Here is a 72,089-nt window from a genome sequence, read left to right on the forward strand (position 1 = left end):
CTTCTCAGACATTTAGGGTTAATTTAAACCTACTGGCAGGGGGCCAATGCAAAACCTTCTGTATTATGCAAGCTCCATAGTACATGAAGGAGCATGGACAGAGAAACTGTCCAGTGGAACTTGTACCCTCTCTGAATGCCAGGGAGGAGGTGATTCCATGCAGGCTTCAAACAAGCAGACACTGGAAGAGAATGTTGGGGCTGGGTCACTATACCTCCAGTGAGCTCAAAAGGCACCCCATAGTTTGGAATCGGGAGCCATGGATGGGCTGCATTATAACCCTGTAGTTCGGTCATATGTTTAGGGGTGGATTGTGTTACCCCTAAAATCCCTGTTTAGTTCTTTAAAGAAAACATGTTTACTTGGTCTTTATGCAGGGAAGGCTGGATTTCACCCTCAGAGCAAAGCAGATATGGAGTAGCTATGCTCCTACTTACTAAGAGAGGAGTGAAGCAATGGCTTAGATGTTTTAGGGCTTTGGGGTTAAACACTAAAGCTGTCAATCCACATAACACTTTCTTCTCCACCAAATTTCCCCTTGCCAGATGAAGCCATTGTTAAGTTTTAAATGCTAAAACCAGCAATAAAACACTTTGGGTACATGTATAACTTACAAGAGCAAAAATTATTTTCACTGAAAATTCTAATGAAATACTGTTATCAGTTAAACTGTGAGCATGTGAGTAAGAACCAGCCAGCCAAGCACCTGAGAGAGAGAGAGAGAGAGAGAATGCTCAGTGCCACCTTGGAATACTGGCCCACTCTATCCAATGTCCAGTCTTCATCAATGGCCATCCCTGGTGCTTCAGAGGAAAGAGATATGACAAATAAAGAGGGGAAATATCCCTTCCTGACCCCTGCAGGTGGTTGGCTGAAACTCTGAAGCATGAACTTTTAAGAACTGTAATGAGGTGTGCTGAGTCAAGAGCTAACTCAGCACTCTGTTACTCAAATCCCCTTCACTTTATATTAACTGCACTCTGATTGGAAGACTGGCAGTTGGCAGAGGATGCCAATTAACTGAGTGGAGATAGAACTGAGGACTAATTGAGTGGAAGTATCCCCAGCAGCTAGAAACATATAAGCAGACGGAAGGGAAGTGCTGGACGAGAGTAGGGAGCCTGAAGGAAGGCAGAAGTAGGCAGGATTGGCTGCTGCTGCTACTGCACCCTTCCCCAGGAGCAATTGGGGAAGCAGGCTACTGACTGTAAATATATTAAAGCACGCTGGTGGTTAAGAAGACCTGGAGTGGTTGTGGTAAGTTACTGAGGTTGGAAAGGACTCACAGGGAGCCACCCCAAGAATGGAACATAAAACTTTAATGAGAGGTGAGTCCCAAAATGCTGCTGAGCCCTACCATCACGAGCAGCCTCATCATATAAAACATTCAAAACTTTGGCCAGCTTTCTCAAAATTAAATTGTTTGCCCCTCCACCACTCCCACTGGGAGGCTGTTCCACAACCTCACTTCTCTGATGGTTAGAAACATTCTGATTTCCAGCCTGAATTTGGTCATGGACAGTTTATACCCATTTGTTCTCATGCGAACCTTGACCTTTAGCTTAAATAGCTCCCCTGCTGCTTACACCAATGTATTTATAGAGAGCAATCATATCACTTCTCAGCCTTCTTTTTTTCTAGACTAAACAAGCCAAGCTCTTCAATCTCCTCTCATAACATAGCCCCTCAATTACCTGATCATCCTAGCAGCTCTTCTCTGCACCTGTTCCAGTTTGAATTAATCTTTCTTCAAGATGGGTGACCAGAATAGCACACATTATTCCAAATGAGGTCTTACCAGTGCCTTGTCCAATGGCATTAATATTTCTCTATCTCTACAGGAAATGCCTCAACTGATACATCCGAGGATTGCATTTGCTTTTTATGCAACTGCATCACATTGGTGGCTCTTAGTCATCCTGTGATCAGCCAACGCATCCATGTCTCTCTCCTCCTCTGCAGCTTCCAACTAATGAGACCTCAACTTGCAGCAGAAACTCTTATTATTAGACCCTAAGTGTATGATCTTGCCCTTGGTACTATTCAAATTCATCCCATTTATATCACTGCAGTCTTCCAGGTCATTCAGATTTTCCTGTGAAATATTCCAATCCTCCTCCATATTGATGATGCCTCCCAATCTGAATAATCAGCAAATGATCATCATTAGCATTCTCCCAGTTTTTTGTGCCAAGCTCTTAAAAAAATATTGAATAATATTTGTCCCAAGACTGATCCTGGAAGAACTCCACTATTAACCTCCCTCCAGTCTGATAACTCAACTTTCAGCACAACCCAATCTCTTCTCCCTTTTAGCCAGTTCCTTGTCCCTCTTACGGGTCTTGTACTGATCCTCATCTTCTCTAATTTAACTAATAATTTCCCATGTGGCACCATGTCAAATGATTTACTGAAGTCCAAATATATTAGATATACTGCACTTCCCTTATCTAAAAATATCAATTATTTTCTCAAAGAAGAAAATCAGGTTAGTCTGATTAGCATGATCTACTTTTGGTAAACCAATTTCTTTATATCTCCTTTATCATTTACCTTCATTAATTTAATTATTCTTTCCTTTACAATTTGTTCTAAATGCTGGCATGCTACTGAAGTCAGACTAACAGATTGTAATTGCTCAGATCACTTTTTTTCATTTCCTAAATATGGGTACAACTTTAGCTATTCACCAGCTATATGGTATTATCCCCAAATAGATGGATACATTATAAATCCTTGCTACTGGACTAGCAATCTCATAAAACAGTTTCAATATTCTGGGATGGAAATTATCCAGTCCCACAATTTGAACACATTAAGATCTTTAAAGATTTTATTGCATCTAAGATGTGGTAATTTCCATTTCTATACTCTCATTTTCATCAGCCATCCTGCTTTCATGCCCATGTTTCATATTATAATCCTTACTGAAAATTGAGGCAAAATAGTCACTTAGTTTTGGGGCCATACATAGATTATCTTTAATTTCCTTTCAATCTGCACTACATAGCACCCCAACTCCATCCTTCTTTAATCTCTTTAAAACACTCATAATTATTTATTTTAATTTCCTTTGCAAGAGCTAATTTGTCTTTGCTTTCTTAGCAATTCTCACTTTATTCCTATATTTTCTACCCTCCAAGATGTATCTTTCTTTGCTGATCAGTCCTTTTTTTCCATTCCCTATAAACTCTCTGCTTATGCCTAACACCTTTTTGAGATGGTTATTCAACAAGATGGGTCTTTCCCTACAAGTTTTATCCCCTTGTTTGAGATGCAAATTTCAGATAGTTTTTGTACAATTGATTTAATGAAATCCCATGCCTCCTCCATATTTAAGTCCTTGAGCTCTTCCATCCAACTGACTTTTTAAAACTAAATTCTCTTAATTTCCTAGTGTCTGCCCTTTTGAAATTTAAAAAAAAATAGCTGATTACCTGGATTTTAACCTGTTGTTGTTGTTGTTAATATAAATTGAACTAAATTTCTAAACAAAAGTGTTTCACACCAAAAAAAATGAATCTTTTTGTTTTGAAGATGTCAATCTGGGATGTTTCAACAATTTCAAAACTTTTTTTTACAATTTTATTTCAAGTTGCCAAATTTGTTATAATGAATCCTTTGCTGAAAAGTTTTGGTTTCAACAAATTTGCACTTTTCCATGAAAAAAACATTTTGTTGACAAATTCCCAACTAGCTCTAATTCTAGGTGATTTTGATCAGCTCTTGTAAAATCCATTTATTCTTAAGTTATCCCATTATTTACTTTCCCAGTATAATGGAGTCCATAGAAAAAAGTCACCTCATGATTCTGCACCATCAGCAAAGGTTTTATTTATTGAATCTGTTGCCCTTTCTTCCAACACCGGTGTCCCGCTGCTGAATGGTACCAGAATTTTGAAGACTGACAGGTCAGCTTCCTGGTGGGGAAGACACCACTAACACTCAGCCTGGGTATATTCTAAATGTAACTTGCTTTATTTATAAGTAGATTTATTTATAAATTCCTTCCTTCCAGAAATCTCTGCCCACGCACCAATGCCTAGTTCCCATGATGCAGCTCTGAACTGATTTTAGCAAACAGCAAATCTCTGTGCTGCTTGCAACAGCTCTTTTTACATATCTCTGTATCCAAGCCAACAACAACACAGGCACTTCTTTCAAAACTAAAAAGTAGTGCATGCTAAGTAAAAGCACTTGAAAGACTGTGTATGACAGCACCACCCTGATGATATCACCTATAGAGTTTATGAGAATCTATCACAAGTAATCTGAGGTGGCTGCAGAGAGGTCATGTAGTGTGTTCGGAGTGTGACAGCAGTGTGTAGCACTAGAAAAGAAGACCCACTGATATAGGCTGAGTGATTTTTCTAAGCAAAGCAAATGAGGTTAAGTTCTCTCATATTTATAACATCCGCTTTCTGATCTATTTTTTTTTAAACAAGACTATTTTCCTATTAGGGTTTATGATTTAGTTTTGCAACATAAAGAAGAAAAGGTGGCACTGCTATAATTCAGTTTTTAGGTTAAGGGATAGCACATGATATGCTAGCCCAGGGATCGGCAACCTTTGGCACGCAGCCCATCAGGGATATCCGCTGGCAGGCTGGGATGGTTTGTTTGTCTGCAGCATCCAAAGGTTCGGCTGCTTGCAGTTCCCACTGGCCGTGGTTCGCTGTTCCAGGCCAATGGAGGCTGTGGGAAGTGGTGGCCAGCACATCCCTCGGCCCATGCCACTTCCCCACAGCCCCCATTGGCCTGGAGCAGCGAACCGCGGGCAGTGGGAGCTTCGATCAGCCAAAGCTGCGGATGCTGCAGGTAAACAAACCGTCCCGGCCCACCAGCAGATTTCCCTGATGGGCCACGTGCCAAAGGTTGCCGATTTCTGTCCTAGTCTGTCATTTCCTTGTTATTGTCACAGGATAACTAGTGAATTATTCCCAGTGAATTGATAGACTGAGGGAGTCAATATTCATCTATTCAGGAGTAGTCAATTATTTTTTGTCAAGGTCCAAATTTCTTGATCAAGGTATCATCAAGGTCAAGAATCCAGAGAAATATGTATATAAGATAGGTAAATAAAAAGATTTCAGGCTCGATTTAAAAGTGTCTGGTAGTCCAGATTTGGCTTGCAGTCTGCCTACTGACTACCCCTCATGTAGATGCACAATATCTCACTGGGGAAAAAAACAATGTGAAAGGAGGAGATGGGGATGTGTGTATGAAATCTGAGGGAATAAGATATTTTGCTTTCTCAACCAGACTTTCAATCAGACCTACCATTCCCCACTGATTCATTTCACACTATGGTAGATCCCTCAGTCAGTCATTGTCCCCACAGAAAATCCCTTAGATTTGCTCATTCACTCACTCATTCACATCCTTATCTTTCACATCATTTACTGACCTTCACTCAGTCCCTAACTTTCTTCCTTTCACTGTCCACATTTGTCAAATCCCCCTCAGTGAGCCTCAGTCTATCATTGTTTTCCTCACTACATCCTTTGCCTTCATTTTGCATTGCTCTCTATCAATGCATCACTTGCTTGCAATTTGCCTGGTCAGGAGCTACAATACAAACATGTGTAAAGTCAAAAGGAAATAAAGGAAACACTGCCAATGGCACCAGAGTCAGCACAACACCAATATACTGAGATGGAGGAGAATGGAGAACAGATATGTGGGCATTATTTCAAGAGTGTAACCTGTTTTTCTCCTGCATATAGTCCAGCATTATCTGTCACATTATCTAAACTCCCCCATTCTTCTACTGGAAGCTAAGCTAGATTTGATTCACAAGCAGAAATTCACTTCTTAGATTCCACCAACCAGTCAAAGCAGGTGTTAGATCTCTTACCAACTCCAGGAGAACACATTTTGGAACCAGGGTCCACTAAACAGCAGTTGTGGGGTATCAGCGTTGTTCTGTCACTGCTTCATGCATACATCACTCACTGGATTTCAATCTATCGCTAATGATCCACATTCAGCAATTGGTTTCTAGTGTTAACCTAGGTATAATGTCTAGTGGCCTGAGGGGGGACATTTTCCACTAACCTTCAGGCAGGACAACAATAACTTTCCTCTGAACTTTGAGCCTGTAGCAGAAAGGAAGGAAGAGGATGCCAGTTCTGGCTTCATAGGCTCTGACATTTGCAGTGGGACAGGGTCAACTGTCTCCCCTCTGCAAGGCTGCTTAACAACTGAGGAGGGGAGATCCCCGCATAGCATCTGAAAAGCAGAGAGAAACCAGACTCAGTCAGCATGGGGAGCCAGAGAGAAAAGCCCAGCTTCTATGCTGCTGTCTGCACCTGCACTCTCCACAAGATGAAGGGAGAAGAAGAAGGGAATCTTCCTCCCTACAGGCCTGGAACAGGTGGGAGGAGACAGAGCAGTGCTTAATTTGTGCCAGGGCTTTCCAGGGCTGTTTCCCAGCACCTCTAGACTTGGCCGTTCATAGCCCCAGCACCTCTGAGCTTGCCACATCAGTCATGAAAGTGAAAAAAAAAATGGCTTGAGCCCCAGCATCTCTTTCATTATAAAGTAAGCACTAAGGCAGACGACACCCACTAGGCACCCTTTGCATTGGGCTGGAGGAAGGAACTGCTAGGACAAGGACATATAAACCCAGCTGGGGAAGACTGTGCCCAAGTGGCGAGGGGAGAATATCTAGAGAGGGATTATAGAAGAACAGAGTGTGCTGACTGTGGGAGGCATACTAGTGCTGGGACATCTCTCCAGATCCCTGTTTAAATTCCTTATCAGGCAGAGGAGGGACTTGACCCAAGGATCTTCCATGGCCTGAATGCACACCCTAATCACAAGGTTATAAGTGAACTGCTGCTTAGGTTGGGGGTATCTGAGCACACCTACCAGAGCAGGCTCCACATCACTTACATAGTCAATATCAATGTTCATGGATTGCTCTGGGACTTAGGTGGGAGAGAGGCACCTGGGTGACTACAGTGAGGCCACAATGCACGTGCTCAAATGAACAAACATAAGCATGTAGGGAACTTTTACTGTAAAAAACTTAGGCACCAATTGAGGTTAGGCAACAGCAGAGCAGGAGTGTTATAGATCGCAGTAGTGCCTAATAATGGGACTTAGGCGTCTTTGTGGGTCCCACCCTCAGAAAAATCCAGATCCTGATGCAGTGGCATAAGACTGCTGCCAAAACTCTATCCAGCACTTAGCTTTTGCTCTATGCTTCCAATTTTTTACTCTGAACTCTATGATCATGCTGTCCAAATAGCTATTAAATATAGATGTAGAAAAGTCTGGACCTAATTACTTGAGTTTCCATAAATCCAATTATGGTATCATGATCTATCTGGATTCAACCAAATCTTGCAAATTTGCAGTAAGTGATGTGGGTGAAGTATAGTTGATGGGCTGTTCATTGTCAAATTGGATGTGGTTTAGCTCATGAATTGTTAATATATTTAATATGGATGTGCATGTTACTGGTGGTGAAAATTATTCTACTGAAATGTTGTTTATGACATACAAGATAGTAATAGTTGCTTCAGTGGTTTGAATACGCTAGATTTAAACTGTTGTTTTCATTAATTGTATCCCCTTCTGCTTCCTGACAATATAGTCCAATAACTTGTGCCAGGACTACAGCATATTTTTGAGAGAAATCTAATCCCAGGTTAGAATCCCCAAGTGATGGAGGATTTGCCACATCCCTTAGTAATCTGTTCCAATGGCTAATTAACTTCTCTGTTGAAATTCTGCATCTTATTTCCAGTTTGAATTTTGCTGACACAAACTTCCAGCCACTGTATCTTGTTATGGAATGTATTTTGTATTTAATGGCTTCCAAAGTAAATGTGACATTCTTCTTGCTTTAAGTGGGTATAAAAGGTGAAGTTAAACTTAACTTTTCTGCCTGTCATTGGGATTTTTAGACAGCTTCTTTCATTTGTAGGAAAACTATTGTGACTTAATGGCAAGTATCTTAAAGCATCTGAGATATGGACAGGAGATGCTAATAGTGCAAATAGTGATTTTGTACTTTCACTAGTGCCATCAAAAGCAGGGGAAAGTGTTAGAGGATTGTTATTTGGGTACAAGCAACAGGAGCTAAGATTTTAAATACCATTTCATTTTAAATGGATTCCTCTGATGAATAACAACACCATTCTCAGTGTTAGTTTAAGGATGAGTAGAATAACCACTTGTAGGATGGTGCAAGTAAAGGTAAAATTAAATGGCTACGCAAAGTCACCTTTGAATGGACCAACATTTGTAACTTTCATTTTCAAAAGCATTCAGGTTCCCCAAACCCTCCACAAATGATTACATTTCTGGGGAGGGGCATCTGACCCTTCTTGCCCCTCCCAGGCGTTGCCTTTTGCAGCTTATTGACCATTTTAAAATGGGAGGAGATGATAGGATCCATATTCCCTGAGATGTGTTTTTGGGTGCTGTTCCAGCTGTAAGTCAGAGTCTGGATTTTTCTGGTGAAATAGCAATGACTCCTTTTTTCTATTACTGTAACAGAATTTAGAGATACAAGGCCAACCACTGGCTGCCTTTACCATAGATGAAGCCAAGTGCCAGATCAGATTTTTTTTCTGAGCCTTTGCCCCAGAGTTTCCTTGTAGAACTCAAGGGTTCAAATCCCTAGACTGGTAGACAGGTTCCTGCTACACTCTTCTGTCAGGTACTGAGCTGGGGTCTGTTGGGTTGTTTTTCTTCTGGGGTGGTGACAGGGGATATACTTGTCTATATGGCAAAATTCAGGCCAAATATTGACTAGATCCAGTAGGATCTAAGTTTCAATGTAGACCTTTGAGAGTTTGCTTGTTTTAGGATCAATTAGACACTGGATTTTGGTTTGTATTTTAATGTGTGCATCTGCATGCATGTAATGGCAGCTGCTACATTGTTTGCCTATTTTGGGGGTATGATTTGGGGTCTCCAAAAATTGGCTGGCTCAAGCAATCCCCAAGTGCTAGATATAGAGCTTTACATTATTATTGCACAACAGTAAATTAGATTTTTTCCTGTAATGGCCCAGTCTATCCTAGTTTAGTATAGACAGTATCATTCGAGGATTCAGAGGAAAAACCTGTCTGAAACCCAGGTGCAGATAGGTTTTTGTTGTTATTTTTCACAATGCTCTCCCTCCTCCACTGTGAGCTGTGGTCCTGTTTTTTCTGTCGGATTGCCAGCGGCTACCCAGCAAGAGCCAGTTTTCAATTTGCGTAAATTACATCTCAGTTAAACTCTGTCTCCAGCACCTTCGCTTAGCTCCCTCCCCATCAGTTCCCCTCTAAAGAGCCGCCCACCGAGAAAGAGGAGCTGAGCAGCCACTCCGTCCTAGCTCCAAACACACCGCCCGAGAAGCCAGGAGAAGTGCGTGCCGTGCCCCGAGTGTTGTGCGCGCCTCCTTTCGTGCCTGTCCCGGGGTTGGAGTTGAGCCTGAGGCTGCGGCACTGGGGGTTGAGCCATCTGCTGCAGGAAACAAAAGCTGGTGAATTGCTTTGCACTCTCCCCCAAGTGCCTGGGAGGAAAGAGCTGTGGTGGTGCCGGGAAATGCTACAATCTGCCTGCATGGTCCGCTTGCTTTGAAACAAGCGATCTCGTGATTTGTTGTCTTTAATAAGATAATAATAATAACAATAGGTGGATGGATTTCGAGGGCTAATTCCTTTTTTGGAGCCATGACTCCCGAACCTGGATGGCGGGCAATGCGAAGGCGTAAGGAATTATAGCCCGGGGCTCAGCCAGGTTGGTTTGGGCTGGGATGAACTTTTGGAGCCCAGGGTGCCACCCAATGACAGACACAAAGCCGGAGCACGCAGGAGCTGAAACAACCACGTTCCTGGGCATACCTTAGGCGAGCTTCTAGCCCCTGGCAGCGACGGAGGAGGATGGGCGCTGCCGCCACCGCCGGAGTTTTGTGATACCAAACTGCAGGTAATGGCTGTTGCACCAAATGCCTTTCCGCTGCCCCTCCCTCCCCGCATGGGGTCGCGTTGCTGCGTGCTGTTCATTGCATTTTAACGGGCAATGCGAGCCCTGGCGGAGGAGCCCCTTAGCAGAGATGGAAAAGTGCCTGATTAACCCAAACGCAGGCTGGTGCAGCAGCCGCTTTAGACGCGGTTCGTTCGGTTCCCGGGGCTGCTTGGAAGCCTCGGGCCGTAGCGGTGAAACGCTGCCTAGGGGTGGATGGTTGGGGGCGGGGGGGTTGGTTTATTTCTCTCTGTTTGATTGTTCGGTGCTCACTGTCCGGCTGTGTAGGGAAAGACCTCCCTTCAAGTCGACCCCGGGGAATTAGGGGAATTCTTCCCTGCTGGGAAGCATCTGCCTTGAAAAAGGCTAAGAAGGGACCCCACCCCCCGTCCCGCTTTCTGAGACTCCCCGTGCAGCAGCTCCAGCAAATCGTGCTGCTGAAATAATCAGCGTCGTCCCCCTCCCCTGTCCCCGCCACTGCCCCTCAGTAACGGAAACCAGAGGCCACCGTGGGAGGCCAAATACTGGCCTTGGGCTTGCAGTCCTTCCTCAGGCAGAGCTCCCCGTGACGTCGCAGCGGTATCCGTGGAGAGCCACGCAGGGAGCTTTCCGCTCACTTGGTACGAGTGAGCGTCCCACTTCCCCCGCACCAGTGGTGGTCTCCGAGCTGCGCCCTCCCCTGGTCAGTGATGCGGTCACTAATACCTGGGCATTGCCAGTATCTTCCATCTCCCCCCGCCCCGGTGCAGTTTCGGGAGAGGGGGCACCTCGTGCCACTGTTCAGGAGACTGAGACCAGTTGGTTCTCACTCAGCTATTAACAGTTGAAAACAGCCCAGCACAAACATCCCCCTGGTTTGTGCCAATCGGAGGAATGATGGACCTGCTGCCTCAGACCTGAGCCAAAGTATTAATGCAGGGGGCTAAGCTTGTGGGAAGTAGAGTCAGCCCTGGCAGGAGGTGGGGCCGTAAACTCTGCTAGTGTCGGTCATTCTGGAAAGAATTCAAAGTCGAGCTGGCCAGGGGCTTTCCTCATCTCTCCCCCTGCACCCCAAATTGCACCCTTTGCTCTCCAAGCTGCTTTTACCTTGCTCTGCTTATTATGTGTGTGCTGGAGGGGGAGGGGGGCTGAAATGCTATGTACCATGGGCCCCTTCCCCCCCAGCATGCCACTCATGATCATGCAATGTTCCTGTGGCGACTGCATATTTAATTGTATTGATTGTGACAAATGTCTTGTCTTCTTTTGGGGGGTGAGGAAAGGGAATCACTTTTTTTTTGTTCATTTCTGCTCCTCTCCCACATGTTCTCTCTCTCTCTCTCCTCCTGGCATATGCTTCTCTATTGGTGTTTGATTTTTCTCTCCCTCTGCATGTGCTTTCTTAACCCTTCTTACAACTGTAACACTCCCATGCAGCACCCTCCTGTGAATATGTGTGTTGCCCCCTGATTCTCTTCTCTTCTGCACATGCTGTCCAGTTCCCTTCTGTCCTGCATACACTGTTCAACTGCCTGGTTCCCAGCTCCCCTAAATATACTGCCCAGTAGTCTGTTCCCCTGCACACAATTCCGAGCTATTTGGTTGCCCCCTTCCCTACACCTGACTGGTTCCTTGATCCATTTGACATGCTGGCAGACCTACCTGGTTCTATTCTCTCTGCTCCCATTCTCACTTTCCAATTGATGACTCCTAGTGGTGGCTGGCAACACCACACTCACTTGTGTTTCCAGTCATTCTGTTTTCTCTCATGGTATGTGGCAGCAGCTCCTGGTGGAGAGAACAAAGGGGAACTGCTACTTGTTTGCACCCACCTCTACAGGGATTTGAGCTCTTCCACAGTCTGAGAAATACTGGTCTAGTGATTACAGCTAGGGACTAGAAGGCAGAACTTCTGGGGTTCCATTATTTACTCTCCCACTGACTTATTCTGTGATTTTAGAGAAGTCACCTAATCATCTGCAAAATGAGAAGAATGTTTCTCTAGTTAACAGGAGTGTTGGAAGACTCAATGAATGTTTGGGGAATAACTGAAAAGTTAAATATCATTATTAGTTGCAGAAATTGTTGTTAATGATGAAAACATTAGAAATGAGTCATGAAACTGAGGTTATAGTAAATGTAACTCCTCTTAAAGAAATGAATCCTAAATCAGTTTAAACTTCTTGCTTTTAGTAACTTAAAGTTATTTAGACTTTTAATGGGAGTTAGGTGCCTAAATACCCCCTGGAGATCTGGGCCTTAGGCAGGGGCAGCTCTAGGCATTTTGCCGCCCCAAGCACAGCAGGCAGGCTGCCTTTGGCGGCTTGCCTGCAGGATGTCCCCGGTCCCGCAGATTCGGCGGCAGCCTGCGGGAGATCCGCCAAAGCTGCGGGACCAGTGGACCCTCTGCAGGCATGCCGCTGAAGACAGCCTGCCTGCCACCCTCACGGCGACTGGCAGAGCACCCCCCACGGCTTGCCGCCCTAAGCATGCGCTTGGCATACTGGTGCCTGGAGCCACCCCTGGCCTTAGGTTCTCCTTTCTGTTGTTGTTGGTGGTGGTGGTGGTGGTTTTGTCCTTTCTGTCCCAAATCTGCATCTTGAAATAGCAGGCCTCCAAAGAGATCTTGCCAAAAAAGCAGTGCCTCTTGTAAGACATTTCCTTGAGTTCTCTAAACTTTACGAAATCATCCCTTTCTATTAAAATATATTATGAAGACTCTGAAGATATATCATTTATCTCTTCCAAAAATTTCAAATGTTTCTGTGTTATTGAACTAAATAATATATAGAATGCTTAAAAGGAGAGGGATTTTGTATTGCATTGAAAGGGGAATACATTTTATTGTGAGTTAGTATGTATTAGGTGAATATTTTTTCCAAATTTAACAATTTCAGTGTTGTGAGTATTTTGCATTGTTATTCATTTATTTTCTTAAATGGAGAAAAAATATGCAATCTGTAATTTCCCACTTAGAAGTTTAATTCTTGATCTTGCTTAGCAAGTCCTCTTCTTGTTGTAACTTCTTCTTGACTCCTGCAAGAATTATATAAAAGGAAATGGAGGTTTAGTACTCTTCAAAAGAAAATGAAATGTGTAAGGTGTTTTAACATGACAACTTTCACTAAAGAGAACACCTAAATAAGTGCATAGTTCTTGCACACTTTGAAGTGTTTTTGTTGAGAATAGTAGCTATCTTATTAACTTGACCACAGACACTTGAGAAACCTCTTCAGATTGATGAGTCTCTTCTTTGAATTATAATGGTTTGCACATGATGTTGGTAGAAAAATGACAGTCATACTGTTTGAAGATTTAAGAAATTTGACTTTTATACTAAAGGAAATATCTTGGTGTAGGCAATACTCGTTGAGGTTTTAATATAGCTGAAATCCACAAGCCACCATAGACTTGGATGAGTGTCCTTCATTGCTAGATGAGGTGCCTTAATATGAATTTAACAACTTATCTTCTGGAACCCAAATTTTAAAATGTTGGCTTAAGTTTTATAGATGTTAAGGCCAAACTTTTCGCGCTTGGGAGCTTAAGCTTCCTTCTATATCCATGTTTAGGCTTCTAAATAAGTGGTTTGGTTTTAGAAGTCCTGCTTATCCATAGCTGCCATTGAAAGTTTTGGCTTAAATGACATTGCATACCAACATCAGACAACCAGTGAGAGGTAAAGTATAACAGTCCCAGATATAACAACTCCTAGTTCTCTGTCCTAAGCTATTAGAGAATGCCTTCTCCCATAAAAGTTATATATCTAAACCAAAAGTATACAATATTTTACCACAGAGAAAGAGAAAATTAGTATAATTATGGTGAAATAGAAATGAGGGGAAAAGTTGACTTTGAAATAGCAAATAGCTTGAAAGAAAAGCTCTTTTCACACCATATTTCACAGGCTTTGCCTAAATTGCCTATCAGATTGCATAGAAATAGATTTGTACAAAGTTTTCTTTATTTACATTTTCTCTATTGTATAGCTCAGTCAGGAAGCCTTAAGAAAAGTAGCTCCTACAGAAGCCATCGTTTAAGTGATTATGCGCTACAAGTTTGTTTATGAAGATAAAAACATTTTCTTTTACAAATAAAACAGGTACAGCGAAATGAAGACAACTGACAAGATGCAAAAGAGGGCAAATTTGGGGGCACTATCCTTGGTGCTGATTGTGTCTCTGGGGCTTCCACAAATCGCTTTTGCATGTCCACGCCCATGTGCCTGTTACGTTCCCACTGAAGTTCACTGCACATTTCGATCCTTGGCAGCAGTGCCAGCAAGAATCTCTAAACATGTGGAAAGAATCAATTTGGGGTTTGTATTGCAATTTTACTGAAGAGTTTTACATTTTCTGTGTATAATCCTATATAGCTCAGCACACATGCTGCAAGGTGAAAGCGTTATGTATCCTTGCTGAGCAGAATTGCAATTGTGGATGATTATTGATAACTGCTTGAGTTCAAAATGATGTCAGAGTCACTGGTAATAAGGATGTTTTGGTCAAGCCTAATTTTCCAAGGTTGGTTCCCATTTTTTTCAAGCAAAAATTATTGTGATGGGAATTACTTTTAAATGTTATACATACATTTGAGTAGCATTTTATGAACATTGGTAAGACAAATTCAATGTTTTAAAGTCTATACAAATAAATATTTTACCTGAGATTATATTTTATTAGGAATATCTGGAATAAGACATATCTTAGAGAAATATTGCACCTAACAGGAAATTGATAACCGCACTGGTAGTAAACTCTTTGCAAAATAACTTTAGAACATTACTAGAAACCCAAAGAAGTCTATAATTTATGAGTGATAGTCTGGATGTTGATATAATTGCCCTACTGAAATTGAAAAAAAGGATCTCTTCTCATCTTAAACTAATTCTGTACATGAAATAATATTCATTTTAGAAGAGGACCTATTTTCATACTGCAACCTATTATAGTTTCATAGTTTTTTCAGTCTTTCCACTGCCCATTCTGAAATCAATGGAACTGCTCACAGAGTAATGTACAACTCCCACAATACAAAGGGGATGCCTAGTTAGGACAGCTTTATTACTCCTTTTCATTGCTCCAGTGTTGCAAAAGGCTATAGTGTTGGCCCAGATTTGGTCTGTGATTATGTCAGACCATCTGCTATTACTATAATTTTTAATGGGCCCCATTTAGAAAATAAATTGTGTGCACAAATAAACGGGAAATAAATCTTAATTACATTAAACAGATATGGTACCCCAGGGAATCATCTGAATTGTTGTCTCAAACGTGTAGCCAAACAAGCTGAAATGAAGAGAGGTCAAATTCTATCCTGCTATGTGTGCACTGCTCCAGTTGGCCCTAAAACTGTTGGCGAATCTTTGGTTGGAAAATGCAAAAATTATTGAAGGTTCACAGGAGTAGTCATTAAATAAAATTATATCCAAAAATCTATGCTACAAGAATAATAAGGTTGCAAAGTCAAGCACTCAAAATTTAGGAAGTGCCAGAGTTAAGGTTGCCTGTGAAAAGTTAATTTCCCACTTTCTGCATATGCATTATGATATAGTCTTTAATTATATGATTGCATTAAATTTTTTTTCCACTGAAAATTTACATAATAATTCAGTCTGAGGCAAACACCTGACATGGAAAATTTGAGCCCAAACAATTGAAATCTGGCAAAATTATAAGCATGTGAACAGCATTGTAGGTGGACATTTTTAAGCCACCTTACTACGGACATCTTTACCAGTTCTACCTGTAATAACTATGTGGAGATCTTGCCCTAAAGATCTGCTCATGGAGGGCACCATCAATATTTGGGGTTCTCCTCCTATTATGGAAAAGGAATAGAGGATTGGACATCTCCATGGCCATACTCCCAGCTTTCTTTCCCTAGACAAACGGCCCATTCTGCACTATGTGGGGGGAAATCTTACCTCCCAGTCAGAATGGTTTGGTAGGAGTTCAGGTTTAGGCCCCTCTTTGCAGGTTTTACCACAGGGAGGAGAGAGATTCTCTGTTATTTGGCTGGTTTACCCTTTATTTTGTGAATGAACTTAGTTTTCATGAGCCAGACATAGTAAAGACAAGCATTACTCAAGCTTTTATATACAGTTCTATCTTAGTCCTTATTTACAGTAATTTTGTTCTACTAATCTTTAGACTGTCTTATTCATATATTTGAAATCATGATGCTGAGTGTATTGCTGTTGTTTTAAGAATTAGGTGAAAGTTTTTGGCTAAAACATTTTCAGTGAAAAATGCAGATTCAGCTATACCAATTCATTTTGTGAATTTCTGTAAATTTTGCCAATTTATTTTGATCAGAAAAAAATGTGAAACAATCAAAACATTTAATTTTGATATTTTCAGAACAAAATGTTTTTATTTTTCAGTTTGAAATGACTTTTCATTGAAAAAGTCCTTTACATTTATTTTTTAAAAATCCAACAAAAACATTTTTAAATAGTCAAAATTAAAATGACATGTTTTGATTTTGTTGAAACAAAACATTGAATTAAACTTGAAACTATTTTTTTTTCAATTTTAAGAATTGCCAGTGAACTGCAAAATCTGCTATTTGGACAGCTCTAGTTATTAATTATGATTATTGGGCCAGATCCTCATCTGACCATCAGAAATTAACATAGCTGTGCTGAATTAGACCAGCTGATTATCTGGGCTACTTTTTTTCAGTGATAATAGTGTTCAGGCTTTTTGTTGTGCATGGATGGGAACTAGGATGAAAGCACTAATGTTGTATCTACACAGGGGTTTAATCTAAAGCTTTTTGATGTGGGTCAGGTAACTCACAATACACAAGTCTCACCAACAGAATGCGCACACAATGCCTGCTCCATTGTCATTTCATATCAAATGAACACTGCAGTTTGCTGCCAACTGAGGCTGTAGCGTTCTCCAAGGATATTCCATGGTCCTTCGCTTTGCTGCTGAGCCACGTGCATTCTGGGATTATATTTGCTGTGAATTCTGAGACGTCAGATAGGTTCAGTTTTTTTGGGTTTTTTTAAATCAAGTTTCCACTGTCTCAACCCCATGCTTCCTTTCTGGGCTGGTTTGCGCCATTTTCAAATTCCTGTTGGCCATATGGCCCCAACAATGCTCTGCGCTGCTATGGTGACGTGGATATGTGCAGGCTGCTTGGGCTGTATTAAAGCTCTCAGAGCTGGAGAAATTCGGCATTCGACTTTGCCTGTTGCACCAATGATCTGCGGGACCAGGACAGTATTCGATAGCAGTAGCAGCAGCTTCTCTGGCATCAGGAGGGAGGAGGAAGAACAGGAAGATGCCAAGCTGTTGGAACAAGAGGCCTAGTCCTGGATCACCTACACATCATTCAGTGCTGTCTCTGGGCTCAGGAAACCAGCGTGGATTGGTGGGAGAGGATTGTTCTACAGAGCTAGTATGATCAGCAATGGTCAGAGAACTTCAAGATGGGAAGAGCTACCTTTTTTGAGATCTGTGGAGAACTACCTCCAGAGATTCAGCAACAGCATATCAACATGTGAAGCCTCATACCTGTGGACAAATGGGTCACTATTGCCATCTGGAAGCTGACCACCCTAGAAGGTTCTTGGTCTGTAGCCATCCAACTTGGCATAGGACGATCATCTGTTGGGGCCCTTCTCCTAAAGGTCTCGTATGGCTTTGATAAGGTGCTGTCTAATTAGGTCATGAAACTGGGTAACACCCAGGAAATTATTGATGGCTTTGCATGCATGAAGTTCCCAAAGTGTATTGGGGCAATTGATGGAACCCATATGCCTATCATTCCCCATGCCCCAGGGCACAGAAGGTATAAACAGAAAGGGATATTTCTTCATAGTGCTCCAAGGACTGGTGGACCACTGTGGCAGGTTTATAGACAAAATTGCAGAGTGGTCTGGGAGGGTCCATGATGGTAAGGTCTTTCAGAACTCAGTACTATTTAAACTATGGAGAAAGGACTGTTTGTCCCCAGGAGCACGGTGACCATTAGTGGGGTGGAGGTTTGTCAGGTTATTCTGGGCTTATTTGCTGGTGCCCTGGCTACTCGTGCAATTCACAGGTCACTTGGACAGAAGGAAGGAACATTTGTAACTATCACCTGAGTAGCTGCAGAATGGTAGTTCAGTGTGCATCTGGCCGTTTGAAAGACAGATGGGACTGTTTATGGAATAGGTTGGAAACAGCAGGAAAAAAATGCTCCAGCCATTCTAACAGCATGTTGTATTTTGCACAATGTTTATGAGAGCAAGAGAGGAAGCTTTACTGAAGGGTGGGAGGCTGAGGTGTGAAACTTGCTCAGAGGTTTGAGCAGACCTCAAGGAGTTCCACAGAGTTCCACAAACATGCCTGGGGCACGCTGCTAGGGATGCCTATTGTTCATATATTGAGCCTCCTGCCTGAACATGTTAGCCCATGGAGGATGTAGGGATGCTGATTGTGGGGGATTGTGTGTGGGTGGTTGAAGTTCCACATTCCATTGTGCTATTGTAAAATGCTATGAATTATTTCAGCTTTGTTTAACGGATTTTCTGTATTAAATGCGATCATGACTCTTGGATTTATTGTAAGCAGTTTTATTATGAAATAACAATAAAAAATAGTTAAGTTTTAATGAAAACAATGGAATAATAATATCTTTGTATTTGGAAAAACATTTAACCAATCTTCATAAATAACCAGCTATATGTAAACCTTTAATTACTGCAGCAGTATAAACAAAACTCAAAGTAGTACAGTTTTAGTGGAGGGCAGGGAGGGCACAAAGTTAGACACATGTATAAGCTTTTTTTCTGGCTCTTCTTGTCCTCAGGGGTTCTGGGTTGAGTGCCACAGCTCAAAATTCTCAGGGCTCAAAAGAGCTGGAGTTCGGGTGAAGTGTGCTTGGTGCCCAAAGGCTGAATCTAAGAGGTTTATGGGAGCCGCTGGGAGTACTGCTGCAGAGATGCAGAGATTAGGAGTTGCTGCTGGTCCCTACAGCCAGCATTGTCCAGGGGCAGAAGGACATGTCTGAGTCCAAAATTATGGGATTGCAGGCCTAGCATGACCATGTTTTGCAGGAGGGCATTCTGGCTCAGGACAGCGTCCATGAAATGCCTGTGCATCTCTCTGTCTTTTTCCATGCTTTTCTTCATCATGGTGATGCTGTCTTCGGCCACATCCACTCTTTCCCTGGCAACTGTGACACTGTCCTTGGCTACTGTCATGATCTCCTAGGAAAGCTGCATTTATTTCTCCCACTGGGTCCTTGTGTCCACTTCTCAGCCAGCCTAGTTTTCCTTTCACTCTGCCATGTGATCTGCTAATGTCTCATTCAGAGTCTTCCTTCCCTCCCTTCTCCTCCTTTCAGGCTGGCCAGTCTGTCAGCAGTACAGGGCTTGCCCTTAGTGGTCAGGCTGTTGCAGGTACTGTGGCTCTGGGAGCAGGAAGAAAAAAACAGTTGTTTGTTCATATTCCAGACAAGTTATGATTTTATTATTTTTTTTTTTTTAGTATGTATATGTGACTTTACCTCCACTCTTTGGGGAACCTCAGAGAAGGTAGATTGCTGAGTGCATTTGGATTTCAATCTAGTGTATCTGCATTTATCTGCTGGTAGGGGTCAAGTTGGGTGGTTAGAGCTATGTTACAGGTTTGTTTTTGCAGTTTTGTTGGTGCACTGGAGTGCTTCTGTGGCATCAAAGACATTGTAAAAAGAGGCATGCATGGGGGGGTGCTGGATAGTAATCCCCTCTCATCCCCTTGAGGCTGTCCCATTTGTCACTGAGTGTGCAGAGGCAGCCCACTAGGAAACTGAGAATAGTCTTACTCAGAAAGGCAAATGATATACCAGCAAGATCTGCTGTGAAGTTATTCACTAGGATTGTCCCCCCAGAAGCTCTGCAAGAGTAGAAGGGACTTGCAAGCTCTATCAGGAGGCATGGGTGTGTGGCTATTTCTTATAATGTGCTAAACAAAATGGAATAATTTCTCAGTCTTAAGTTCTGCTACAGCTCCCCTGCAGAGAGGGGAAAGTGTAGAGAAAATTAAATAGGGTCCTGCAATGATTGCCAGCTAGAAAGCAAGGTACAAGGAATTTGTACCTCAGCAAGGAGCAGTGTTGTTTGTGCTTTGACCTGGTCCACAGCGTGCCCTCATATCTCATGTAAACTATGAAAACTAACCAATTTATTTTCCTGTAAGCCCTGTCTCAATAAACAGTTGAATTTTTGCACAAATTAATGCTTTCGGTATTCAAATCTGCTGTGGGGTAGGGGCAGGTGGGGGATGGGGAACTGTTTGTGACTGTGCCATGCTGGCGGGCACTGTTTTGAAGCAGCAAAAGAAAGGGGTGGGAGGAGGATGGGAGGGGAACTCCTAGCTCACATTCACCACCAATAATCAATAATAAATTGTAAAGATAGGTACTTACATTCTGCAATTCCCTATGGGAGATCTGACTCTTTGGTCCCCGTCTCGGTTTCTGGTGTGGACTCAGGATCAGCTGATACAGGGCAGGAATCAGAGTCCCCTCTAGCAAGGCAGGACTTACGCTGGCTTTCCAGCTGGCCATTCTCAGGTTGCTGAATCTCCCAAAGATCCTGCCACACAGAGGGCAGCTCCTCTGCTGTTCATCCCCTGATGGGCTGAGCCAGTCATCCTAGACTGAGAGGGTAGGGAGTGCAGGAAGCAGACTCAAATAGTTCTGGGATGGGTTGTACTATCATTCTATTATTGTGTAGAATCTTGTTCAGTTTATCAAAAAAATGCACAGGTTACATGTCTCCTTCCAGATGTCTCCTTTTATCCCTTGTTTCAGTATAGCTACTCCTGAGTTGCTTGTTCTTTATTTGGCATGATCCCTCACAGAGATCTGCTTTGCAATGTCCAAAAAAAGTTCCTTATTCTTGTGGCCACAAGAGCTTCCCAAACCGAATCTTCTCCCCAGATGGTGATGAGATCCAGCAGCTCAACATGGCTCCAGGCAGGGCTGGCGCTTCCATTTAGGCGGCCTAGGCAATCGCCTAGGGCACCAGGATTATTGGTGGGTGGCATTTTGCCGGAGAGGGCGGCAGGCGGCTCCAGTGGAGCTGCTGCAGTCATGCCTGTGGACAGTCGGCTGCTCCCGCAGCTCCGGTGGACCTCCCGCAGGCGCCACTGTGGCAGCTCCACCGGAGCTGCGGACCAGCGGACCCTCCGCAGGCACGACTGCGCCAGCTTACACCTGAGCCGCAGGACCAGGGCGCGGGGCGGTGAAATTGCTGTGCGCCTAGGGCGCTAAAACTCCTAGCGCCGGTCCTGGCTCCAGGCAGCTGTGCAATGCATGTTGTGGGGCTTCTGGTGTGCTATTGTGGTTGTTTCAGATGGGATCCACGAGCAAATGGGCAAAATCTGGCTCTGCACCACCTTTTAAAGGAGAGAAGGGAAGGATCATCCTGGAAACTTGACACCAGGGTTGGGAGAGCACACAAGAAAATGGAAAGAACAGTAATGGTGGACCTACAAAGCACTGTGGAATAGCTGTTGGCAACATGCAAAAAGTGGGGCACAGCAATTGTGTGAACACAAACAAAAGACAGAACTAATTACATTCAAAGTCAACCACTTTGTAGAAGGACTCCAGAGTTCCCAATAAATGCAGAGTTAGTGTGCACTGATAGGTTGCATCATAAGTAGGCAAGTGCTTTCAAAACAGATTAATTTGATTTGATCTGGTTTAAAATGGCTATGTAGACAAGCCCTCCATTTGTGGTCTAATCCCAAAGCTCCAGGCCAACACCGTCACCTCTTGATTTTTAGATGAGAAGAGAGAGAGGTACGATACATGGGTAGAATGCTGGTCCTATTTAAATAAATGGCAAAACTCCCTTTAACTTCAGTGGGGTCAGGATTTCACACCATGTATTTTTAAGACATACAAGCCAGAACTCATAGACTCAGACTCATAGACTCTAGGACTGGAAGGGACCTCGAGAGGTCATCGAGTCCAGTCCCCTGCCCTCACGGCAGGACCAAATACTGTCTAGACCATCCCTAATAGACATTTATCTAACCTACTCTTAAATATCTCCAGAGATGGAGATTCCACAACTTCCCTACGCAATGTATTCCAGTGTTTAACTACCCTGACAGTTAGGAACTTTTTCCTAATGTCCAATCTAAATCTCCCTTGCTGCAGTTTAAGCCCATTGCTTCTTGTTCTATCATTGGAGGCTAAGGTGAACAAGTTTTCTCCCTCCTCCTGATGACACCCTTTTAGATACCTGAAAACTGCTATCATGTCCCCTCTCAGTCTTCTCTTTTCCAAACTAAACAAACCCAATTGTTTCAGCCTTCCTTCATAGGTCATGTTCTCAAGACCTTTAATCATTCTTGTTGCTCTTCTCTGGACCCTCTCCAATTTCTCCACATCTTTCTTGAAATGCGGTGCCCAGAACTGGACACAATACTCCAGTTGAGGCCTAACCAGCGCAGAGTAAAGCAGAAGAATGACTTCTCATGTCTTGTTTACAACACACCTGTTAATGCATCCCAGAATCACATTTGCTTTTTTTGCAACAGTATCACACTGTTGACTCATATTAAGCTTGTGGTCCACTATGACCCCTAGATCTCTTTCTGCCATACTCCTTCCTAGACAGTCTCTTCCCATTCTGTATGTGTGAAACTGATTGTTCCTTCCTAAGTGGAGCACTTTGCCTTTATCTTTATTGAACTTCATCCTGTTTACCTCAGATCATTTCTCCAATTTGTCCAGAAACCACTATTTCTTGGTTTCCCAGTTCTTTTACCTTATCTCTGTTTCAGGTTTTTAGATGTAATACATCTCTCCTCTCCTTCCCCATTCCCCCACGCTTTTACTTGTACAGCCACGAGCACATAATTGGCCCTTAACAAATAGTAATTAAAACAAGACCTGTGATTTATAGCTGTGACTAAGGTGGGACTGAATGGAGTGTAAATCAGTTCTCCAGAACTGAGAACTGTGGTTGGTCTACCTAGTCTCTCTCTCTTTTAGAGCCCCATCCCCTTCTCTCAGTGAAGTTAGCAGGAGTAAGATCAGCTCCTTCATTTCTTGCATCCATATCCTGCAATCATTCTACAGGCACTATTCTCATTTGTTTCATTAGAAGTTTTACCTACAGGATCAAGTATTTTGCTGCAGCATTTCCTCCCCTCTCCCCTTCATTCCCTGAGACACCTAAAGTAACAATTAGATATCACTGTAGTGCACTGCAGAATTTTATCTTAAAAATAGCTGATTATTTTAAGTCATGGCACAGACAGTATTTGAAACTACAGCTGTATTCTTTCAATTCACATTCTTTTCTCTTGCATTGCTCTAATGCAGTAAAAGTAGGAGGAGGTTTTCAGAATTTGTGTATATTTTATGACTCATAGAATAAAACTGTCTCTGATATGTTTCTTCTGCAGCAAATATTTGTGCTAAAGATAAAGTAACTATAAGGCTTAACGTAACTATAAATATTTCTAGGGTTCCAAGCATCAGTGTTTGGTTTCTCTTTTACGTCGCATTTCTATTAATCTGACCTGGAAGAAGGGCTAAACTATGTGTTAATTATATTTTCAGATACTATAAAATTGTGATTGGCTGCAAATACTAGTGAGGACAGAAAATTGACACAGAGGCCTTGAACTTGATCCAGATCAACTGAAGTCAGTGGAAAGATTTTTTCAGTCTCAACTGAGCGGGTCAGAAAACAGAATTTTCATGCTGCCAGAAATTCTTACATTTCAAAATTTGTTTTCATCCTAAATTGGGACTAAAAGTCAAAATATTGATATACTTCAGGGAACAGAAATTCCAAAATATTTTGATTCAGAAACATAGTTTAGAAATTTTTCATTAAAAAAATTTCATTGTGTTCCCACAAAACCTTTAGATTTCAACAAAGTGGCATTTTCCAATGGAAAACTGTTCCATCAATTTTTTTTTTACCAGTTCTAATCTTAATGGGAGTTGGATTTCCCCTATGTAGGTTAGAAACAGGGGAACAAATAGTCATTGTGAGGTCAATAACTGGAATACAGTAGTGTAAATGAGATCTAAGAATCAAAGTGAGTAGCACATTGGATATAAGGATGCTGTACAACATGATGGCAAGAACAGCCAATGTGCTTTTTGACTACATGCACAAAAGTGTCATAGCATGGATCAGTCAGGCCCTGACCTTTTTCTATATGGCACAAGTGAGACCATGCCAGGAGTACAGTGTACATTTCTGAGTACATCAGAAAACTAAAACTTATTCAGAGAAGAGCAACAAAAATTATATGAGGCTAGAGAGACTGATTTAAATGAATGACATAAAGTGCTCAACATTATAAACCAGATGCTCAGCTAATATAATTTTGTGTAACTCTATTGTAGATAATGGAGTTATATCAATTTTCACCTGCATCTTGACCAAGTGACTATCAAGGGGGAAGATATCTGATAATGGTTGTGGCTATACCATAGCTCTGGTAGCCATATCCAGTCAATGGATAACAACTTCTTATTTCCTACCCTTTCAGAGAAGTCAGTACAGCTGCCCTCTACCACCCGAGGGTTCCTATACATAAAGAAAATCCTCTCAGAGACATTTAAGTCAGAGTTATGACTGTTTGCAGTACTGAAGCAGCCCAAATTAGTCAAAGAGTACCAGAGAATCATGTTAATTGAAAGAGGTACACAAATCAGCTAAAGGGTTCTGATTTTTCTGGGGGCTGAATTATTCCCTGCAAACAGGATTCTTTAAGTATGTCTTTCCACCATGTATAGGAGTTCATACAATGGGCCACATTCACCTACAGGGTTTGATTGTTTTGTGCTGCTCTGGTGAAGCAAAGTAATCATAAACCCAACTGAACCTGATGATTTAGAGGGGTCTACTGTGGTTTGGCATTGTCAGTTTGACACCCATGAATCTGACTAAATATTGTTTAAACAATTAATTATAATCCTGATTCTGCACCTGTTATGTTAGGTTTATGACATTGTAAATCTGAATTACAATGGTGTAAAAATTACATAAAGGATTGGAGAATCAGGCCCAGTAACTCCATTTATACTGGTGTGCCTATCTCCTTCCAAACAGAATATTTATTTTAGTTTCTGCTTGCTGTTCTTTCCATCTGATGGCATGTATTCAGTTAGAATAGAAAAAGGTCAGCCACATATATTTCACCTCTCAATTACAGTATTTTCCACCTGCCTTTAATTTATTTGATTTAGACTCCTAGATGCTCATTCCAAGTTGAGTATCAGAGGGGTAGCCATGTTAGTCTGGATCGGTAAAAAGCAACAAAGAGTCCTGTGGCACCTTAAAGACTAACAGATGTATTGGAGCATAAGCTTTCGTGGGTGAATGCCCACTTTGTCAGACATCTAACAAAGTGGGCATTCACCCACGAAAGCTTATGCTCCAATACATTTGTTAGTCTTTAAGGTGTCAGAGGACTGTTTGTTGCTTATTCCAAGTTGAGAATGACTATATGCATATTTAAGGTAAATATGAACTTCCTCTCTTTCCGTGTCTGGTCTTTCTCCTCTTCTGTCTGTGTCTAACCCTGCCATTCTCTCTGTCTCTCCTCTACTTTTCCCATCTAATTTCACTCTTTGTTTTTTCTTTCTTGTCTTTCTTATTATTACTATTATTCTGTACTTTAGAAACAGTGGAACTGTAGAGCCATATTCTTGTACAGATGTTCTTTACCTCTCACACTAGCCACGAAGTGAAAATTATTTCATTATCTTACTCAGTTTCACTGCACTCAACAAGAATAATATAAATCAAGTCTAGTTGTGCAGACATAAGAAATTTCTTTTCTTGGGAGTTTTCAATGTCACTAATGGCAAGTTTCCTTGCTCACAGTAAAGGCAAGAAGGATTTGGTAGAATTTCTGCAGTTACAGTCACAGCGACACTGAAGGTTGAAATGTTGCTGGGGACCCCTTAATGAACTTCCTAGCCTAAACTCCTTATATCATCCATAATCTGTAGTAACTTCCTTCTCTCCAGCCTTCCTGTTTATTTCTCCCTCTTCAAACTTCCCAATATCCTGCAAATAAACATTTTCCCCACCACTCTGACTACATCACCTCCTATTTCTACTGCCTCCCTCCACCACCTTTTTCACTCACTCACTCACTCACTCTCTCACACACACACTTCTGCATCAACTCTGAACACCTAATCCTTATTTTCAAGGTGCCACATGAGGCTGACTCAACCTATATCTCACCTTTGTCTCTACCTAGTCCCCACAATGTGATCTGTGCTCTGTCAACTCTTCTCACTTTGATACTTTTCCTTTTTTCACTCATGCCTTTCTGCCTTTTTTCCTATGCCAAGAATGACCTTCCGATTTAACTGTCAGTGTGAGGTATTGTGGTATGGCTTCTGAAAGGCAGCAGCAGTCAATGTAAACAACACAGTGTCTACACTGACACTGTGTCAACCTAACTACATCGACCCAAGCGCCATGCCTCTTGAGGAGATAGAGTTGTTCAGTTAGTATAGTAGGTGAGTTACATCAGTGGGAGGTACATTTTTAGTTAAACTAATCTATAGTGTAGACCAGGCCTTATTCTCAAATGCAATTGTCTGGACTTTCAAGATGCATGCACAACATATGGTCCCAATATCTGTATTTGTTCAAGTCTCATCCCTTTCCTTCTCCTTACTTCTCAGCATTTCTTATGTTTGTCCAATTTTAAGTTCTCCAGAGCAGGGGTCATATCTTTTTATTTCTACAAATTTCCATGTAAAACCCTGGTGTTAGACAAATGTTTAATAATAATATGATTCATCTGATCTTTGTAATGGCATTTTCTATTAAAAACTGTTACAGGCACACCGAGCTAAATTTTTCATCGTCTTCTAAATTGAGTTTTCAGACAGTGCACCCATTAAAACAGTGAATTGTACATGCAGAGTCCATATGTACAAGCACAAAATAGTTAAGTATATGTGCAAAAGGGTACTTGGCTATACAAATATACATTTGTGTAAGCAGTTATTTGTTTCATGCCCACAGAATGTGTTTCTCTTGCATTATTAGTTATTTGTGCACACACTTTTTGTGGGCAAAACTCAGGCACTCCTGGCTGAAAATTTGGCCCTTTAGATCAAGAATACACTTTTGAAAAGCACTTATGTGACTTATGAGGCCCAAGATCCATTTTCAAAAGTGTTTTAGGTACTTGAGTCATATTTTAATCTGGACATTGATTTCAGTGGCAGTTAGGCAACTCAATTTCTTTAGGTGCTTTTCAAAATCCCACATGGACACCTATCTGCATCTTTAAGCACCTAAACACCTTTAAAAGTTGAGCCCTAAGTCACTGTTGAAAATGGGACATTATAATCCATTTAATCATTTCTGAAAACGTTAACCCAGCAGATAAGTTTTTCTTATAAAAGTGGCTTATTCAATGATGGTAGCATTACACTGGTCTTTGCTATACTTTAAAGTTAGCTTTTCAGTAGTGCAAATAGTGTTTATGCTAGGGAGTAAAGTTTATGCATGTTTGTTGTTGCATGTGTTTTCAGACTGGAAAATGTTCTTCATAAGTATCATTAAAACAATAGATTTAGGAAGAAAACATTTTCCAAATGGAAATGGATGATTTTGAAATCAAGAAATAGAAGGTACAAAACAGATAATTAATTTGCCATCTATAAAAGGACTAAAAATGTCTTTTAAAAAGCCTGAAATCTTTAGCAAATTCATCAAGACCATACATCTCAGTATCTAAATGTATCACCTCCATGCTCCTGATATTCTGCTTTTCCTGAAAAATAATGTATCACAGCAGTAGAAAGAATGAAAAATCCAATTTTAAAACTTGGGTGCCTAATTTAGAGTTCCTGGTGCTCAGGTCAGCACTGGATATTCCTGCATTTGGCATTTGTGTGCCCAAATGCAGAACCGGATATCCTAATTTAAGGCACCCAAGTTGGCAAATGGAGCCTGATTTGTCAGTTCAAAAAGCTGAAATGAGTTGTTTTCAAATAGCAAATTCTGTCTCCCTTACTTCTCAAAAGAAAGCTCAAAAAATTTTGTGACTGGAAGATGAGTATCTGGATTTTATGTCAGTAGTTAAATATCCAGTAACATGTGGTAACAGTAAGGCAAGCAGTTGAGCTAGTAACTGTGGTTTTTCGATTCAGGAACTGCTTGGCAAATGTCTATTTTCAAATAGTCCGCTTCACAAAGCTTCATTTGTTTAGCGTTAGTTGCTTTGTTGGCAATCCTGCTATTGGCAATACTGCGGTAGTTTGCCAATCTCTATACTATCCTAGGCCGGCAACATGTCATTAACTTATACCATTCCCATAATAAGAATTCCATGGAAAAATATACTAACTGACATCTTTTAGAATTTAAACTCCCAGTTGCTTTTACTTTAAATTATGGCTAAACTAGCACAAACTGAATTTAACAAAACATAATGTAAATATGGGCTAAGTATACTTGGCCTTATCAAAATGTTTACTGAAACATTTGGTCCTTTAACTGCATATTTTAGGATGCATCCAATGTTTCCTAATAAGTCAGGTTCTATTAATTTAGCCTTAGCAATCCATGAGTCTGTCATGCCTGAAATATAACTGAATATGTTGTGTTTTCCCCCCAGGTTTAATAGCATACAGTCCATATCTGAAAACTCATTTTCAGGACTTACAAAACTGGAATTGCTCATGATTCATGGAAATGACATCCAAAATATACCCAATGGTGCTTTAAAAGATCTCATGTCTTTACAGGTAATACTAAGGTGTTTCTAAATATAATAAATTACAAGTTATACAATGATAAAAGACTGAAATAAGTAGGTTTTTTTAATGCTTCATTTATTGTCCAATAGGTCATCCATTTTTGTTCCAAATATATTGAAAACTTTTGAATTACATGATTAATAATATCCATTAATGGCTGATGTTATTCTGTTACTCTGCTCTCTGTTTCACTATTACGTATTTCTTTTTTAGGTATTCAAAATTAGCTACAACAAGCTGAAAGTTCTAACAAGCCAAACTTTCCAAGGACTTTCAAGCTTAATGAGATTGCACATGGACCACAACAGAATTGAATTCATCCACCCGAATGCTTTTAATGGGTTAACATCTCTGAGATTGCTCCATTTGGAAGGAAACTTACTCCAGCAGCTTCATCCCAACACATTTTCAACATTTACATTCCTGGATTATTTCAGAGTGTCAACAGTAAAACACCTCTATCTGTCTGAAAATATCATTAGGACACTGCCTGCAGGGATGTTTCAAGGAATGCCACTCCTGGAGAATCTTTACCTTCATGGGAATCCCTGGTCCTGTGACTGCAGCTTGAAATGGCTGCTGGAATGGGATAAGAAGTCTGGAGGTGAGAAAAGATCAATGATTATTATATTCATTACAGTGACAACATTCCAGTGATATGTCCTCCTTCTGCTGGGCACATGAAACCACTGGTTATTCTCTTGGCTGTACTGCTTATATATTGTGACTGCCTAAGGACTGCGCTATTTTTTCCACTATCTCGCAAACAAGAAACATTCCAAAAAGTAATGTGATGGAGAAATAATTATGAATTTCAGGCAAAAAAATCTGTGTTTATTCATGAGGGAATCATAGTCACAACTGAGTTAAAAAGCATGATTTCTAAAAATTGTAATTGGAATAAAAAGGTGGCAGAACACACTATTAATAGAGAAATAAGATCTACCCGTGGCACAGAAGCCAAGGAGCTGGCTTTGTTGCAACAAATTCAGCTGCAGTCAACACAGAGGAAATTAAAGGCCATTTCCGAGAATGGATTGGGAGGATAGTCATACCCAGGCAAACCTCATCTCAGGCAAGAAGAAAAGAAGCTCAGAAGTTGAAAGTCTTATGAGGAAGATCAAGAAGGCTGCAGCACTGGGAAGGGTCAGCTAGGTCAGGGACTCACATAAGTGTGGGATTGGGGTTATACCAACATGAAAAAGAACAGGTAGAGGACTCACAGGAGACTGTAAGAGTTGCTGTAGCTGACTGGGCATCAAGAAGGGACTATTTTTCCTCAGGGAAGTTGATGCAACTGAAGAGGTTTGGGCAGGGTTAGTGACAAGGTGTGAGGGCTGCTTTCATTGAGGTGAATCAAAAGATTTATAGCACTTGGGAGCAGGTTGAGCAGATGTAATCAATCACAGCAGATTCTGGTGGCTTAGATTTCCTCATACAGTGTGTGGCTTGTAGCACTTTGTTGAGGGTCATGTTACAGATCTTTGTGTTGTAGAACTTTATTATTATTATTATTGTGAGGGAGGGATACCTAACAGGACTAAAATGATTTTATCTTTAGCTTTGTATTTAGATAGTTTGCCTTCTAATAGTCTGATTAATTGTCCTTAACACACATCAGTAGATGTGTCAAATTATTTTAAATTGTCCCATTTCACCTGATAGATATTAGCTTTCCTCTGCACTTGCACTAATTTAGGCTCAACCACTGTGTTAAACACACTTTTCTTGCACAGTAATAGTTTGCCACAGTTTTTATTCAATTAGCTTTGTTTTCTAAATCAGCATTCTAGTGCTGGGAATTACTTTTGGATGTAGTAAGCAAGTTATTCTTGTGATTGTCAAATAGATGTAACTTTTATGTTCAGTTATTTTTGTACAAATCCTTCACTGACTTCATTAGAAGTTCTGTACATGCCAGCGTATGGGCATAAATATTGTTAAAGTGGTCATTTGAGATTTGAGGGTGCTTCCTTTTTGTGGGGCAACAACTAATTCTGGGCTGAATAAACTCTGAGGCTGAAGGAGCTTTATTTGTTTTTTAAAATATCATAATTAATAGTCTAGTTTAATTTGAATGGGGAGTGGGGGAGAGCTTTACATAAAAGGGCTGTCAAACTGAGAAACAGTCCATTGTTTAAATAAAAAAAGTTTTAAAACTCTTTCCTCTTCCTTCCTTCATCCTATTATCATCCTTTATTTTCCTTACTCATTTCACCTGTTTTATTCACCCACCCCTGCTCCCTCACTAGAAGTCTGCATGACTCTTGTACCCAGAATAATTGCAATATAGTTTGTTTACATTGAGTTTCCAAATGGAATTTGGAGGAAGCAGCTGGGATTCTACTAACCAAAATAATGTGAATACAAGTATATGGCTGAGGAGAAGGGTCTTGCTAGCCTGTATGGAGGGAAGGATCCTGACAAATAATAGGATTTCCCTTTCATAACTTCAACAGCCCTATTTTCTTTTCTGTTTGGTATTTTTCCCCTTTTTCTTCATGTAAATTGTGAAGACCGTACACAAATCAGTCAGAGCAAAGGGATTATGGCAGATAGAGTAGAAAGGTTTGCATAAATACAGTATTATTATTGAGGAATAAGCATAAAATGTTTACGTAGAACACAAACCCCAAGCCCTCACAGCGTGGGGAACTGCATAAATTAAAAAAAAGTGTTGTTTTCCCTCAATAATTATGTGTACCGTTTTACTCTGCATCCCTGATGATTCCATTTCAGCCTAATTATAAATAATCTGCTGGAACATTTCATGAATGAAGAATGTGTGCTACATTTCTCAAGTAAACTCTACAAATATTTTTTTAAAAAGTTTGTGACTGAAGACCTTTGCATGACTTGCAAAAAAACATTTAAAACTTGTTTTAAATATGCCATTTGTAAACCTAATAAAGTTTCTGTAAATATGTAATAACCAAGTAACCATTCAACTATGTTCAATATTTTCCACAGCTTGGCCTTGACTGTTTGTAATAGTCACATAACAGTCACATAAATCATAATGTTGAAAGCTTAGTGTAAGCGTTCTACAGATGTTCACCATATCCATTTGTATGCTCCCATTTTTGTCATCAATTTACAAGAGAAAATAATCTAATTTCATAGTTACCATGCTGCATAATATTGGAGACATGAAACTCCCAACTTTACAAAATCTTGTTTTTCAAATTGTTGTATTCAATAGACTTAAGTAAATAAGTACTTAGGCACAACTTATCTGCTCTGCTTAAGCAAATACTCATTTGCTTGTGTGAAAAGGTGTGCATGTTCATTTTGTGGCCACAGCACAAACACTGACGTGAAAAATTAATTTGTGCTATATAGATAACATTTTAAAAAGTGGCCTTAGATTCATCGATAACTAGGTGCCCAACTTGAGAGATGTGGGTCTGATTTTCAGAGGCTTAGAGCATTCAGACTTCCCATTAAAATCAATGAGAGCCATGGTTGCTCAGCAGCTTTGAAAATCAGGCCCTTTGTTGTATCAAGTCCAAATCTAGAAACTAAGACACCCAAAATCAGTGGCCACTTTGGAAAATTTGGCTGAAGATATGTATATTCTTACAACATTCATTTAGCTCTCTAAAAAATGCTAGAATTCTATGTCAGAATTCTGTGTTGGTCTCTAACATGTATCTTTTTTTTTTTCCTTCCAGGTGTATTAAAATGCAAGAAGGATAAAGCTTATGAAGGGGGTCAACTCTGCCCTAAGTGCACCAGCCCAAAACAACTGCAGAAACAAGATATTCAAAACTTGAAAGATCTTTCCTGTAAGAAACCTATTATACAATCCCAGTTGAAACAGAACAACAGCATTGATGAGGAGGAAGATAGGGACAATTATGAACTTCCTATGGAGGCATTTCAGCTATCTCCATGGAACATTACTCTCAATATGACTGATGAGCATGGGAACATAGTGAACTTAAACTGTGAAATCAAGAAACCAACAGACTCTGCCAAAATTCAATGGAATCAAATCAATCCTCAGGAAATTGATATCAATGCTACAGTTTCACTTGATTTTGAATGCCCAATGAAACGAGAAAACTATGAAAAATTATGGAAACTTATAGCTTATTACAGCGAAGTGCCTGTTAAATTACAAAGGGAACTCATGCTCAGCAAAGAGTCTAAAATAAGTTATGAGTACCGGCAAGATTCGGATGATGATGCCCTTTATTACACGGGTGTCAAAGCTCAAATACTTGCAGAACCTGCCTGGGTTATGCAACCGCTGATAAACATCCAATTAAATAGACACCAGAGCACAGGGCAAAAAGTGGTGCTGTCTTTTTTTACCCAGTTTTCTCAGACAATTCAGATGAAAGACATAAGGCAGCACAGACGAAGCTGGGTGATGATAGAGCAACCTCAGAACTCAAAGACAGCCCAGAGTGTTATTGAAGGCTCAGACTGTCAGCTGAGATGCAATGTGAGAGCATCAGACAGTCCTGTCATCCAGTGGGTGCTGCCAGATGGGAGTAAGCTGATAGCTCCATTTAATCAGAAAGACAGTAGGTTTTCCATCCTCAGCAGCGGCCAGTTAATGATCAAAAAAGTGGGTTACACTGATTCTGGTTTGTACCACTGTGTTGCCCAAGTGAGAGATGATGCAGACAGAATGACCTACAGAGTTTTAGTGCAGTCTCCAGTCATTCAGCCCACTGACTCTGATGTAATGAGGGTTGAAAAAAACATAGGGGACCCAATAGTTTTGCCCTGCAGTGCAATTGCCATACCAGATGCACAGCTGAGCTGGATCCTTCCAAGCAGCCATGTGCTTAATGATTTGTCAAACTCATCCAAAGGGTATGTGTCTCACAATGGCACATTGTTAATTCCAAAGAGTCATGTCAGTGACAGCGGGTATTACAGGTGTGTGGCTGTCAATCAGCAGGGATCAGATCAGTTTGCTGTTAGGGTATCAGTAAATAAGATGGTATCTGACAGATCATCCAAAAGGATAAGAATGAAGAAGCGTCCAGGTTTGAAAACCTCCGGAAAAAGAAGAGGGGAGGTGATAGAAGATGAAGGGGGATCAGGAGCAGAAGTTCCAACTGAATCCCAGCACAAAAAGAACCATCTGAAGGACCATGAAGCATCCATTAAACAAAAGAATGACCTTATGCCTGAGGTTCAGGTTAAAAAAAACAAGAAAGGCAGGAGAAAAATGAAGTTATGGAAAGGTATAGATAGAACCCCAGACAGCAATGTTGCCGAAGGTCGTCGAGTATTTGAATCTCGAAGAAGAATAAATATGTCAAACAAACAGATTAATCCACAACACTGGGCTGACATTTTGGCAAAGGTCCGTGGGAAAAATCTTCCTAAAACAACAGCAGCAGCAGTCCCTTCTTTAATGACTGCATTGCCGTCACTCATGCAAAAAGCCACTACAGCTCCGTCTCCTATGGTCAGTCCCCCCGAGATGCTTTCTCTAGAGACTGCAGCCAATGGAGAAGAGTCTTCTGCAGATGTATTACACTTGGGTGAGGACAAGATCTTCTCAGTCACTGTTTCCCCCACCATTATAGCACAAGATTTTAGCCCAGATCAAACAACTTCTGCTCAACTCACATTAATGAGCACAGAAACTGAGCCCTCCATAGAACGCCAGTCTTTAGGAACACCTGGAAGTATATACACTGTAGAACCATCCTTTGTGTGGTCTACGTACCTTACTCCAATCTCTCCAACTTTACACTCACATCACTCATATGATCAGCAGCATGCTGATGTAAAGACTGATTATTCACCAGTAGCAGAAGAAAGCATTAGCACGGTCACTAAAGAGCCCCTGGATGAACAAACAACTACCTTGCCCAATATTCAAAGCAGTTTTCACACAATGGAAAATGCAGTTACAACAACACTGTATACCACAGAGGAATCTTCTGCTTCTGCTGAGCTACCAGGGCATGCTACTGTCCTTGCAGAACCTCAGACGGTTGTAAATCTCCCTAGCATCTTGGAGACAGATGTACAGCACCGTAAAGTAGATGCAGATTCCATAAATTCCTCACCTTCTCAGGGTGATAAGATCAGCTATATAGATTTAATAGCCACTACTACTATTTCTTCTTCTGCTTCTCCATTTAAGGATTTTGTTACTAGAGAGAGCAATGTCATAAAGCATCAGCACAGGGAGGTACCTACAGATCAGACTAAAATTACAGACATTGACTTAAGCACAATCTTTCAAGTTTTCACAACATTTAATGAGGAGCCACAGACCAACAAGGATATAGAGACTCAGGTAAGAGTGTCTAGTAGCAGCTATGGGAGCTCTGAAGGAGCTGCACATGAAGATATGCTTGTTTCAAAATCAGACTCCACGTTCACTCTGGCAAGTACCATTGCTCCTCTTAAAAAAACAGAGTCAATAACAACTGCTGTTTCATTTGGCAACCTGACCACTATGGCCGAGGTTACAACTCCCTCTAGAAAGACTACTACCTCTAATACACTACTTACCCAGCATCCCAGAAGAAGACCTTATGGGAGAAGGAGATTAAGACCAAACAGAGTTCGACAAAGACCAAAACCTATTCCTTCTCCTGCTTTTACCACAGAGGAGATGCCTGTTATTCAAAAAACACCTAAAATAGAAGGTGCTACTAGAAGTTCTCCTGGGTCTGTTGTTGAGAGTGATCATAAAACTGATGCTAAAATACAAATTAAGAAACATAATCATTTAGAGATGATTTCTTCATTGGTTACAGAGGCAAATGTATTAGAGAAGTTGACCAACGTCAGAGACACAGAGGCAGGTTTTTCACTTAGGCCTACTGCTTCTCTACCTGAAACAAAACATTCATCACTTTCTAATACTGATGAAACCCAGGTACTTCCTGTGACTACAGCTATCACAACTGCTTCATCATATGGTGGACTTAACACAGTCTCTGTTACAGAGTTACATTTGTCCCAAGAACCAGATCAGAAGACAACCTCAACGTACCATACACTAGTTAATATGTCTGAAGAAAATGTCATTAAAACAAGTTATGAAGTTACAGATGGTAAGGCACAAAAAACAAGCAGTTCAGTCTCCACTGAGTACATTAATAGCTTGCTTAGCCCTGGTTATTCAGTAACTCCAGAAATTCGAAAAGATTCCATTCCTCTTGGATCAAAAGTTGGAGAGAATGGAATCAGCCCAGGAGTATTTCGGCCAATACCTCCCACTGTGCTGCATTCAAGTGCTCCTGTTGGCACAGTGGAAAGTTTTAAGGACCTGTCAATTTCAGATGAACTTCAGAAGCCTTCAAAATCTTTAAAAACAGCTACAGTAACCACACCACCTCAACCAACAGAAATTGTGACTGTATCCTTTCCCTTCAGCACAACAAGATCTGAACCTTTCACACCTATAGAAACCAGGAAACCAATTATTGTTCCTGTACAAACTTGGACAAAAACAGTATCATCTTCCTGGGACAAGAAGGAAACCAACTCTCATGCATTTGATCATGATCAAATTGCTATATACACAACTGAAAAACCTGAATCTCCAGTTGCAACCATTGACTTTGTTCCATTTACAAAATCTGATGCTCCTCCCCCATCAGTTTCAAGCACTTTACATTTGTCTGTTCATTCTTCTACCAAGCAAAATACCACATTCAATCAAGTAAGATTTCCAGAGACCAAAGGAGTTGAAATTGATGATACAACAATCACACACAGCACAAGACAAAACGTATTTTCCACATCTTATTCAAACCAAAACAGGATTAAAGAACAACACAAACAAGAGCAATTTAAAGAGACATTTGGTCTCATTAGATCTAACAATAGTTTATTGTTAAATCCAAACTTTCCCCATCAGTCAGCTGGAATGGTACCGATCTTTAACAAACAACCGGCTTTAGCAACTCCAAAGCATATTCCAGTGAGAGGGACAAAGAGGCCACCATATCTCATAATACAAGGATCATTTCATCATTTTATAACTCAACGGCCCCTCCACTATACCAACAAACCAGAGATAACAGCATATGCTGCACATACGACACAGGACAGAAAAAGCTATGCTCCTCAAACAGAGCCAACCACTACAACGACAGCCACTCCATTATACAGACCTATCCCACTTGCTCCGGGTAGATTTGGCAATCAGGGACAAAACAGATACAATGTTCACTCCAGAGTTTTTGGCAATAACTATATTCCTGATAACAGAGGCACAGTTGGGAGACTACCGAGTCAAGGAATCCCATATTACCCCAACCCTGGAATCTCCTTTGTCTTCAATAGAACCAGAACATTTTCAAACTTAGGAGTGAATCCTAAACCAATGATACCTAGTCCACTTCCCCCAGTAAATACAAATGACAGGAAAGCCATCCAAGTCTCATCTGCTGGGATTACAATGCAAGGCACTGTTCTAAAGGCCACAGCTGTTCCAGTAGCTCCATTGTTCCACAACTCAAGTATCACACCGCCAGCCACAACTACTTTGAAGAGCACTCTTCCATCATTCATCTCTCAAAGCATCAGACCTCAAATATCCTCTAACATTCAGTCCTTCAAAAGTGTCCATTATAATAATCAAAAAGTCCCATCTGTGCCTAAACTGGGAGGAATTATGCCAAATAATTCTAGTGTAATTCAACTTTCAACTAACTTCAGGGCACATGGTGAAAGACCTAAAATTACCACGAAAGGTCCTCAGAGCTTATCCATCCTTGCTGAAACAGATGCTGTTATCCCGTGTGATGTAGTAGGAGAACCCAAGCCCTTTGTTACTTGGACAAAAGTCTCCACAGGTAAGTTAGTTAAATATTTGATCTGCCATATAGCTGTAAAAGGGGACACATACAGTATCTTCCATATTAAAACAAATACAATAGTATTGTACAGTAATGATCCAAAACACTATATAACACTTTTATCCATGTTAATAGTTTGGACCACTGGGGTATGTTAATCTTTTTTAAGGCTGCAAATGGATATGAGAAAAACTTTCACTGTCTGCTACTCTGAAATAAAAATGACTTTTAGGTCCTTTGCTAAAAGGCAGGGCTGGCGCTTCCATGTAGGCGACATAGGCGGTCGCCTAGGGCACCAGGATTTGGGAGGGCGGCATTTTGCAGCTCTTGGCGGCAATTCAGCAGCGGGGGATCCTTCCGCGCGCTGGGTCTTCGGCGGCAATTCTGTGGCGGGTCCTTCACTCGCTCCAGGACCCGCCTCTGAAGTGCCCCGAAGACCGAGAGCGCGGAAGGACCCCCGCCCCCGCCGCAGAATTGCCAGCAACCGGGAGCGCGGGAAGGACCCCCGCCTAGGCAGGGCCGGCTTCAGGCCCCAGCAGGGCACTCTGCCAGTTGCCGGGAGGGCAGCAGGCAGCTTCAGTGGACCTCCCGCAGGCATGCCTGTGGAGGGTCCGCTGGTCCCGCGGCTCTGGTGGAGCATCCGCAGGCACGCCACGCTTGGGGCGGCGAAATGGCTAGAGCCGGCCCTGCGCCTAGGGTGCCAAAAACCCTGACGCCGGTTCTGCTAAAAGGTACTCTAAGTGCTTGATCCAAAATCAATGCTTTATTGCCCTTTGATTCCATCTGTCAATGCACTATAATTTTTAACATTAAAAGTTACTCCCACTAAAAATGTAAAATGCAGGGGGAGGAAGGAAATGTATCAAAAGAAGACGCTTGGTATTTAAGAGATCCGGGCATCCAAGTGTGCATGTTCTCCTAGACTGGAATTTATGCAAGAGGAGCCTAGGGGAACTGATTAGTTAGGAGAGTGCTTCAGAGTTCTTTGTTATATGTCTAGGTATATCAGTAAAATGTTTCTGGAAATCATGTGAGAGGTTAATTGACCCCCCCAAAGCATTAAGAGTATATTGTACTCTGAGAACCTTTTTCCACTGTTTTTAAGTCTTGGACTTATTGGATGGTTAGGTTGGACAACAAAAACTCCAGGGCCAAATTCTTAAACTAAAGCCACAGGAATATATCAGAAGGCAAATATCAGATTTTGCCCATATAGATCATTCTTACTGGGGAGTCTGTTATCCCCTTCATCTTCACTCCTAGCTTCTACTTTATTATTGTTAATATGCAGTAAATAGAGACTTTCCATAAATGTCTTTCAGTGCAATGTTGTCTGTTTTAAGAACAAACTCTCCAGTTTTCTTTCTTTTGTCCTATCCTCCAAGGAGCTCTGATGACAGCAAACACAAGGATACAACGGTTTGAAGTCTTGAAAAATGGCACATTCATTATCCGAAATGTTCAACTCCAGGACCGTGGGCAGTACTTGTGCACTGCTCAGAACCTGCATGGTGTCGATAAAATGATTGTCCTGTTAACAGTGACAGCCCAGCAGCCCAAAATGTTAGTTTCCCGCTACCGAGATGCCACTGTTTATTTTGGAGACACAGTGGCAATGGAATGCCAGGCCAATGGGATCCCAAACCCACATATTTCATGGATTTTACCTGATAGGAAGATATTGCAGACAATAACCACCACTGAGAGCAGGATAATGCTCCATGAAAATAGAACTTTGTCTATCAAGGAGGTGACGTTTTCAGACCGTGGAGTGTACAAGTGCATAGCTAGCAACACTGCAGGAGCGGACAGCATAGCTGTGAGGCTTCACATTGCGGCATTACCCCCAATGATCCATCAGGAAAAACAGGAGAATATTTCCTTGCCCTTTGGTCACAACATTCACATTCACTGCACTGCCAAAGCAGCACCCCTCCCTAGCATCCGCTGGGTGCTCTTTGATGGCACCCAGATCCGACCCTCCCAGTTTGTCAATGGGAATTTATTTGTCTTCCCCAATGGAACACTTTACATACGGAACGTCTCCCATAAGGACAGTGGGAGCTATGAGTGCATCGCGGCTAACATGGTGGGGGCAGCTAGGAGAACGGTTCAGCTCTATATGAAGAAGCAGTCATCAAATGCCAAGATCACTTGGAGCTCTCCGCAAAGATCAGATGTAACCTACGGCAGCACCCTGCATCTGGACTGCAGTGCTTCTGGGGATCCCTGGCCCCAGATATTATGGAGGCTGCCTTCCAAAAGGATGATTGATTCTCTGCACAGGTAGATTGCTATTCATTGTGGCCTGCTTAAATTATTCTTCCAATGAGGCTAATGCAAAGCCCATTGAAATAAAGAGGAGTATTGTTATTGACTTGATTTGATAGGAGAAGAGTCCAAAGCAAAAGCTATTTTAAAATAATGACACTAATAAAATGGAAAAAAAATCCAATTTAAATCTATTACGGTCACACTGCCAGGGTAGTAAAGAACCAGGCTGTAAAAGATTTTGATTAGCGCCCTATCAAATTAATGGCCATGCAAAACACATCATGGACCATGAAATCTGGTCTCCCCTGGTGAAATTTGGTCTTTTGTTTGCTTTTACCTTATACCAGGGATCGGCAGCCTTTGGCATGTAGCCCCTCAGGTAAATCCGCTGGAGGGCCAGGATGGTTTGTTTACCTGCAGCATCTGCAGGTTCGGCCGATTACAGCTCCCACTGGCCACATTTTGCCATTCCAGGCCAATGGGGGCTGTGCGAAGCAGCGGTCAGCACATCCGTCGGCCTGCGCTGCTTCCCCACAGCCCCTATTGGCCTGGAATGGTGAACCACGGCCAGTGGGAGCTGCAATCGGACGAACCTGCGGACGCTGCAGGTAAACAAACCGTCCTGACCAGCCAGCAGATTTTTCTGATGGGTCACGTGCCAAAGGTTGCCAATCTGTGCCTTATACTATACATATTTCATGGGGAGACCAGCGTTCTTCAAACTGAGGGTTCTGACCCAAAACCAAATTACAGGGTGAGTCGCAAGGTTATTTCAGGAGGGTTGCAGTATTGCCACCCTTGCTTCTGCACTGTGTTCAGAGCTGAATGGCCAGAGAGCAGTGGCTGTTGGCCGAGCACCTAGCTCTGAAGGCAGCGCCCCGCCAGCAGTAGTGCAGAAATACTGGTGGCAATATCATACCCTGCCACCCTTATTTCTAAGCTGCTACCTTCAGAGCCTGGCGGCTGGAGAATCGTGGCTGCTCTCCAAGGGCCCAGCTCTGAAGGCAGCAGCTCTGAAGTAAAGGTATCAACTGCTGGCAGTGGCTCTGCCTTCAGAGCTGGGATCCTCGTTATCCAGCTACCCAGCTCTAACAGCAGTGCCACCACCAGCAGCAGCGCAGAAGTAAAGGTGGCAGTACTGGAACATTCCCTACAATAACCTTGAGACCCCCACACAACTCCTGTTTGGGTCAGGACCCCTACAATTACAACTCCATAAAATTTCAGATTTAAATATCTGAAATCATGAAATTTACGATTTTTAAAATCATATGACCATGAAATTGAGCAAAATGGATTCTGAATTTGGTAGGGCCCTATCTGTGATATAGGTGACTCTGGGGTCGTACAGCATTTCAGTGGCATCTAATTGCATACCTGGAATTTGCCTAGTACTGCAGAGACACCTGTCTGTCAAAGAAACGTCCTTCCTCTTGGGAAATGAGAGACTGATTGTTTTGGGGGGACTGTTATGAAATGGTTCTTTTGGGGGGGATCCAGTGTGTCACTATTGTATAAGATTACGACAGACTAAATGGAGCATTCTTAACTCCTTTATGAAAAATATAGATCTTTCCCAAATATTATATGTAATATTATTATTTAAAACATATTACAGGTTCAGGAAAAAATAATTAGGATGTTAAATCTAGGTTCATCTTTACAAAACTGGCAACTTTTCCTGGTATTGAAAATATATGGTGTAATGATAGGTTAAAAATCACTGAAAATGTCTAGTCTGGTACATATGAACATGTATAGGCCTAGCTGAGTGCCCATAACTTTGGTCAAGCTAAAAAGGAGCCATGGATGATCAGAACTTCTGTAAATCAGTTCATTTATATCCATTACACTAATTCTTATGCTTGCACAATACTTCTTTTCCAGCTAGTCCTAGGTATGTCATTTAAAATTTTGGGGTTTTGGAAGTTATTTTCATTTTGCTATGGAACCTTTTTGCTATGAGACCGTTTGAACTTTTTTTGCAAAAAAATAGAAGAGAAACTCACCCCAGAATAGCCAGTACCCAGTATTTGGAGCACTCACTTGGGAGGGGGGAGATTCCATTTTGAGTCCCTGCTCCAAATCAGGTAGTGCAGGAACATTCCAGGCAAGTGTCCTAACCACCAGCCTATAGAGTCTGTCTCTCTTACTCTCCGTCCCCCCGTTGGAGCCTTTCCACTTTATATGAATAAATAACTATTCATTGAATCAGAGAGAGAGAATGACTCTATGCAGGACACTTACATGACAGACCCATCTTCAAGCCCGAGTGTGAATCAGGGAGAACAGAGATTTCAACCTGGGTCTTTTACATCCTGAGTGAGTATCCCAACCAATTGGCTATTCTGGGTCTCTGAACATTACGTGGAGGGAGGTGTATACAATGACTTCATTTACTTCATTTTCCTGTTCTGCTCTGTCCCTCTTCCCCTCCCCCAATCAGATGAGCCCCATTCTACTGTAAGCCATTACATTTTGTCTGTTTGACCCATTGAATAGAAATGATCTTAGCACAATTTCAGTGCTGAAGAAATAAAACCTCCCTCAATTATTTATTTAAATAAGTACAGTCATTCTAGCACGAATAATGGCTTGTAACTAGACCTGTGCAAATACAACTCTACGTAGGTTCTTATAAGATAAATCTCCCTTTAATGCTCATGGAATCAAACCACACTACCACTATAATAATCACTCTCACAATTTGCAATAAATACCACTGATATGTCTTCCCCAAAACATAAATTTTCCACACAGATATGTAAAATGCCACTCAATCATTCACTGAGGTCCATAGACAGAATGATGAGAGAGATTTTTTCTATTTACATGCTTGCTGCCTGATAATGCCAGATTATTTGCCAACAGCATTCCTGATTAATGAACAAGTTCATCATGGTTTATTTCATGATGACATATTTAATATTTGGGCTGGCTGTGAGTATTATCCACAATACATTTTTATACCTTTTAGCTATAGCAACAAAATGGCATTTTGTATAGTCTGTGTAACAATAATTCCATCCTCCCCTTAGCCATCATAAGATCCATTATAAGGTGATTAATTTTGTGTACAAATATATAACTCTGTTTAAAATTTACTCCGTGAAATTGTTCTGAAAGTTTAAAAAAGTTGTATGGGAATCCATAGGAAGTAATACATTTTGGTTCATAATTAACTTGAGTATAATATTCCATTCTCCCCATAGTTAGGGTATGTAGATGCATGTATATATAAATTAAAGTTCAGTGTTACCATGTCTGAATATTATTGAGTATGGTAGATGTACTCTACATTAAAGAGTAATAGAATAAATCAAAAATCCTTAACTCAGTAGATTAGTACATTTAAGTTCAGAGAAGAATTGTTTAGTTGCAAGTGAACAGAATTATTTTTGTATTTTCTTTCCAGTGAAAAATGGTAAAAATTTCTAGTATATTCTAATTACCTAGCTATAGCAACACTGCTATTTTTAATGAGGTTTTCTGTGAGTTACAGTAAATAATAAAATAAATAAAATACTGATTTTGCAGCTCATATCACATTTTCTTTTCTTTCCCCAAATTAGCTTGGAGACCAGAATCAAGGTGTTTGGCAACGGGACTTTGGTTGTCCATGCAGTCACGGATAAGGATGCAGGAGACTATCTGTGTATGGCCCGCAATAAGATTGGAGATGACTATGTAGTTCTCAAAGTGAACGTGATGATGAGACCTGCCAAAATAGAACACAAGAATGAGAATAACCACAAGGTTATGTATGGTGGGAACTTGAAAGTTGACTGTGTAGCCACTGGTCTGCCAAACCCCGAGATCTCCTGGGGCCTCCCTGATGGCAGCATGATTAACACCTTCATGCAGTCAGACGACAGTGGAAACCGAGCAAAGAGATACGTGGTCTTTAACAATGGAACACTGTATTTCAATGATGTGGGGCTGAGAGAGGAAGGGGACTACACCTGTTATGCTGAGAACCAAATTGGGAAGGATGAGATGAGAATACGGGTCAAAGTGCTGGCTGAGCCTGCAACGATCAGAAACAAAACCTACTCTGTTATTAATGTACCCTATGGAGACGTGGTCACTGTGCCTTGTGAAGCCAAAGGCGAGCCCACCCCCAGGGTGATATGGCTCTCTCCAACCAATAGGCCCATTCCTTTCCTGTCTGACAAATATCAAGTGTATGGGGATGGCACCCTCCTCATCCAAAAGGCCCAGAGATCTGACAGCGGCAATTATACTTGTGTGGTGCGGAACAGTGCTGGGGAAGACAGGAAAATAGTCTGGATCCAAGTCAATGTTCAGCCTCCCAGAATCAATGGGCATCCCAACCCAATCACATCTGTGAGAGAGACAGCCATGAAGGAGAGTCGGAAACTTATTGACTGTAAAGCTGAAGGCATCCCAGCTCCACGGATCTTATGGGCTTTCCCAGAAGGAGTGATCCTGCCTTCTCCCTACTATGGGAACAGAATTACTGTGCACCGCAATGGCACCCTGGACATCAGGGAGGTGAGGCAGACAGACTCAGTGCAGCTAGTGTGCATCGGGCGGAATGAAGGGGGAGAGGCTCGGCTGATTGTACAACTCCTGGTCACAGATCATTTGGAGAAACCCACCTTCAGGGACCCAGTCAATGAAAGGATCACTGCCACGGCTGGGCACAGTATCAATCTGAACTGCTCAGTGCACGGGAACCCTGAGCCCAGCACGTCTTGGATCCTTCCCAATGGCACTGAGCTGCAGAGCGGCAGCCACTTGCAGAGATTCTACCACAAGAGGGATGGGAAATTGCACATCAGTGGCCTCTCTGCAGTGGATGCTGGGACTTATCGCTGCACGGCCAGGAACCCAGGTGGCTACACGGAGAGGTTGGTCTTCCTGAAGGTAGGTCTCAAGCCAGAAATCAGCAACCAGTACAACAACCTGGTGAGCATCATCAATGGAGAGACTTTGCAGCTCCACTGCATCACCCAGCCAAACCCCCGAGCACACATTTCCTGGACACTGCCCAATGGGATGGTACTAGATGGCCCTCAAGCCATGGGTCGCTTCTCCCTCCTAGAGAACGGCTCGCTCACTGTGCGCAATGCCTCTGTATTTGACAGGGGCACCTACCTGTGCAAGGCAGTGACAGAGTATGGCACCTCTATTATGAATGTCCCAGTCATAGTGATAGCCTATCCACCTCGGATCACTAGTGAGCCAGCACCAGTCGTCTACGCCAGGCCTGGCAATGCAGTTAAGCTGAACTGCATGGCCATTGGGATTCCTAAAGCAGAAATAACATGGGAGCTCCCAGACAAATCGCATCTGACAACAGGAGCTCAGTCCCGTCTGTATGGTAACAAATTCCTTCACCCTCAGGGGTCATTAATCATCCAGCAATCTACACAAAGGGATGCAGGCTTCTACAAATGCACTGCTAAAAATATACTGGGCAGCGATTCAAAAACAACTTATATTCACATATTCTAAAGTTCAGACAAACTCCTTTGACTAGACACAAATGCCCAGTCACTGCCAAGCAAGTGCAGCAGGAAAGTACTGTTTGTAAGCAAAGCCAGAGACACAAAGGGCACAAAAGTGGGATTTTAATTCTCATTTTCATGAGCAGTACATCACTGCTTTTGTAATGACCATGATCCTGCAGCAGAAAGAGACAGCGAAAATACTTAAATGAGGGGGCTAACACAATTGTTTACATGATGTAACGTAATTTCTCATGGCATTCCATAGCACCTGAGACCTAATGTACTGTACACATACCTGTTGATATTCCAAAGCTATGCCTTGGCTTAACAAGCACTTTAAAAATACCAAAGAAGTATTAACTGTAATAAGTGAGCTACAGTGATACAAGTGCTTTATTATATTGTAGGAAAGACATCAGGTTTTTTATCCCCTGCGGTGCATTTCATAACCTAGCCTTATAGAATATGATTACTAACCTTTCTATTAATTCTTCTATCTGCTATTCCAGATCAAAGATTAATTTAGCAAATAAGAGTGATCTATTTCTAATCAAGGACATTCAGACTGTAATGAATGAACCTTTTCCAGCCAGTAAGGATGCTCCAGTTGAATTCAATTATTATATGTTTTATATATATTTTTAAACCAGACTATGAGACTAGAAAGAACAACAATGATTTCTCTCATTTTATAAATTATTGGTCTTTACAAGACTCTGATACGTTACTGTATTTTATATTGTTAATGTCAGTATACTGTACATTTTATAATAAAAAGTATTTTCCAACCAACTTTTTTTCATGTTTTCATGGTAATTCAGACAAATGCTAGCTGAAGACAACGTAATTAGTATGAAGTAAAATGAGAAAATATAACAGATCGTTAGATATCATCTTCATCCTACTGAATATCATTTCTGAAACCTGGCTGGCAACCTCCCATGCACCCCATCATGGTCGAGGGTCAAGCTATAGGCAGCCTGATTCACTTTCCCCTCCTGAACTGTTCAAATAAAACTCCCCTTTAAGCTTTTTCTTGGTCAAAACTAGCCATCCTTGGGGACTAGGTTTATTAATATAAAATAAAACTGCAGATAAAACTCAATCTCTACAGTCCATTTATAAAACCACACAGTACAAGGTTTCTCTTCCTCTGCCCAGGCCTTCCTGCCTGAGGCCTTTGCATTCTCTCCTTTGCTTGGACAGGAGCTCTTTCAGGCCCCCCTGCCTGAGGCAACTTCTCTGGTCTTAGGGTCTTCCCTGCAGGAGCCTTTCATCACTCTCTGCAGACTCTGCCACAGCTTCCTGAGCCACTCTCTTCACTGCAGCCACCTGCTGCCCTTTATAGGGAAGTACCTGATTTAACCCAGGTGTCCTTCATTCTGTAGTCAGGATTGGCTAGCATCAGACCTACACCCATTAAGGGGTGAGCTGTCCTGCTACAGTTTTGTAACAGCTAACATGGAATTCCTGCCCCATATCTTTCAGATATGTTTTCATGTTCAAAATCTTTTACTCTGAATCAAATATGGGATTATTTAATAGTGTGATGTCCCCATTTGATTTACCCAGATTTTGAATACCACAGCCACCGTTAGAGTAGCAAGTAAAACGTTGACTCTGAGGAATAGAAGGATAATCCATATCAGGTCATCAGCTATGATTTTTGATCTCCTAAAGGCAGATTTGGGGAAATTCAGTGAATTTAGTTACAGAAGTCAACTGAATTGAAGAGCTCAAGAGCTTAAATATGGAGGAGGCTTGGAATTTCCTCAAATCAACTATAAAAAAACAATCTGAAATTTGCATCCCAAGCAAAGGAATAAAATTGTAAGGAAAGGTCCCAGCCCCAACCAATCCAAAAGATTATTAGGAGTTGACAGAGACACTATAGGGAATGGAAAAAGTGGTTGATTAACAAAGAAAGTAACATCATGGAGGTTAAACAATGTAGGAATAAAGTGAGAATTGCTAAAAGTCAAGATGAATTAGCTCTTGCCAAACAATTTAAATAAATAATGAGGATTTTTAGTTATACAAATAAAAAAAGAATGAGGAAGGATGAAGTTATGCAGTTGCCTGCAGTGTGGACCAGAAGGAGATTAAAGATAAACTAGGTATGGCCCAGAAATGGAATGAATCCTTTTAACTGGTTTTCAGTAAGGCTCATAATATGGAATGTGGGCATGAAGGCAGTATGGTTGTTAGAAATGAGTGTTGGATATGGACATTGCTACATTTGAGGTGGAAGACAAACAAAGAGCTAAATTTACTCAAATTGGGGAAGTGGAAGGAGATTTCCATCCCAGATTACTGAAAGAATTGGCAAATGAGATTGCTAGTCTATTAGCAAGGAATTTTAATAACTCTGTCTATTCAGGAGTAATAACATATGACTGAAGAATAGTCAATGTTGTACCTATCTTTAAGACAGCGGGGGGGAGGGAGAGGGAAGTGATTGGAGTAATTATAGACCTGTTAGTCTCACTTCAGTGGTATTAGAACAAATTGTGAAAGAAAGAAAGAATAATTAACTTCATGAGGTCAATTGTAAAGGGGGTGTAATGCAATAGGGTTTACCAAAGGTTAGACTGTGTCAGAGTAACCTGATTTTTTTCTCTAAGAAATAACTGATATTTTTAGATAATGAAAGTGCAGTTGTTTAATCTACTTGGACTTCAGCAAAGCATTTGACACATTACCACATGGAAAATTATTAGTTAAATTAGGCAACGTGGGGATCAGTACAAGAAATGTAAGGCAGATAAGGAACTGACTAAAAGGGGAAAGGCAACAGGTTCTGCTGCAAGATGAATTATTGGACTGGAGGAAGGTTGTTAGTGGATCAGTCTTGGGACTAGTCTTAGTCAATATTTTTATTAATGACCTTGGCACAAAATGTAGGAGTGTGTCAATGACATTTGCTGATGATACAAAGTTGAAATGCATCATCAACATGGAGGGGTATTGGAATATTGTGCAGGAAGATCTGGAGTAATAGAAATGGGATGAACTTGAATAGTACAAAGTGTAAGGTCATGTATTTAGAGTCTAATAATAAGAATTTATACTACAAGATGGGAACTTATCAGTTGGAAGCAACAGAAGAGGGAGGAGTCCTGGGTGTGTTGACTATTCACACAATGACTAGGAGCCACCAATATTACGCAGTTGTGAAAAAGGCAAATATGATCCTAGAATGTATCAGATAAGGCATTTCCAGTAGAGGTAGTGAAGTATGAATGCCATTGTACTAGGTATTGGTAAGATCTCATTTGGAATACTGTATACAGTTCTGGTCACCTATGTTGAAGAAAGATGAATTAAAACTGGAAAAGGTGCAGAGAAGCACTACTATGGTGATCAGGGGAATGGAAGGCCTATTTTATGAAAGGGGATTGGAAGAGATTGGTTTGTTTAGCAAAAAAATGGCTGAGAGGGGCTACATAAATACTTCAAGGGAGTAAATACCAGGGATGGTGAAGAGCTTTAACCTAAAGGACAGAGTTCACACAAGAACAAATGGATAAAAACTGTCTATGAACAAATTCAATCTGGAAATTAGAAGGTTTCATGCCATCAGAAAGGTGAGGTTCTGGAACAGCCTCCAAATAGGTGGTGTGGGAGAAATTAAATTAATTTTGAGAGAAATGGACATTTTAATGATTATGAATGCTTGATGGGGTTGTTTGTGACGGTCGGGGGCAAGGGTCAACAACCCTGGAGCTCACTTCCAATTTATGTCTTATGTTCCTAAAAATTCACGGTTTCAGCCAGCCATCAGGGATTTCCTTCCTCGTACCCCAAATGTACTCTGGGTTTGGTCTGGTCTGTGTTATCTCCTTACACTGAATTATCAGGAATGGCCACAGCTGGAGACAGGACATTGGGCGGGATGGGCTAGAGTTCTGAGGTAGCACCAAGCATTCTCTCTCTCCTAGGTGCTTGGCTGTCTGGTTCTTGCTCACATGCTCAGAGTCTAACTGATTGCCATATATGGGGGTTGGGAAGGAATTTTTCCCCACGTCCATTGGCAATAACCTTGGGGATTGGGATTGCCTTCCTTTGCAGCATGTGGGGGTAGGTCACTTGCCAGAATTAGCTGGGTTTATCTCACTTAATCATTTCCCTCCCATTGGGAGGGCCTCAAGGATTGCTGCACCTCAGTCCCTCCTATTCTCTACCTGCGCCACATATTAGTCTAGTTTCTTGTGGGCTGTAATGCTTTGGTGTAATTTTGATTGCTGGGTATACTGTTTGGGTGCAGGATAGAGTTGGTGGCCAATGATATATAGAAGTTTAGATTAGATGATCTGATGGTCCCTTCTGGCCTTAAACTCTCTGATTCTAATATATGTGATTATATTTCTAATTCAATACCATTTCATGAGTTGGTATTCATGCTTCCAGATTTCACACACAGAACCTGTGGCTCATGATTTAAATGTTTAGGAGAATATTATAGTTTTGTTCTTTTATAGTTAATGGTCAAAACTTTAGGAGGGAGGGAATAATGCAGATATTTAAACATTCCTTTTTTGTCAGAATTTTTTAAATGTAGATTTAAAGAAGTGACAAAATCAAAATTTGGAAAATTTTGACCAGCTCCAATATATGCATGTGTCTTGGTAGTTTGAGCTGGTCTTATGTTATCTGGTGAATGAGATTTAAAGTTCAGAAACTGGCTTGTAAAAGTCTGGATCTTTATTTCAAATTAGTCAAATCTCTTGAGTTTTCCAAAGGAAATCCTTCGGGAAGGAGCTTTCTGCTGAAATTGTTGGTATGGCCTGCTGCTGTTTGATCCTGCATGACTGTAACAATAGAATCATAGACTCATAGGCCTGGAAGGGATCTTGAGAAGTTATCTAGTCCAGTCCCTGCACTCATGGCAGGATTAAGTATTATCTAGACCAGGGGTTGGCAACCTTCGGCACACGGCCCATCAGAGTAATCCACTGACGGGTCGCAAGACATTTTATTTACATTGGCCATCTGCAGGCATGGCCCGCCGCAGCTCACAGTGGCCGCAGTTCGCCATTCCCAGCCAATGGGAACTGCAGGAATGTGCTGGCTGCCAATTCCTGCTGCTCCAATTGGCCGGGAATGGCGAACCATGACCACTGGAATCTGGGGGGCGGGGCTGTGCCTGCAGATGGTCAATGTAAACAAAATGTCTTGCAGCCTGCCAGCGAATTACCCTGATGGTCCACATGCTGAAGGTTGCTGACCCCTGACCTAGACCATCCCTGACTGGTATTTGTCTAACCTGCTCTTTAAAATCTCCAATAATGGAGATTCCACAGTAAATTTAGGCAATTTATTCCAGTGTTTAACCACCATGACAGGAAGTTTTTCCCAATGTCCAACCTAAACTGCCCTTTCTGTAATTTAAGCCCCTTGATGCTTGTCCTATCCTCAGAGGTTAAGGAGAACAATTTTTTCTCTCTCCTCCTTGTAACAACCTTTTATGTACTTGAAAATTGTTACCATGTCCCCTCTCAGTCTTCTCCAGACTAAACAAACCTAATGTTTTCAGTTTTCCCTCATAATTCACGTTTTCTAGTCCTTTAATCATTGTTTTTTTACTCTTCTCTGGGCTTTTTCCAATTTGTCCACATCTGAAATGTGATGCCCAGAACTGGACACAATACTCTAGCTGAGGCCTAATCAGCACAGAGTAGAGCAGAAGAATTACTTCTCATGTCTTGTTTATAACACTCCTTCTAATACATCCCAGAATTATGTTTGCTTTTTTTGCAACAGTGTTACACTGTTGACTCATATTAGCTGTGATCCACCTATATCAATTGTTCCCAAATTAGGGTTTGTGAACCCCTGGGGGTTCATGAAATGTTACAGGGGGTTCTCAGGGAAAATTCCCTAATGGCGGACAGAGATGTCCCTAGGGATCTTGAGCAGCAAGGGGCCAGCAGCCCAGAGCCCCTGGACTTCCCAGAGCTAAGCAGATCAAAGCAAGCATATCTATCACACTGAGGTGATTTAAACTTCAAGACTCCTTATAAGAAATGGAAAGGGAGGTGGATATTTTCTACTGTTTTTAAAATTAAATAGGCAGCTAGGATTGTTTTTAAAATTATTATGAAGAACAAGTTTAAGCTTTGTTTGTTTGCCTGAATTGCTCAAGCCCTGAATGCTTGTGTAGGAGAAACTCCTTGAGTTGGCTTCTTAAATATCTTCATGCTGTTTCACATCTGATACTCCTTGATGAAACATAGGAGCCTTGTTTTATAACAGGCTTATTCAACGTGATACAAGCTACAAACGTGACATCTTGGAAGAATGTTGCCATTTTCATAATGTAATAAAAATACCGTAATGATAAATAATTAATAATAGTGTGTAATAAGCATGTCATAAAAACAAATTTTATATTTACAAGATCACTGCTTTTATAATTTATACTCAGGTAAAGGAGAAAATACCTGGAAATATTCATTTTTAGGAGAGCGTTCGTGAGACTTGACATTTTGTTGAATGGGGTTCACAGGCTGTTAAAGTTTGGGAACTACTGATCCATATGAAAAAAGGCAGCCACTTCAGTGGTGAAACTGAATAATACACCATTAGATCTAACTTAGTACTTTTTCTAAGGTTCAAAAGCTCAGGCTCTGAATCAGCATGCCAATGGAATTTCTCACATGTTTAAAGTACGGTATGAGCTTTTGTGTCCTGCAGAACTGGAGCCTCTCACATCAGAGTTTCTAATTAAAGAGAGGGGACTGAATTAGTGGCAAAAGTGTTTACCTTGATCAGGTCAATAGTTAACACTTTTGCAATGCGACTTCTTTTGTAGATTTTACATCATGGCTGAACAGTTATTTTTCTAATCTGACTGTTTTCCATTAAAATATTCTAGATCAGATATTTCTTTCCTTTTATTCCTTTGATTAATTTTACCACTTTGATGCTGGGGAAATGGCCATATAAATTTTAATAAAAATACAACTTTAAAAAGAATTTGAAGTCAATATTCTAGCTTTGAAATACGAATTTGGCACTTTTATCCACTTGTCTGTCCAGTCTTTGGTTACCATTTATAGAAATTTCCAGATATTATTTTTAGACACTAAATAATTGCTGTATTTTTTCCATTAGGCAGTAAAAATATATGTAGAATAAATTAAAAAATACACAATCAAATATATAAGGTGTAATGATCAAACAACTCATCTGATTATATATTACTTGCCCACCCAAAATTTCCAGTGACACCAGTGGAAGTTTTGGTTGGATGAGGAATGGAAGATTGCATTCCAAATATTTTCCTAGTTGATAGCATGATGTGCATGCTTGCAGAATTCCCTGAAAAGCAAACTTAAATGATTTTCTACTATGATTCCTCAATCCTCCTCCTTTACCCTGAAAGGCATAGAAAATCTAGTTTTCTTCTGAAAGAAATGTAAATAAGAAAAAAATATAGGCAAAAATAAACTGGATAAAATCATGTAATTAATAAGATGTATACTGATTTCTCTGTTCAAACACTACTTGGCATTGCATCTTATCTTTCCCTACCTTCATCTGTTTTCTGCTGAGGCCCCAAATTGTCAGTGGTATTTAGCCTTTTTGTCCCTCTTGGAGTCCTACTAAGTTCAACGGAACCTTTTGCAAGTACCAGGAACCATGGGGGACACATGAACTGCCTGTGATATCTGCCGCTCATGCCAGGGACCCATGTTTTTTCCAGGGTTAAGGTCTTAAACCCTAGTCCTACACGTGCTGAACCCCTCCACACCACCCACATGGAGGCAGTTACAGGACTGGGGCCTTAGATCTCTATTTTCTTAATTTTCTGCAGATTGTCCACTGAATTTTGGATACAAGATACAGACTATGTAATAATAATGAGTCTTCAAGAAAAATGTGTGATGAAAACAATTAAAAAGAACTCAATGACCCCTACTTTTTGGCTATTAACTTCTCCATCAATAAAACACCTACTGAAGGCCCATACCTGCAGTGCCAAACAGTGACTGGCCCTTATGCAGATATGTAGAGAGGTGGTAAAAAGACTCTATCCTCTGCAGGCTTGTCCCAAGGGCTATCAGAATGGCAGTCGCTGAGGGCATGACCTTACCTGTCCACACTGGCCTAAAGAGCAGTTTGAGCAAAGTATATTGCATCATCCTGTGCAGTCACCCTTTTCATTGCAGTGCTCATGGAGAGATTGTACATCCCTGAGGCAAAATTTATCCCCAAGTTCCCCATCTGATGGTGTAGCTCTGCAGTGGTCCCTACTTGGAGCAGTGCTATAGGTTGTTTCTCACAGGCATTTTGCCTAAGTGCTGCAGAATCGTGTGTGTGTGTGTCTGTGTGTGTGTGTGTGTAGTATTATCATTAAACTGATTAGATCTATGCAAAACTGTAACAGAAGAGAAGTATGACCTCTTAAACCATGTGACAGATTCTGTGGTGATGCCTACTATAGAAATCCATATCTAATTTACATAATTTAAATACCCCTTAACTTCATCTTTCATTTAAAGAAAATGGAGCAGTTTTTGTTTTTTTTAATTATTATTCTTAATTAGGGATGTTTTTAAGATTTAAAATTAAAGAATAAAATCAGACCCTGAATTGTTTCCGAGGAAGAGAAAGCTTGTCATGGCTATCTGACCAGAAAACAGAAAAACAGACTTGTCTGACATAGTTCATACAAAAAGAAAATCCCTTTCAACTCAGCTGTACAGAGCACAAGGTGCCAGTGTTTTACATTTTAGTGTAAAATGCTACCTTGTCAAAAAGGAACACCTTTATTTTCAGTAGATACTATTTCCATACACTGGTAGAAGAAACACTAGCTTGCTAATGTTTTGCTTATGCTATGTTTTGTGTCAGTTGTAGCAACGAAGGCTTTATGATGATCCATGAGAAAGATTCCTAGATGTTTATTGCATCATGGATATGAGTATACAAAAGTTATAACTTTGCATTTACTTTTTTTTCTAAACCATATTTTTTCTGTAAAGAGAATGGGATTTTTAAAAGCACCTAAGTGGCTTTGGATCTTAGTGATCTCTTTTGCCCAGTCTGCCAGAGCTGACGTCGCATGTGGGTAGGCATGTCCCTAATTCACTGAGGGTTTGAGTCCCATCAGTTACTCTCACCTGGTTTGGCCAGCCTGTCGAGGCCGTTGCCCAGGGTGTGGCCGCTGCGCATGCTGCAGGTACTTGGAGCCATAGGTGAGAGCTGAGTGACAGGTGGGGACCAAAGTGGACGGACTACCCCAAAGGGATACGACAAGTTCCTCCATCAGTGGTACTACCCCTTCCTGGGCACCCCATACATCTTGAACCACCTAATAGAGAGTATCTCCGAGGCAAATCTACCTGAAAGTCAATGTGGTTTTTGACCTGGCCGGAGCACAGTCGACATGGTGTTTGCTGTCAGACAAATACAAAAGAAGTGCATTGAACAGAACATGCACCTGTATGCTGTCTTCATAGATCTGACAAAGGTGTTTGATACCGTCAACAGCGAAGCCCTTTGGACTATTCTAAGACAACTTGGCTTCCCAAGAAAATTTGTCCAGATTATATGCCTTTTTCATGACAGCATGACAGGCGAAGTATTGTCTGATGGAGCCACATCAGCCCCCTTCAACATCACCAACGGCGTGAAACAAGGATGTGTTCTCGCTCCTGTCTTATTTAACCAGTTCTTTGCATGTGTCCTCAACCATGCAATGAAAGATCTGGACCGTGGTATATATTTGAAATACCAGCATGATGGTTCACTTTTTGACCTCCTTCGCCTGAATGCAAAGACTAAGACAGTGCAGAAACTCCTTCCTGAGGCACTCTTTTCCGACGACTGTGCCCTCATGGCTCACACTGAAAATGATCTTCAGCACATTGTCAACAAGTTTGCCGAGGCCTCACACCTTTTTGGACTAACTATCAGCCTCAAAAAGACAGTTGTCCATCAACCTGCACCTGGATCAAATGCTTCTGTCCCAAGTATCTCCATTGACGGCACTCAGCTTAAAGTAGTGGAGAACTTTAAATACCTGGGTAGTGTCATATCCAGTGATGGATCACTGGATAATGAGATCAATGCACGAATATCCAAAGCAAGCCAGGCACTTGGCTGTCTCCGTGTCAAAGTTTTAAACCACCACAACATCCGGATGTCAACAAAACTGCTTGTGTACAGAGCTGTTGTTCTTTCATCTCTTTTGTATGGATGTGAAACATGGACACTATATAGGTGTCACATCAAGCAGCTCGAAGCATTCCACATGCGCTGTCTCCGCAACATCATGAAGATCCGCTGGCAAGACAAAGTGCCCAATCTTGAGGTCCTCAACAGAGCCCAGATGACAAGCATTGAAATGATGATCATGAAGTCACAGCTACGTTGGACCGGTCATGTCAACAGCATGGATGCCAACAGAATTCCCCGCCAGCTTCTGTATGGTAAGCTCTCCCAGGGCATCCGGCATATAGGTCGTCCACGGAAACGTTACAAGGACACCATCAAAGCCAATCTGCAGTACAGCAGTATCAGACCTAGGGACCTTGAGGACGCCGGCAGGGACAGAACACAGTGGCATGCAACAGTCAGGAATACCTGCATCGCCTTTGAGGAAGACCGCTACCGACGTCTACAAGAGGCACATGAACGACGTCACAGAGCACCAGCAGCGCACAACCCACTGACCGTGAACTTCCCATGCACCATCTGCAGCAAAATGTGCACCTCTAGAATTGGCTTGTATAGTCATCAGAGGGCACACCATGAGACCAACAATAGATGATCTGCACAGATTTGTCATCATCGGATCGATGGACTACCAAGAAAGTGGCTTTGAGGCAGAAGAGCCATTGATTTTCAAGGGTCCATGCTTGAATAGAAATAAGAGTTTGGGAGTATATTTTACCCGCCCTTGTCTCTATCTCTGTATATGAATCACATTTTCAAATGGTCTTGCACAAAAGTGTGATTCACATATGGGTGTAGTAAGCTTATGTGTAGAAATCCCCTAATGCCCAGAGTTGTATGTGTGTATATGAGCTGTGTTATCATGACCTCAATGTATTTGCAAACATGCAGTAATGTGAAAGAGCACTGAATGACCAAACCTGGTGTTAGACTAAAGATAATAATACAGACCCTTAAAAAAAAAAAGTCTAAACTCCCCAAACAGGATACACAATCAGCAACAAGGAAATCATCACAGTGGAAGATAAATCACATAAAAATAGGCAGTATAAGATTTAAAAGAAAGTACTAAATAGATACTGTCATGCTATCAAGCTCAAAGGAATTGTTGAGCAAACACAACATGAGGACATTATACAGTCCATTGTATATGGCTCAAAAATCATATAAACTCTTTTGATAGTACAGGTAGTCATAGGTTAGGATATTGACCATTTCTTAATTTTTTAACTGTTAGTCAGTGTACATGTTAACAAAGGCTTCCAAATCAATGTCCATACACATTTGAGCTAGAACCTCAGCTGATGTAGATGGATATAATCAATATACCTATGCAACCTACACCCGCTAAGGAGCTGGCCGAAGTGTTTAGTTATTGTGTGGTCATCACTATTTATTTCTTTGCATTTGTGAGCTTGAGTTTTGTAAATGACATGATAGGTAAATACATTGTTGCCACTTACCAATATTAGCTTTTTTTTAACAGAGTTTGGAAATTTCCTCCTATGTGCATTTTTCAGTTTCTTTTTTGTGTAGGCAAATTTTAAATGGATGAGATGCTCTGGATAATCAGATTGATTAAGTGCAAGTGGTGCTAGCAAAACTAATAAGCTTCTGTGGAGCTCTGCATCATTCAATGAACACTGGACATCATATGCACATTCCATAGAAAACTAAATTTAGCCATGCATGCATGGGCCTTACAGCCCGCTCTCACTACAAAGGTTGGTCACAGTGCACAAAAGTAGCAAAACTAAGGCTAGAATACACATTCCTGTTCTACAGTGCAAATAAGTATCAGACCCTACACTCAAATGCATCTTCCTGGTTCTGCACTCCCTTCCTAATGCAGTAGGGCACTGTGCTTTCCTGCCAAGTCATAGCACTTTGCTGTGCTATAATTAGCCTATCTGAAAAATAAAGCTAATAACAATGATAAAAAATTTCAAGTATGGATGCCTAAAGTTAGACTCATAAATCCTTATTTAATCAGCTAAGTAGCAGGGCCCTGATTTTTCATCCATCATGAGCACACACAACACCTACTGAAGTCTATGGCTAAAAAACTCCCATTGAAATCAATGGGAGACAGGTTGGACCCAAAACTATCTATAACAAAAACTTTTAATAACTGCTTCATTGCAACATAATTTCTTCAAATGTAGCTGACCCCCAAATTTTCAAGAAAATTTGACTCTATGAACATTTTGAATGCCTGGTAACAAGCTATTTGTTACAAGCGGAACACAAAGCAATACATTTAAGAGTGTGTTTATTTTTTTCAGATGGGATAAGTTTAAAATTTGTATAATTCAAAAACATTTTGAATTTTCTTCACACTTTTCTTTAGACTGTGGTAGTTATGTACTAAGAGACAGATCCTCAAAAGTAATGGGACTTAGGTGCCTAAATACTTTTGAAGATCTGGGTCTAATCTGTTTAGGTGCTTTTTAAAATTAAGCACCTATTTGCATCTTTAGGCACTTAAATACCTTTGAAAATTTGGTCCTGAGTGACTTGCCCCAGGTCACACAGGAAGTTTGTAGTAATGCCAGGAACTGTACCTGAATGGGACTACAGGACCATCATCTTAGCTCCGTAGTAGAATTGTGATGGCAACATTTATAAACATAAAGGCATTTTGCCCCATCCTACTTGACTTCAACAGGAATCTCATGTGCATAGATACCTCCATGTAAATCAAAGTAAAAGTTCCATGGGCCAGTCTTTACTGAGAGAGAATTAAATAAGATTAACATAAATTATGTATCCACCAGGCAGAGGACTGTATGTAACTATTAAAGTATGTCTGTGGTCTGTATGATTTGCTCATATAATTCTTATTGGTGTATAGTTGAGGAGTGACCCCCCTATAACTGAGATATTTTATGCTATTTAATTGATAGCTACAATTATGAAAAATTGGTATATGTTTAGAGCTCACTTCTGACATACAAAATTTGTTTGGGGATACTATGTAAAGACAAAATTGCCTTATGTCAAATTTATATAATATATATGTTTTTGTGTAAACACTCACAGCATACTAAAAAGAATAAAAACATATAAAGTTTAAATATAAAATAAGGATATCTTGTAGCATACATGAATAATATTTATGATGGTACTATTCTTCAGGATAAAGTGCAAGATGTAGAATTTAATAAGAAATTTGTAAAGAAAGTTTATTGCTATAAAAGCCAAATATAAAAGAGATTCTTTAATGCTTAGTCTATACATCTTTGGAGAAACGGAAGACTCAAGAAAATTACATTTATACAGGTTTCTGAGTAGCAGCTGTGTTAGTCTGTATCTGCAAAAAGAACAGGAGAACTTGTGGCTACTTATAAATTTGTTAGTCTCTAAGGTGCCACAAGTACTCCTGTTCTTTTTACATTTATACAATAATTTTCATAATTTACACAAAATATAATTAACCATACATTCTATAGACTTTAAATAAAAAGTGCTTTTGAATTGCATTTCCAACAGATTTGAAAGGAAGGAAGAAGTTAGGCAGATTTTACCTCACATTCTGAAAAAATTGACCTCAAACAAACTGTATCCCAATCAATTCTCTTAAATTTCGAGGACAAAAATAACATTAATCTACACCTCAACCATCTCAATACACTGAACTTGACATTACATTAAATCATATCCAAGGAATAATAGGAAAAGCAAGTGTCTCAGTAAAATCTTCCTTTCCCTCATAAACTAAATCTATTGAGTGCCCTGGGAAGTACTGTGACGTGCACACAGACAAAACAAAGGATCACCTGGCCCTGTGAACTTACATTGTATGTTATGCTGTTACATTAATCATAGTTTTTTGCCTCATATGAAGTGGCTGTTGCTGTGCTGAGGGCATAGCCACAATAACAGGTTAAAAGGAGAGGTAGGAATGTGTATGTGTGCCTAGAAGCATCACCCAAGGCATCACCACAATGCACTGTAAATATTTAGGGGGTTTGTAAATGTTTTTCAGGGTTTCAACTCTCGTGTGGTTTTCAGAATGAGTCATGCTGTAGTTTTAAAACAAAATCAAAGTCTAAGAAAACTATGCAGCATATCCAGCTAAACTTTTTAAAAGCAATTATTATTAGAATGGAAATATCCATGGTGATTCATCCAGTGTGTCAGTGAAGCTGAAGGAGATGTGCAGCCACTAGACAAACAAATAAGAAACAGACTTTATATAATCAGACCTAGCAAAGGGTGAAAGACAAACTTTATGTTGGTTGGAGTGAAGCAGAAAATCTTTCCTTTTGTTTGCCTGTTATTGTCTGCCCCTTTTTTGATCACCTTAATTACAATAATATAAAGCAACTTAATCAAGATTTATGTACACATCAGTAGGCATAAGACCTGCTTGATTTATCTCAATAAAACAATTTCTGCATGTTATCCAAAGTCTAGTCTCAGTTACACCCACTGCAGGAGACTGAAGATGAATGTGTTTGAAGTGACATGGGTTTCAATGAATTGTGAAAGGCTGAAGTTGCATGAAATGGAGGGATACACGGATGAATTTGTGAGCAGAATTTAATCCACAATATTTCCTCAAAATGGGTTACATTCCAGGTTTTGCCACATTTACTCTCATTGACTACTACTACCTTACTTTGTAAATAGTCCCAGTAAATAATAAATAATAATTCAAGTCAATGAGGCCACTCACAGAATAACTCAATATGAGTAAAAGTGAGATAATCTGGTGCTGAGTAAGGTCAGTATGAATAAAGGGTGCCAAAATCTACTGCCTAATCAATGAGGGCCAGATTCCATTACTTTAACTCACACTATTACTCTGTGAAGTCATTGAACCTACTGAAATGGAGGATCTCAGAATCTGGTCCAGATGCAATCCTTGTGGTCAGATTCTGATACCCTTACTCACATTGACTAGCAATTTACTCCAGGAGTGACCTTACTGAAGTCAATACATTTACTTCCTGAGTAAGGTGCTACTCAGCTGTGACTAAGTATTTCAGAATCTGGCTGTCAGTCTGTATTTATGCCAAATTTCTACATAGAAGCTCCAGGATTTGGCCTATTGTATGGCATTAATTAAAAATTAATGGCAAAATTCTACTCTAATCCCCTGATATTCTGCTTTTGTGCATGTGCAGGACTACAGATGTCAAAATTATGCTATGTAATATTGTGCATTTGGTTCTGTGTAGGTAGAGAGAGCTGGATATCAGAGCCAAGATACATCATGTGGACCTCAGAGTAGGCACTGCCCTAACTGACTTGACTTGATGAAGAGAAAAATCCAGGATCCATTTCCCTACACTACAAAATGTTAAGCCTTGCAAAGGTCATTCAGAAAGAAATCTCAGGAGGGCAGGGGGAACAGCTAATGCCCCACCACTCCTTAACACTCAAGCTAGTACCTGGGCCATCTTTGGTGGATTCTTCAGTATGTCTTGATTACAAAGTGCATTGATAATTCATATTCAGGTGCTTGCCCCCTAGCATTACTGATAAGCAGAGAACCTTCCCAGCACATATTGCTGCCCTGGGCCTGCTCCTTTAACTGTCCAGGATGACTACTAATGGGGGTTAATTGGCCAGGTAGCTGGATCCTTCAGTGGACCACAGAGTCTTGAATCACTGTGCTGTGTCCCCCTTTGCCCCCAACACACACATTTCAGGCAGATTTCCCAATTCTGGAGCCCCTTTTCTGGGATTCTGCCAGTTGAAGTCAGCAGAACCCAGAAAAGATGTTGATTAAACAAATCTGCCTCTGTTGAGTGAATAAGATTTCAGACTACTTAAATCTATGTTAAGATTAAAGGAGGTAAAGACTTAGCAGAAGCTAAAATTGAGACATTAAAAAAATGATGAGAAGTCCTTGTGGCATCTTAGAGACTAACAAAAAATGTCTACCTTTGATCTTTGACCTTGATAGCATGCTACCTTGACCTGTAATGTCCAATGAAGGCGATTTCATCAACAAAATTCAGCTTTAAAACTACACTGATAAAGCTTAGATTTGTATGTGTTCTGATAGCAAACACAAACATCTCTTAAGAATACAAAGCTCTGCAGGAAGAGTTGACAGGGTTTCCAAAAACTACGTCTAACACAGTTAGGGTGAGACGCTGACTCTCAAGCTCATGCATGCTTGGCTGGTTGGTCATTTATATAGCATGTCCACTTTAACCTTTCCTCCTGCTTTTAAACTAATCTGCAAGATACACTGGGAAAGTTAACAGGAACGATTACAGGAAGTAACATGAAAGACACTCGGGACTAACCAAAAGAATGATTGCTGTTATAAGTAATGGAGGACACAGGCAAGTGACCAGTTTCAGTGGAGACTAACACAGGTACAATTCTATTGACATCAGTGGAAATAAATGGATGCAAATAACACAGATTTTGGCCCAAGGGTATTAACTGAATTGCAGCTGACAAAATACCACACCTTGCCATGGAACAATTTCAAACAAAGACGGGGTAATACAGTGAAGACAAGAAGAGTCTACAGTCTAAGAGTCACAGATATGCAGTATCTATGTACTAATGATCCAGGGCTGTTCTTTATTACAATTGTTTTAGTTAGGGTGACCACACATCCCATTTTTAAAGGGACAGTCCTGTATTTAAGCAGGTATTCAGACTTTTTCTTAAAAATGGACAAATTGTCCCATATTTTCTGTCTCTCCCTCCTTCCCTCTACATCAGTACTGGTGGGTCCTGCCGCTAGCTGGATCCCTGCTCATCAGCCGCTCCCCACCAGTAGTGAGTGGGGATCCAATGGCTGACAATGGAGGTGGGTGTGCAAGGCTAGCCTTGCCCCCTGCCAGTCTGTCAGCACAGCTCCCACTGTGTGCCGGCTCTCAGCCAGCAGGACCCCCACCTCCCCATCCATTTCTAGATGGCATTGGCTGTGCGCTGCGAGCTGTAGTGGTAGTGCGGGCAGGCACCAGGTGGCAGCCAGATACGTGTCACTTCTGCTGCCCACCTATCAGCCCTTTACATGCTCCCCCTCTTTGCTGTCCTTTTCCTCTCTGCCTCTGCCCCTCAGCTAAGCTCTGGAGTGGTGGTGGGGGAAAGTGGTTTCCAGCCTGTTCACACCCTGAACCTGGAGGCTCTACAGCAGCCCCCAGAGCAGGGGCTTAGCACCCCTGTCACCCACCCCACCCCACCCCCGCCCTGGGTCTTGCCTCCAGGGAGCGCAGGGCTGCTTGATCCCCTAGGCACCCTCCTCTGCTGAGCCAGCTCTCAGGTGGGGTTCGCTGAAGCCCTTGCAGTCAGGTTCCCTGGACCCTGGTGCACAATGCATCCTTAGGGTTTAACCCCTTCCTGCCCGTGCTGTAGCCAGGGGACAGAAGGTGGCTGGGTTATGTTGGTGACCGGCTTGGAGGTGTTAGCTAGGGTCACCAGATAGCAAGTGTGAAAAATCGGGAGGGGAGTGGGGGTAATAAGAGCCTATATAAGAAAAAGACCCAGAAATTGGGACTGTCCCTATAAAATCAGGGCATCTGGTCACCCTCGTGTTGGCTGCCTTTCAACACTGTGTGAGCAGGAAGGGACACATGGGCGGGAGGGGAAGAGAAGAGTTCTGCAAAGGCTCGGGACAGATCATCCCTTCCCCAGCTCCTCCTCCCATGTGACTGGAAGCAGCGCCCGTCCCTTCCCTCCCACACAGTGTCAAGAGGCTGCTGCTGGCCATGTTCTGGTGTGAACCCTGGCAGAAATTGGGGGGGGAGTGGCATGTAACCCTGCGTGCCGCCTGCCTATATGTTGCCTTGGGAAGATGTGGTGCCAGGTACCAGGAGAGGTGGGTCCATCCCGGGGCCCTGCCAGGCATGGAAGGTGGAGAGTGCTGGGAAGGGAGAGTCAAGTTAGTCGGTCACCCCACCCTGTGTGGTAGTGGTGTATGGGAGTGCGTGTGTGTGTGTGTGTGTGTGTGTGTGTGTGTGTGTGTGTCACCCCTCCCCGTGTGAACCCTAAACCTTAAAGATAAGATGGCAAATAAGAAGAATCCAACTGAACAGTATTTCTTTTTAATGGGGGCTCAGTCAACTTGATGTTAATTTGAACATTTGTACGATTGATTGCCATTGAACTCGCTTGAATATGAGTAATTTAACCAGTTGTCTCATATTCAGTATAGGGAAGTATGGTCACCCTAGTTTTAGTGCTGGAGCTATGCTTCTAGTTTGCAGTTAGAGCTACTAGGAAATACATGAAGCATTCATCAAGTTTGACATCACTTTCCAAATCACAGTCAAGTAGTTGGCAGATCTCGTGCAAGACGAATAGAGAAAAATGAACACTGAAATTGTTGCAATGTCATTATAAGGAGAAAACAGTAGAAAATTCTAGATGAACTGATGATTCTGTCAGAGGTCAACTGAATTGTTAAATTGAGTTGAAATTGGGACTCTACACCTCAAAATGTATTTTCTTACTTATATGAAAAGGGAATGATTAAATTTAATCTATCTAAACTTTTTAATTTTGCTGGCACCTACCACTGTTTTATTTATATGTGTCCATTTTAATATGCTTCTTACACAGAATTTTAATCTTAAATGAACATAACACTGAATTTGAAACAATGCATAACCCAGCAACCACAGCCTTTATATCTTTTATTTTTATATAAATTACTTTACATGCAAAGCTGGCAGTGGTGCCTATAATTATGCTTACCTAACACTTTCCACTATAAGCTTCTGTTTTCAGTTTACAGCTTTGCCAAGCTAACTACTTGGGCTGAAATTTTCCATGCTGGCTTTCTGGCTCCAGCTGATTTTTTATATACATTTTAAGTTTCACTGAAAATGGTTCAGATGCTTCCAAGAGTGAGGTGGGGAGGGAGACGGGGATGGTAGTTTTGCCAATGTTACTATTTTTTTCCAACTATTTCATTAAAGAGCTATAGCACCTCTATGCTTTGGAGCAGGCACTTGAAAGTCTGTAAGGATCATAATCCTGAGATCAAAGAGGTGCCTTCTGCTGTTCTCATGAAAATTCACTAATTTTGGCTGAGTTATAAGCCTAGGTACTAGTTCAGTACTGTTGTGTATTTTGTTGTCATGGTTTTTGTTCCTATGGCAACTGAGTTAGATTATTAGGGGATAGCCCAGCCAGCTTCGGCTGGTTAGGCAAGCTCTGTGTCTGTAAATAAATGGTAGTTTTTGTTAGCTGTCTGCTGTCTGCTCTCAAGTGATTTCTTCCTAAACCAGCTGCCCCAAGGATATAACAAGTGGGATCTGGTGATGCTCCAGTAACAGAAGGAAGTAGAAGTCAAGGTAAAGAACAAACAAACAAAAAAAACTGCTTGTTTGCATTGACTGTGAAAGTGAAACTAAAAATCATGGCTACTCTGACCGGGCCACTGGAACCTTTTGATGAGACTGTAGTGCAGTGGCATGTGTATACTGAGCGTTTTGAGCTTTTTGTTATTGCAAATGACATTACAGAAGCGAAGAAGGTGCCAATATTCTTAAGTGTTGTAGGGGCTAAAACCTACTCGCTGCTATGCAGCTTACTACACCCTGTTAAGCCTGAGACTAAACCTTACAGTGACATCGTGGAAATCCTGGGGTCCCATTTTTCCCCAAAACCACTGGTAATTGCTGAAAGATACTGGTTCCACAAAAGAGACCAAAAAGAAGATGAAACAGTTGTACAATTTGTAGCAATTTTAAAAAAAGCTAGCAGAACACTGTGAATTTAAAGAGATGTTAAATGATGCCCTGCATGATAGGTTAGTGTGTGGCCTCTACAGTGAAACTATACGGAAGCACCTACTGACAGAGGCTCAGCTTACATTACAGAAGGCTGTTGATATTGCTGTCTCCATGGAACTGGCTACAAGGGAGGCGCAATACATCGGTGCATCCCCTAGGGTGCAAAAAGTGTCACAAGAACCTACCCACAAAACTGTGCAGAGTCAAGAATGTTACCGCTGTGGTAAGCCAGGTCACCAGGCATCAGAATGCTGGTGTAAGGACCTGGTGTGTCGACACTCGTGGCAAAAAAGGACACATTGAGTGTGCCTGTAAACAAAAGAAAAAGAGGCTGTGGTCTGACCGACAAAAAGAGGAACCCTGCATACCCTAGGGCAGACCCAGGATGATCAAGGTGACACTTCATCGCAAGAGGAAGTGCCACTGCATGTTTTGTCTTTGGCAGTGGGCTCACATGAATACTGGGTAACCCCGTTGTTGGATGGCAAACCTATACGCATGGAACTGGACACCGGTGCAGCCGTCTCTCTGGTCTCCGAGACTGTGTATAAAGAAAAGCTACAACATCTTCCACTTAAGGCAACAAAAACTGTTCTGAAGACGTATACGAGAGAAGTTGTGTCCATGTTGGGCACTATTGATGTTAAGGTGGAGCTCAATGGACAGGCTGCTAAATTGCCACTGTTTGTGGTGAGAGATAACTACCCAGCCTTAAAGGGTAGGTCTTGGCTTGGGAAGATTCAGCTGAACTGGGCAGAAGTGCACTGGATGGCTAAAGAAGAAACCAGTCTAACCCCTATACTAAGGAAACATGCTGCTGTTTTTGGAGATGATTTGGTAAGTATGAAGGGAATCACCGTGACATTGAACATTAAACCTGACAGTCCACCAAAATATCTGAAAGCCCCAACTGTGCCATATGCCATCAGGCCAAAAGTTGAAGCAGACCTGGAGCGCCTGGTCACCAATGGAGTCCTAACACCAGTTACCCATCACTCATGGGCCACTACTATCGTTCCAATAGTGAAGAAAGATGTCTCTCTCCAGATTTGCGGTGATTTTAAAGTCGCTATCAACCCAGTGTTGTGTGCAAAGCAATATCCGCTTCCCCGCATCGATGACCTCTTCGCAAGCCTGGCTGGGGGACAAAAGTTCAGTAAGATTGATCTGAGTCAAGCATATTTACAGATGCACATGATGAAAAGTCCCAAGAGCTGTTGACTATTGTGACTCATAAGGGGCTTTATCGATACTGTCGCCTACCCTTCGGAATAACGTCTGCTCCCGCCCTGTTCCAGAGGGCTATGGACCAGATCTTGTGTGGCTTGTCAGGAGTTCAGTGCTATCTGGATGATATCCTGGTCACTGGAAGGAATGAAGAGGATCACTTAAAGAATTTAGAGGCTACTCTACAAAGACTGGAAGAGTATGGCCTACGAGTTCGCGAAGACAAGTGTGAATTCTTCAAGCGCTCTGTTGAATATTTGGGACACATCATTGATTCTGCAGGTCTTCATAAGGCCCCTGCAAAAGTTAATGCTATTGTGGAGGCTCCCCCACCTCGAAATATAAGCCAGCTGTGCTCATTTCTAGGACTAATGAACTATTATAGAAAGTTCATCTCACAGTTAGCCACACTGCTAAAACCACTTCCTGAGCTCCTGGGGCAGAACAAGGCCTGGAAGTGGACTGAAGCCTGTGATGTTGCATTTAACAAAGCTAAGAATGCATTGTTAAATTCTGAAGTTCTAACGCACTTTGATCCATCCTTACCCCTACAATTGGCCTCCCCCCTTTTGGAGTGGGAGCAGTTGTGTCACACATTATGCCTTCGGGAGAAGAGAGACCTATTGCTTTTGCTTCACGCACTCTAAGCAAAGCAGAAACTAACTATGCCCAAATCGAACGTGAGGCATTAGGAATTGTTTTTGGAATTCGGAAGTTTCATCAGTACCTGTTTGGGCGAAAGCTTACTCTTCTCACAGACAATCGACCTCTGACGTCAATTTTTGGACCCTACACAGGCATTCTCCCATTAGCTGCTAGTCGTATGCAATGTTGGGCATTGTTACTTTCAGCACACACATATGAAATCAAATATCGGAAATCCACTCTGCACGTCAATGCAGATGGCCTCTCAAGGTTGCCTTTGCTGGTCAAACATCAAGATAGTGCCCAAAAGGAAATCTTCTACTTTGAACAGGTAGAGAATACACCCATCACTGCTACTCAGATAAAGAAGGCAACTCGCGTTGACCTAGTATTGTCCCAAGTTATGGACCTAGTGATGCATGGAAAATCTCGACAAACCTCTCCGGTCTCACCCAACCTTGTTACCTACATGTCCAGGAGGACGGAGTTATCGGTCCAATCTGGTTGTTTGTTGTGGGGGAAATATATCATTATTCCATCACCACTGAGATCACAGATGTTAGAACAGCTACATTCCGGTCACTGTGGAATAGTGCACATGAAGGAAATTGCACGAAGCTATTTTTGGTGGCCTAGATTGGACAGAGCTATTGAAGAGAAGGCAAAAGCTTGTATGTCATGTCAGGGTGTGAGGAATACACCCCAGTGGGCACCCCTACACCCATGGGACTGGCGTGAAAACCCGTGGCAACGTATTCACATTGACTTTGCTGCCCCCCTTGAAGAAGCATGTTCTTGGTGGCAGTAGATGCCCATTCTAAATGGCCAGAAGTCTCTATAATGCAGTCCACTACTGCAGAGAGTATTATCCAAAAACTACGGGGACTCTTTAGTTGTTTCGGTCTGCCAGAACAACTTGTGAGCGACAACGGACCGCAGTTCATCTCTCAGGAGTTTCAAAATTTTATGAAGGCAAATGGGATACACCGCATCACGTCAGCACCATATCATCCATCCACCAATGGATTAGCTGAAAGATTTGTGCGGACAATGAAACATGCTTTGAAATCAGCAAGGGGACAATACTCCATTCAAAAGCGTCTGGATACCTTCTTACTTTCCTACAGAAACACACCTCATGTTACGACCCAGGCATCCCCGGCCTTTCTAATGATGGGATGACAGCTGCGCACTTGCTTTGATCTGCTGAAACCTTCTGAACCCAGACAAATTGTGCAACATCAGCAGCAATATCAAGTCATCAGACGGGCACCCAGAGCAAAAGACCAAACCTTTAGCCCGGGACAGCCAGTTTTGGCTCGGAATTACACTTCCAGAGCTAAATGGGTCCCTGCTACGATCATCACTGAAACAGGACCTGTTTTCTACACAGTCTGGACTGCAGAGAATCTTACCTGGCAGCGACATGTAGATCAGATGTTGCCAGGTCATGCCAGTTCACAGAACACATCTACATCTGAGTGGTCTGACTTCACCTCTTCTGATGAGACACCGAATCATGAATCACCTGTTCCAGACTGTTCTCCTCCATTACTGCCGGTGGCTGAGATACCCCTTTGCCCAGCATGAGCTGATACCATCTCCTCACCTGTTTGTGCTGCGGACCCTGAGCCCATGGTACTTTTGGGTGCAATAACACCAGAAGTTTGCCGTAATCCACCTACAGACAGAGGGCCTCCTCATCGGCTGGATCTTTAGCTAGGGCAAACCCACGGTTATGGGGAAAAATAATCCCCAGGGTTTAGCCAGGAATGGAGGCAGTCTACCCTCCTTCTCTAGTCTAGTGTGTGTTTTATTTAGGAGATGTTCTTATTCAGGGGGGAGGAATATGTTGTGTATTTGGTTGTCATGGTTTTTGTTCCTATGGCAACTGAGTTAGATTATTAGGGGATAGCCCAGCCAGCTTCGGCCTGTTAGGTGAGCTCTGTGTCTGTAAATAAATGGTAGTTTTGTTAGCTGTCTGCTGTCTGCTCTCAAGTGGTTTCTTCCTAAATCGGCTGCCCCCAAGGATATAACAAGTACACCTACTTAGAGCCTTGATGCTAAAATTTCTGAATATTCCATCTGCACTGAGCATGCTCCAGTCTCATGGACCTCTTTACAGTCCAACTGCACTGAACATGCTTCCAGTCCCTACTGAACCTCCTACATGGTATATACAAAGCTAACATTCCCACTGAGCAATACAGCAGCAGCAACCACCTCATGACTAGGGAAAGGTGCACTCGACTAGAGCCAGGAAGAGACCACAACCTCTAGCCACAGCTATTCCACTAAATGGGGTTGGTTCTGTGTGCTTCGCAGCAATTAGAGAAACACCTCACACTCCTACTTTGTAAGTCAGGCAGTTATTATTTTCCCCTATTTTAAAAATAAGGTAACTGAGAGGTTACATAGAGTAACTGGGAATATAACCCTACTCTCTGATATGGCAAATCTCATCCATTTACGCATATTGCATTTCATAATGAACATTCCTAATGTATGTGTTTGGCTGTGCTGTCTGTAATACAAGACCACGCTCCCCTCCAGTGCTAAGAATCAACATTCCTCTGGTTTCTAGCAAATAGTTGTGTGGGCCACTGGGAAAATGAGTGTTGTGTTCCCCCTTTAGTGGCTGGTTCACAAAGAGAATGCCAGCTGTTTCCTAGAAGACAAAACAAGACAAATACACACAATAGAGGAGAGAAAAGAATAGCAAAGAAAGAAAATGCCACTTCTGCCTTCGGTGTTGATATTCACTTGCAATCTCATTGCTGGAAAACACGGGTATGGCGCACGATCTTATCAGCCACTTTGAGATGTGGCAAACATGAACCAATATTAAGATGTTTAAGGAATTGTTTTGAGCTGCCTTTCTGGTCACAGTGTTGCAAAATATACAGTCTTGGCCAGCTAAGCCAGACTTGTATTAGACAGAAGGGAAATAAGCGAGGAATAGGAAAAAGAAGAAATAAGGTAAGGGAGAAAAAGGACAATTGAATGGGGAACAACAAAGTCTCACATCCAAATGGTATTTGGGATTCAGCCAGAGCTGGCAGAGGTTATGATGTCATATGTGTCCCTCTTCTTGGCCCACTCTGGTCAGGACATTTCTCAGGATCAGAACAACAAAGGCCTACTGGTGTTACGGTGGGTCCCAGATGTAGTTAGATATTTGGCTGCATGTGTGTGTTCTCCCTGTGTGCTGCCCCAGCTCTGCGTAGACAGACAGCACAGCAGACCTTGAACGAATTGCCCAATGATCACAAGATCCATTAAGGTACAAAGACACCAGGACAGGTTTATTGTTGACAAAGCATGGTAATAGCACCTGGTAGACACTACGAGGACACTAAGACATGTATGCCCATCACAATAGACACAGCTCAGTGACTGGTGGTACTTTCCATTCCCCCTTTGGCTGGACAAAGATACTCCCTCTGAGATACATCTTTATACCCTGATACAAACAAGTTAGTACTGACCCTTTGACATTCTTACTGCTTCCTGACATTACTAGTTATCACCCATCATCTTGTACATGTTGGTTCAGTCAAAATATCTCTATTACGAACTGTCATCCTGACCGTATCTTTTATGAGGGGTCAGTGTGTGCCTGTTATCCTTGGGGAATGTTTTTGTACCATCCTTGATATCAGGATGTGTTTCTGTGAGTACTCTGTGCTTAGCACTTCTTAGGAACGTGTATTTCTGCAGTACCAGCCCATTCTTGTCAAATTCTGTGAGCAGGTCCTGCCTCATACCAGGCCTCTGATTTGTCTCAGGTTCTCTATCTACTCCGCTTTCCCCTTCTTTCAATCAGCAATTGTTGCCTTACTTTCTCTTCTTATTTTTTCCCAAATGGTGGTAGTGGTTGTTTTTATTAAAGATGCCAAGAATGAGTGATGGATGCAATAGCCCAGCCTGTTTTTATTTTGTCCAATTAGGCCTAACTTTCAACATGCCATTTTTGGTTTATTTATTTTCAGTTTCACACTTTTTTTGTTTACCAGGCATGATTCTAACACAGTTCTTGAACTATATCAGTAGGCTTTTTTGTTTAAACTAATTGACTCTTTTTGTTTTCCTCATGCACCTTTTCCCATTAGCATTTATGACATGTGACAGAAACATTTTCTAAACTTTTATCCACTTCTCCACAGTTGAGCTGTGTAGTGACCAGAAGGAAGATGCTAAAGGCAATGCCTCAAATAGTCTGACAGGTACAAGCTTGCCAGGTTTCAGACTGGCTGATAAGACTGCACTGTGTCTGTGTTTTCCAGCAGTGAGATTGCAAGTAAGGCAATGTCTATGCTAGGAGATACAGGTGTGATTTCCAGCTTGTGTAGACATATTCACATTAGCTTTCATCAAGCTAGCATGCTAAAAATAGCAGCAACATGGGCAGTGGCAAATGGCAGCACAGCCTAGCTACCTTAAGTATAAACCCAATCAGACTCCATAGGTATGTATTTGGGGCAGCTAATTTGTGCTGCCATTCTCTGCTCCCATGCTACCAGAGCTACACTAATATTTTCAGCATGCTACCTTGATGAGATCTAGTGCAAGTATATCTGCATTTCAGGAAAGCATCTCTATTCAGGACAGACCTTAAGCATGTACTTTGAAGTCAATAGGAATTGAATACGTGCTTAAATGCTGTTCTATATACAGATGGATTTAAGCATGTGCTTAATTGCTATCCTGAATTGGGACCCTTATTTTGTATAGATGGAAAATCTGTAAAAAGAAATTATAAATCTCAAGACAAATCTATTGTTGTTTTGTCATCAGTCACTAACAGTGCCTATGGTTCATGAATTGATTCAATTTTATCTATCTTCATTTAACTTGTTTCTCTTATGTAATTGACCGACAGATGACGAATTCCACTTCACAGCAACTTTTGAGGTTTTGAAATTTCTTTTCATTCCACACTGGAAAAAAACCAAAGCCTTTCAAATGTTTTCCTGAAAAGAATTATGTTGAAATATTCATTTTTAGATCAAAACCTGAGTTTTCCAGTTTCAGAAGTGTACATGTCTTGACAGTTAGGT

At 41.5% G+C, this 72,089-nt stretch overlaps 1 protein-coding gene across 3 annotated transcripts; it reads left to right on the forward strand.

Annotated features, from left to right (window-relative positions):
- The first annotated feature begins 9,145 nt into the window (after positions 1-9,145).
- Positions 9,146-46,008, forward strand: MXRA5 (matrix remodeling associated 5). Of its 3 annotated transcripts, none has more exons than XM_050933028.1 (7): positions 9,146-9,933; positions 14,051-14,266; positions 28,569-28,698; positions 28,924-29,314; positions 32,385-37,502; positions 38,891-39,791; positions 43,352-46,008. In XM_050933028.1, the coding sequence occupies exons 2-7, from the start codon at positions 14,061-14,063 to the stop codon at positions 45,258-45,260; spliced, it is 8,655 nt and encodes a 2,884-aa protein (XP_050788985.1). In that variant the 5' UTR covers positions 9,146-9,933; positions 14,051-14,060; the 3' UTR covers positions 45,261-46,008. The 3 variants fall into 3 exon arrangements, with proteins under 3 accessions (XP_050788985.1, XP_050788995.1, XP_050789005.1); XM_050933038.1 differs by lacking the exon at positions 9,146-9,933 and adding an exon at positions 9,951-10,118; XM_050933048.1 differs by lacking the exons at positions 9,146-9,933; positions 28,569-28,698; positions 28,924-29,314 and having other exon boundaries at positions 14,167-14,266.
- The last annotated feature ends 26,081 nt before the right edge of the window (positions 46,009-72,089 follow it).

Source organism: Gopherus flavomarginatus, chromosome 1 (genome assembly GCF_025201925.1).
Source record: "Gopherus flavomarginatus isolate rGopFla2 chromosome 1, rGopFla2.mat.asm, whole genome shotgun sequence".
Lineage (NCBI taxonomy): Eukaryota > Metazoa > Chordata > Testudines > Testudinidae > Gopherus > Gopherus flavomarginatus.

Coding starts and splice junctions, on each gene's coding strand:
- MXRA5 (XM_050933028.1), top strand. CDS start 14,061: ATGAAGACAACTGACAAGATGCAAAAGAGGGCAAATTTGGGGGCACTA. Junction 28,699..28,923: donor AAGATCTCATGTCTTTACAG/GTAATACTAAGG, acceptor TTTCTTTTTTAG/GTATTCAAAATTAGCTACAA. Junction 29,315..32,384: donor ATGGGATAAGAAGTCTGGAG/GTGAGAAAAGAT, acceptor TTTTCCTTCCAG/GTGTATTAAAATGCAAGAAG.